The sequence below is a fragment of the Lolium perenne genome, chromosome 4 (assembly GCF_019359855.2).
Source record: "Lolium perenne isolate Kyuss_39 chromosome 4, Kyuss_2.0, whole genome shotgun sequence".
In the NCBI taxonomy this organism is placed as follows: Eukaryota; Viridiplantae; Streptophyta; class Magnoliopsida; order Poales; family Poaceae; genus Lolium; species Lolium perenne.
Genome location: NC_067247.2, coordinates 104,307,831 through 104,379,919, shown reverse-complemented (window position 1 = coordinate 104,379,919; position 72,089 = coordinate 104,307,831). Strand labels below are relative to the sequence as shown.

Sequence of the window (72,089 nt, the reverse complement as noted above, 5' to 3'; positions counted from 1 at the left end):
ATGTTTTGTCTTCTGGTGGAACCTTAATTCTGCGGTCTGAAATATGTCACTAATATTGTCATACACAATATAGCTTCAAAGTTCTGACTCTATCAGAACTACACCAAGTTCTCAAAGAACCTCTTGACTTAACATCCTCTGTCATTGTCAAAACAATGACATACTCTGCCTTCTTTTGTAGAATCTGTCACAATATTTTGAACTCTTCTAAATCTAGCATAGACAACTTCTAGATCATTGTGCTACCTTTTAAACAACACTTAGTCTAATTTGAGATTGAAATTTTATTTTCATATGTGACAAAACAAATATCGGTGCAACACCTTACAGCGATTTGTTTGTCATTTCTTCATACAAAATTATATATATATATCCTTGGTTCTTCTTAAGTACTCAAGAATATTCTTTACTGTTTTTCAATGATCATCACATGAATCATTATGGTACATGCTCATAACATTTTTAAGAGCACAGAACATCTGATTGTGTACATATTATTTGTGATCTATAATCACTCATGTGTTTTTACTCATTGAATGTAAGATACACTCAAGTCTTGTTAAAACTTCACATGATAAGAACATTTTCTTAATATTTCTATATTGAACTATTTCAATATCCATTCTATGCACTTTGACTTTAAACTTTATAATGTATTTCAATCTATCTTCATAGATCTTGACACTAAATTTGTTTCAGTCCATATCCTTTCATTGAAATTAATTCTCAATGAAACCTTTTTAATCAAGTATATAATTACATCATTTATAACCAGCTATATGTCATATACATAAGTATTATAAATATGTCTCAGCGCTCCCACTTAATTTCTTGCAAATGCAAGCATCTTCATCGTTTCTTATGAAAACCAAAACTCTTTGACTATTTCATCCGGTGAAGATTCCAACTCCGCGATACTCACTTCATCCAATTGAAGTTCGTATACCTATCTAGTATTCCATGGACTAGCAAAACAATTGGTTGTATCTTGTATACACCTTTAATACACACTTCTGTTAAGTAATGTATTTTGCCATCCTACTATCATATCTCATGAAAGAAATATGTAGCGATTACTAGAATAATCCACATAGACTATAAGCATTGCTACGGAAGATCTAATCTGATCGTAGTCAACTTTTTGAACTTTGTCGTAAACAACTTTTCAACAAGTCGAGCTTATTCAAGGATATTCCATCCAAGTTCATCAATTTTATAGATCCATTTACTTTCAAAAAAATATTCATCTATTTTGGATTTCATGGCGTATAGCCATTTTAACGGAGTCAGGGCCCATCATAACTTCTTTGTTTGTAGTTGGTTTATCATTGTTCAAAAACAATCCTTTGTTCACAAATCATTTATTTGATCACAAAGTAAATCATACCTACAAGGTTCAATAAGTACTTTGATCTTCATGACTATAACATTTTGTAGACATGGGAGCCATGATCGTCGTGGCCGCTTCCAGAACTAATTCCGATGCTACGCTACTCTGATCATTATGCTCAGGTTCATAAACCTTATCAAGTTCTATTGTCCTCCCACTCAAATACTTCGCTAAAAACAATTTCTTGGAAATAAGTAAGAAACATCGATAAACACTTTTGTCTTTGTCTCCATAGTGGAAAAAATTCCCAATTAATTCTTTGGGATAACCCACAAAGACATTCATCCGATTTTGGTTCACCTTATGCTATGCATACCAAAATTTAAGAAAGGACTATTAGGGTTCATACCCATGCCATAACTTGTATGGTGTCATTTCAACAGATCACGATGATGCTCTATTCAGTGTAAAAGCGGTAGTCTCTAAAGCATAATCCACAAAAATATAATGGCATCAATATTTTATCTCATCATTGATCCAACAAGGTTTGGATACATCTCTCGGATACTCCATCATCACTATGATACTCCAAGAAACGTGAGTTGTAGAACAACTTCATAACTCTCTTAGATGTTCGCTAAAAATCGTAATTCAAATATTTCAAACTTCTTCCTTATTGAATATATCCACATATATATACTCAATTCATTGTTGGAAGTTTTTAATGAAGTATAAGAATCTCCCGCGCATAACTATGCCCAGTGAACCACATACATCATCATATATGTTTTCACTAAGTTAGTTTCCCGTTCAACTCTTGGTCTATGAACGGTATTTTAGTCATTCTCTTTAGAAAAGATTTGCAAGCGCCAAATGATTCAAAAATCAAATGACTCCAAAAATCCATTTGCATGGAGTTCCTTCATGCGTTCCTTTCTAACATGACCTAAATGGCGGTTCCACAAATAAGTGGAATTCAAATCATTTGCCTTATGGCATTTTAGCGTCAGTGTTATGTATGTGTGTTTCACCATTAAGATTTATAATAACTTATCCATCGTACATGGAGTAATGTCATAATTTGAACAACTCATTGTTTTTATTTGACCAGAGCAAAATAACAATTATTAAGTTCTTTATTATAAATTATAAGGGCTAGGTAGAATGCCAACGACAAGCATAATAACACTTTATTATGTTCCAGATGTGCATTATTACCATATTCCTTATTAGTCACTTAGGCCATCATATTCTTGTATTGTGTTATATTGTATGACATCTCATACCAACCAATCTGGTACAAATACCCAAGAATTTCATTATGTGACCAAACAAGGAATACATCCATAACATGTATATATCATTTATATACACCTGAGCTAGACTTTCTAGTCTTTTCTTTCTTTCTGCCAAAATATCTTTTGTAGTTTCTCTTTTAGCTTTCCTCATTCTCAGAAAATACTTCACCTTCAATAACTTCTAGGTTTGTTGGTCAAATACCAATAACCTTGAGGTTCTTACTTTGAAGTTGATCATCATATGACAAGTGTTTCAGATTTCACTATTAGTAACTTTGTAATATGATGAACAATTTCACTCATAATTTTATCCATCATATCATGACGACTTTTCCGAGACCATGTCTGTACATGCTAGGCTCGTAAAGTTTAACCTCAGTATTCGCATGTGCAAATCTGGCTTGCACCCGTTGTATGCACAGGTAGAATCTATAACACACGATCATCACGTGATGCTTCGAAATGACGAGTCTTAGTAACGGTGCATACTAAGGACGATCACTTCATGGATATGCGAATATTGTTAGTGCCCCAATAGTTGGAGGATTGGGACGCCTTGCGTCTTCAACCTTCGTACATTCCCATAAAACTTATGAGTTTATGTAGTCTCACCAAATTATATTCTATCATCTTGCAATAAGGCCTTAGATATCATATATATCTCATACCTTGATTATTTCTGAAAACTAAATTTTCAGCTCCTTACTTTTCAAACAGATTTGAACTTCAAGTTTCACGGAGACAAGATAACTTTAGGTACTAACTGAAACCATAGCTCTCTGAATCAACAATGTGAGGTTTACTAAAAGTTTGCAATAGGACTTAATCATTTCTTGATTCTTTAACAATACGGTACTAATCCGTAAAGTTTCTTGTCAGATTTTAACAGTATTTCTATCTCAATAACAAGACTAGCGCATGGTAGAAAACGGATGCCAATACTACAAAACTAATTCAAAAAACTACTCAGACTATGTTCATGATAATTAGTTCATGCTTTAATCTAATTACTAATGAACTCCCACTTAATACAACATCCCTCATAGTTGTTAAGTGGTACACGATCCAAATCCACTACACCAAAACCGATCATCACGTGAGATGATGTAGCTTCAATGGTGAACATCAACATGTTGATCATATCATCCATATGACTCGTGTTCAACCTTTCGGTTTCCGTTGTCCCGAGGCCATGTCTGTACATGCTAGGCTCGTCAAGCAAACCCTAGTATTCCGCGTGTGCAACATGGCTTACACCTGTTGTATGTGAACGTTGAGTCTATCACATCCGATCATCACGAGATGCTTCGAAACGACGAACTGTGCAACGGTGCATACGAGGGGAGAACACTTTATTATCTTGATATTAATGTGAGGGATCATCTTATAATGTTACCGTCGCGTTCTAAGCAAAATAAGATGCATAAAGGATTAACATCACATGCAATTCATATGTGATATGATATGGCCCTTTAGTCTTTGCGCCTTCGATCTTCATCTCCAAAGCACGGACATGATCTCCATCATCAACGGGCATGATCTCCATCATCGTCGGCGTAGCGTCAAGGTCCATGGCGCCGTCTTCATGGTTGTTCACCTCATGTAGCAACTATTACAACTACTTTGAAATACTACTCAACATGAAATTTAAAGACAACCATAAGGCTCCTGCCGGTTGCCACAATACAATAATGATCATCTCATACATATTCATCATCACATCATGGCCATATCACATCACCAAACCCTGCAAAAACAAGTTAGACGTCTCTAATTTGGTTTGCATATTTTACGTGGTTTAGGGTTTTCGAGTGAGATCTAATCTACCTACGAACATGAACCACAACGGTGATACTAGTGTTGTCAATAGAAGAGTAAATTGAATCTTCACTATAGTAGGAGAGACAGACACCCGCAAAGCCTCTTATGCAATACAAGTTGCATGTCGAACGAGGAGCAAGTCTCATGAACGCGGTCATGTAAAGTTAGCCCGAGCCGCTTCATCCCACTATGCCACAAAGATGCAAAGTACTCAAACTAAAGACAACATAAGCATCAACGCCCACAAAAACATTGTGTTCTACTCGTGCAACCATCTATGCATAGACACGGCTCTGATACCACTGTAGGGAATCGTTACATAGAAAACAAAAAATTTCCTACCGCGAGAACGCAATCCAAGCCAAGATGCAATCTAGAAGATGGGAGCAACGAGGAGATGATCGAGACTCACCCTTGAAGATTTCCAAAGCCTACAAGATGAGGCTCTTGTTGCTGCAGTAGACGATCACTTGCCGCTTGCAAAAGCGCGTAGAAGATCTTGATCACGGTGCCACGATCGGGCATCACCTCCGTACTCGGTCACACGTTCGGTGTTGATGAAGACGACGTCCTTCTCCCCGTTCCAGCGGGCAGCGGAAGTAGTAGATCCTCCTCGGAATTCCGACAGCACGACGGCGTGGTGGCGGTGGTGGTGGAGATCTCCGGCAGGGTTTCGCCTAAGCGTATGCGGGAGAAGTGGTGGAGGAGGAGAGGCTAGGGTTTGGGAGAGGGGGTGTATAGGGCGCCGGCCATGGGCAGCCCTAGGTGGTACGGCCAAGAGTGGGCAGCCCCCTCCCTCTCCTCCTCATTATATAGGTGGAAATCCCCAAGTGTTGGTATCCAAGTCTTCGAATAAGACCCGAAACCAAAACCTTCCATAGGGACAAAACCTACCCAAGGGGGGAATCCCACTCAAGGTGGGACTCCCACCCCTTCCTTGGGGGGTTGGCCGGCCACCCTTGGGGAGTCCACCTTGGACTCCTCCCCTTTAGGGTTGGCTGGCCATGCAAGGTGGAGTCCCTCTGGGACTCCACTTTCCATGGTGATTTCTTCCGGACTTTTCTAGAACCTTCTAGAACCTGCCATAAATGCACCGGATCATTTCCAAACTTGGAATATGACTTCCTATATATGAATCTTATTCTCCGGACCATTCTGGACCTCCTCGTGATGTCCTGGATCCCATCCGAGACTCCGAACAAAACTTCGAACTCCATTCCTTATTACATATCTACTTAAACGACATCAAACCTTAAGTGTGTCACCCTACGGTTCGTGAACTATGTAGACATGGTTGAGACCTCTCTCCGACCAATAACCAATAGCGGGATCTGGAGATCCATAATGGCTCCCACATATTCAACGATGACTTAGTGATCGAATGAACCATTCACATACGATACCGATTCCCTTTGTCACGCGATATTTTACTTGTCCGAGGTTTGATCATCGGTATCTCTATACCTTGTTCAACCTCGTCTCCTGACAAGTACTCTTTACTCGTACCGTGGTATGTGGTCTCTTATGAACCATTCATATGCTTGCAAGCTATTTAGACGACATTCCACCGAGAGGGCCCAGAGTATATCTATCCGTCATCGGGATGGACAAATCCCACTGTTGATCCATATGCCTCAACTCATACTTTCCGGATACTTAATCCCACCTTTATAACCACCCATTTACGCAGTGGCGTTTGATGTAATCAAAGTACCTTTCTGGTATAAGTGATTTACATGATCTCATGGTCAAAAGGACTAGGTAACTATGTATCGAAAGCTTATAGCAAATAACTTAATGACGTGATCTTATGCTACGCTTAATTGGGTGTGTCCATTACATCATTCATATAATGATATAACCTTGTTATTAATAACATCCAATGTTCATGATTATGAAACTAATCATCTATTAATCAACAAGCTAGTTAAGAGGCTTACTAGGGACTCATTGTTGTTTACATAACACACATGTATTAATGTTTCGGTTAATACAATTATAGCATGGTATATAAACTTTTATCATAAACATAAAGATATATAATAACCACTTTTATTATTGCCTCTTGGGTATATCTCCAACAAGTGTTCCATACCTTTCTTAAGCGGGAATTGATACTTAATATTTCCTTCTTTCATATCAATAATAGCACCAACAGTTCGAAAAAAGGGTCTTCCCAAAATAATAGGACAAGATGCATTGCATTCAATATCCAATACAACAAAATCAACGGGGACAAGGTTATTGTTAACCGTAATGTGAACATTAGTAATCCTCCCCAAAGGTTTCTTTATAGAATTATCAGCAAGATTAACATCCAAATAACAATATTTCAATGGTGGCAAGTCAAGCATATCATAGAGTTTCTTTGGCATAACAGAAATACTTGCACCAAGGTCACATAAAAGCATTACAATCAAAATCATTGACCTTCATTTTAATGATGGGCTCCCAACCATCTTCTAACTTCCTAGGAATAGAAGTTTCAAGTTTTAATTTCTCTTCTCTAGCTTTAATGAGAGCATTTGTAATATGTTTTGTAAAGGCCAAGTTTATAGCACTAGCATTCTTCTAGCTAGTTTTTGCAAGAACTTAATAACTTCCGAGATATGACAATTATCAAAATCAAAACCATTATGATCTAAAGCAATGGGATCATTGTCCTCAATATTCTGAAAAATTTCAGCACTTTTATCACAAACAGTTTCAGCAGTTTCAGGCAGTTTTACATGCTATGTATTAGGAGTAGAAACATTGCCAACACCAATTATTTTACCATTGATAGTAGGAGGTTTTGCAACATCTGAAGCATCAACATTACTAGTGGTGGTTATAGTCCAAACTTTAGCTACATTATTTTCTTTAGCAAGTTTTTCTTCTCTTTTCCACCTAGCATGCAATTCAGCCATCATTCTAATATTGTCATTAATTCGAACTTGTATAGCGTTTGCTGTAGCAAATGACTTAATATCTTTATCTTCATTAGGCATAACTTTCAATTTTAAAAGATCAACATCAGCAGCAAGACTATCAACCTTAGAAGCAAGAACATCAATTTTACCAAGCTTTTCCTCAACAGATTTGTCAAAAGCAGTTTGTGTACTAATGAATTCTTTAAGCATGACCTCAAGACCAGAGGGTACACTCCTACTATTGTTGTAAGAATTACCATAACCATAACCATTATTAGAAGGATATGGCCTATAGTTGTTACCAAAATTATTCCTATAAGCATTGTTGTTGAAATTATTATTTTTAATGAAGTTCACATCAACATGTTCTTCTTGAGCAACCAATGAAGCTAAAGGAACATTATTAGGATCAACATTAGATCTACCATTAACAAGCATAGACATAATAACATCAATGTTATCACTCAAAGAAGAGGTTTCTTCAACAGAATTTACCTTCTTACCTTGAGGAGTCCTCTCAGTGTGCCATTCAGAGTAGTTGATCATCATATTATCAAGAAGTTTTGTTGCGGCACCCAAAGTGATGGACATAAAAGTACCTCCAGCAGCTGAATCCAATAGGTTCCTCGAAGAAAAATTCAATCCTGCATAAAAGGTTTGGATGATCATCCAAGTAGTTAGTCCATGGGTAGGGCAATTCTTTACCAAAGATTTCATTCTTTCCCATGCTTGGGCAACATGTTCATTATCCAATTGCTTAAAATTCATAATGCTACTTCTCAAAGATATAATTTTAGCAGGAGGATAATATCTACCAATGAAAGCATCTTTACATTTAGTCCATGAATCAATACTATTCTTAGGCAAAGATAGCAACCAATATTTAGCTCTTCCTCTTAAGGAGAAAGGAAACAATTTCAGTTTTATAATGTCTCCATCTACATCCTTATACTTTTGCATTTCACAAAGTTCAACAAAATTATTAAGATGGCCAGCAGCATCATCAGAACTAACACCAAAAAATTGCTCTGTCATAACAAGATTTACTAAAGCAGGTTTAATTTCATAAAATTCTGCTGTAGTAGCAGGTGAAGCAATAGGAGTGCATATAAAATCATTATTATTGGTGCTAGTGAAATCACACAACTTAGTCTTCTCAGGAGTATTCATTTTAACAGTAATAAAAATAAGTAAAGCAAACTTAATTAAAATAAAGTAAAACAAGTAACTAAATTTTTTGTGTTTTGATATAAAGAAAGCAAACAAAACAGAAAATAAAATAAAATAAAGCAAGACAATAAACAAAGTAAAGAGATTGGATGTGAGAGACTCCCCTTGCATCGTGTCTTGATCTCCCCGGCAACGGCGCCAGAAAAATAGCTTGATAACGCGTGAAGCACACGTTCGTTGGGAACCCCAAGAGGAAGGTGTGATGCGTACAACAACAAGTTTTTCCCTCAGTAAGAAACCAAGGTTATCGAACCAGTAGGAGATGAAGGCCACGTGAAGGTTGTTGGTGAATGAGTGTAGTGTGGCGCAACACCAGGAATTCCGGCGCCAACGTGGAACCTGCACAACACAATCAAAATACTTTGCCCCAACTTAACAGTGAGGTTGTCAATCTCACTGGCTTACTGTAAACAAAGGATTAAACGTATGGTGTGGAGAATGATGTTTGTTTGCAAGAACAACAGAGAACAGAGATTGTAGTAGGTTGTATTTTAGATGTAAAAGAATGGACCGGGGTCCACAGTTCACTAGTGGTGTCTCTCCAATAAGATAAATAGCATGTTGGGGGAACAAATGACAGTTGGGCAATTGACAAATAGAGAGGGCATAACAATGCACATACATATCATGATGACTACTATGAGTTTTACTTAGGGCATTACGACAAAAAACATAGACCGCTATCCAGCATGCATCTATGCCTAAAAAGTCCACCTTCGGGTTAGCATCCGCACCCCTTCCAGTATTAAGTTGCAAACAACACTCAATTGCATTAAGTACTGTGTGTAATGTAATCAACACAAATATCCTTAGACAAAGCATTGATGTTTTATCCCTAGTGGCAACAGCACATTGATGCGTGTGGTTGACACGTCCGTTGGGAACCCCAAGAGGAAGGTGTGATGCGCACAGCGGCAAGTTTCCCTCAGTAAGAAACCAAGGTTTAATCGAACCAGTAGGAGTCAAGAAGCACATTGAAGGTTGATGGCAGCGGGATGTAGTGCGGCGCAACACCAGAGATTCCGGCGCCAACGTGGAACCTGCACAACACAACCAAAGTACTTTGCCCCAACGAAACAGTGAGGTTGTCAATCTCACCGGCTTGCTGTAACAAAGGATTAACCGTATTGTGTGGAAGATGATTGTTTGCAGAAAACAGTAGAACAAGTATTGCAGTAGATTGTATTTCAGTATAGAGAATTGGACCGGGGTCCACAGTTCACTAGAGGTGTCTCTCCCATAAGATAAACAGCATGTTGGGTGAACAAATTACAGTTGGGCAATTGACAAATAAAGAGGGCATGACCATGCACATACATATTATGATGAGTATAGTGAGATTTAATTGGGCATTACGACAAAGTACATAGACCGCCATCCAAAGATGCATCTATGCCTAAAGTCCACCTTCGAGTTATCATCCGAACCCTCCGGTATTAAGTTGCTAACAACAGACAATTGCATTAAGTATTGCGCGTAATGTAACTAGTAACTACATCCTTGAACATAGCACTAATGTTTTATCCCTAGTGGCAACAAGACATCCACAACCTTAGAACTTTCATCACATGTCCCGTATATCAATGGAGGCATGAACCCACTATCGAGCATAAATACTCCCTCTTGGAGTTACAAGCATCTACTTGGCCAGAGCATCTACTAGTAACGGAGAGCATGCAAGATCATAAACAACACATAGACATAACTTTGATAATCAACATAACAAGTATTCTCTATTCATCGGATCCCAACAAACGCAACATATAGAATTACAGATAGATGATCTTGATCATGTTAGGCAGCTCACAAGATCCGACAATGAAGCACAATGGGGAGAAGAGTCCAGGGGTAGACTACTCACACATCACTCCGGAGGCGACCATGGCGGCGTAGAGTCCTCCGGGAGATGATTCCCCTCTCCGGCAGGGTGCCGGAGGCGATCTCCTGGATCCCCCGAGATGGGATCGGCGGCGGCGTCTCTGGAAGGTTTTCCGTATCGTGGCTCTCGGTACTGGGGGTTTCGCAACGGAGGCTTTAAGTAGGCGGAAGGGCAGGTCAGGAGGCGGCACGAGGGCCCCACACCACAGGGCCGCGCGGCCAAGGGGGGGGACCGCGCCGCCCTAGGGTCTGGGCACCTCGTGGCCCCACTTCGTCTCCTCTTCGGACTTCTGGAAGCTTCGTGGCAAAATAGGACCCTGGGCGTTGATTTCGTCCAATTCCGAGAATATTTCGTTACTAGGATTTCTGAAACCAAAAACAGTAGAAAACGACAAGCGGCACTTCGGCATCTTGTTAATAGGTTAGTTCCAGAAAATGCACGAATATGACATAAAGTGTGCATAAAACATGTAGATAACATCAATAATGTGGCATGGAACATAAGAAATTATCGATACGTCGGAGACGTATCAGCATCCCCAAGCTTAGTTCTGCTCGTCCCGAGCAGGTAAAACGATAACACAGATAATTTCTGGAGTGACATGCCATCATAACCTTGATCATACTATTTGTAAAGCATATGTAGTGAATGCAGCGATCAAAACAATGTATATGACATGACTAAACAAGTGAATCATATAGCAAAGACTTTTCATGAATAGCACTTCAAGACAAGCATCAATAAGTCTCGCATAAGAGTTAACTCATAAAGCAATAATTCAAAGTAAAGGCATTGAAGCAACACAAAGGAAGATTAAGTTTCAGCGGTTGCTTTCAACTTGTAACATATATATCTCATGGATATTGTCAACATAGAGTAATATAATAAGTGCAATAAGCAAATATGTAGGAATCAATGCACAGTTCACACAAGTGTTTGCTTCTTGAGGTGGAGAGAAATAGGTGAACTGACTCAACAATGAAAGTAAAAGAATGGTCCTCCATAGAGGAAAAGCATCGATTGCTATATTTGTGCTAGAGCTTTGATTTTGAAAACATGAAACAATTTTGTCAACGGTAGTAATAAAGCATATGTATCATGTAAATTATATCTTACAAGTTGCAAGCCTCATGCATAGTGTACTAATAGTGCCCGCACCTTGTCCTAATTAGCTTGGACTACCGGATCATCGCAATGCACATGTTTTAACCAAGTGTCACAAAGGGGTACCTCTATGCCGCCTGTACAAAGGTCTAAGGAGAAAGCTCGCATTGGATTTCTTGCTATTGATTATTCTCAACTTAGACATCCATACCGGGACAACATAGACAACAGATAATGGACTCCTCTTTTATGCATAAGCATGTGATACGTCTCTGACGTATCGATAATTTCTTATGTTCCATGCCACATTATTGATGTTATCTACATGTTTTATGCACACTTTATGTCATATTCGTGCATTTTCTGGAACTAACCTATTAACAAGATGCCGAAGTGCCAGTTCCTGTTTTCTGCTGTTTTTGGTTTCAGAAATCCTAGTAACGAAATATTCTCGGAATCGGACGAAATCAACGCCAAAGATCTTAGAATCCCCGGAAGCATCCAGAACACACCAGAGAGGTCAGAGGGGGGCCACAGGCCCACCAAACTACAGGCTGGCGCGGCCAGAGGGGGGGCCACGCCGCCCTATAGTTTGGCCCCCCTGTCAGCCCTCCTGCGCCGCCTCTTCGCCTATATAAAGCCCCTGGATCAGAAACCCTGAGGCGTTCGACGAAACCCACAGAAACCTTCCAGAGCCGCCGCCATCGCGACGCCAAGATCTGGGGGACAGGAGTCTCTGTTCCGGCACGCTGCCGGAACGGGGAAGTGCCCCCGGAAGGCTTCTCCATCGACACCGCTGCCATCTCCACCGCCATCTTCATCACCGCTGCTACTCCCATGAGGAGGGAGTAGTTCTCCATCGAGGCTCGGGGCTGTACCGGTAGCTATGTGGTTCATCTCTCTCCCATGTACCTCAATACAATAATCTCATGAGCTGCTTTACATGATTGAGATTCATATGAGTTTGTATCACAATTTATCTATGTGCTACTCTAGCAAAGTTATTAAAGTAGTTCTATTCCTCCTGCACGTGTGTAAAGGTGACAGTGTGTGCACCGTGTTAGTACTTGGTTTATGCTATGATCATGATCTCTTGTAGATTGCGAAGTTAACTATTGCTATGATAATATTGATGTGATCTATTCCTCCTACATATGCATGAAGGTGACAGTGTGCATGCTATGCTAGTACTTGGTTTAGTCTTTTGATCTATCTTACACTAAAGGTTACTAAAATATGAGCATTATTGTGGAGCTTGTTAACTCCGGCATTGAGGGTTCGTGTAATCCTACGCAATGTGTTCATCATCCAACAAAAGTGTAGAGTATGCATTTATCTATTCTGTTATGTGATCAATATTGAGAGTGTCCACTAGTGAAAGTGCAATCCCTAGGCCTTGTTCCTAAATACTGCTGCGTTACTACTGCTTGTTTACTGTTTCACTGTGTTACTACTGCCGCAATACTACCACCATCAACTACACGCCAGCAAGTTATTTTCTGGCACCGTTGCTACTGCTCATATATATTCATACCACCTGTATTTCACTATCTCTTCGCCGAACTAGTGCACCTATTAGGTGTGTTGGGGACACAAGAGACTTCTTGCTTTGTGGTTGCAGGGTTGCATGAGAGGGATATCTTTGACCTCTTCCTCCCTGAGTTCGATAAACCTTGGGTGATCCACTTAAGGGAAAACTTGCTGCTGTTCTACAAACCTCTGCTCTTGGAGGCCCAACACTGTCTACAGGAAAGGAGGGGGAAAGTAGACATCAAGCACTTTTCTGGCGCCGTTGCCGGGGAGGAAAGGTAAAAAGGCACTCATACTTCGGTTCCAGGTAAAGTACTTTTCTGGCGCCATTGTGTTTGTGCTCGAAGCTATTTCCTTTAGATCCTGCAATTGCAACTTTTTGTTTCTTGTTTACACTAGTTAGGCATAATGGAAAACATCTGTGAGCTCTTTGTACTATTTCCTGAGTCAAGACATGAATGGTTTAATGCGAAAATTAAAAAACCCATGGAACATGTTAGCATGAATACTTTGAACACCATTGTTGCTAATGATATGGAAAATTCTAAGCTTGGGGAAGCTGGTTTTGATGAGCATGATCTTTTTAGTCCACCAAGCATTGAGGAGAAAATTTTCTTTGATGATTCTTTACCTCCTATTTATGATGATTATAATGATAGTAGTCTTTTGTTGCCACCTGTTATGGAGGATGAATTTGATTATGAATACAATATGCCTCCTATATTTGATGATGAGAATAATAATGATAGCTACTTTGTTGAATTTGCATCCACTACAACTAATAAAATTGATTATGCTTATGTGGAGAGTAATAATTGTATGCATGAGACTCATGATAAGAATGCTTTATGTGATAGTTATATTGTTGAGTTTGCTCATGACACTACTGAAAGTTATTATGAGAGAGGAAAATATGGTTGTAGAAATTTTCATGTTACTAAAACACCTCTCTATGTGCTGAAATTTTTGAAGCTATACTTGTTTTATCTTCCTATGCTTGTTACTTTGCTCTTCATGAACTTGTTTATTTACAAGATTCCTATGCATAGGAAGCATGTTAGACTTAAATGTGTTTTGAACTTGCCTCTTGATGCTCTCTTTTGCTTCAAATACAATTTCTTGCGAGTGCATCATTAAAACTACTGAGCCCATCTTAATGGCTATAAAGAAAGAACTAGATAACCCATGTGTTATTTTGCTACAGTACTTTGTTTTATATTTGTGTCTTGGAAGTTGTTTACTACTGTAGCAACCTCTCCTTATCTTAGTTTTGTGTTTTGTTGTGCCAAGTAAAGCCGTTGATAGAAAAGTAAGTACTAGATTTGGATTACTGCGCAGTTCCAGATTTCTTTGCTGTCACGAATCTGGGTCCACCTCCCTGTAGGTAGCTCAGAAAATTAAGCCAATTTACGTGCATGATCCTCAGATATGTACGCAACTTTCATTCAATTTGAGCATTTTCATTTGAGCAAGTCTGGTGCCATTTTAAAATTCGTCAATACGAACTGTTCTGTTTTGACAGATTCTGCCTTTTATTTCGCATTGCCTCTTTTGCTATGTTGGATAAATTTCTTTGATCCACTAATGTCCAGTAGCATTATGCAATGTCCAGAAGTGTTAAGAATGATTGTGTCACCTCTGAATATGTTAATTTTTATTGCGCACTAACCCTCTAATGAGTTGTTTCGAGTTTGGTGTGGAGGAAGTTTTCAAGGATCAAGAGAGGAGTATGATGCAACATGATCAAGGAGAGTGAAAGCTCTAAGCTTGGGGATGCCCCGGTGGTTCACCCCTGCATATATTAAGAAGACTCAAGCGTCTAAGCTTGGGGATGCCCAAGGCATCCCCTTCTTCATCGAAAACATTATCAGGTTCCTCCCCTGAAACTATATTTTTATTCCGTCACATCTTATGTACTTTACTTGGAGCGTCTGTTTGTTTTTGTTTTTGTTTGTGTTTGAATAAATTGGATTACATCATGCTTGTGTGGGAGAGAGACACGCTCCGCTGTAGCATATGGACAAGTATGTCCTTGGTTTCTACTCATAGTATTCATGGCGAAGTTTCTCCTTCGTTAAATTGTTATATGGTTGGAATTGGAAAATGATACATGTAGTAATTGCTATTAATGTCTTGGGTAATGTGATACTTGGCAATTGTTGTGCTCATGATTAAGCTCTTGCATCATATGCTTTGCACCCATTAATGAAGAAATACATAGAGCATGCTAAAATTTGGTTTGCATAATTGGTCTCTCTAAGGTCTAGATAATTTCTAGTATTGAGTTTGAACAACAAGGAAGACGGTGTAGAGTCTTATAATGTTTTCAATATGTCTTTTATGTGAGTTTTGCTGCACCGGTTCATCCTTGTGTTTGTTTCAAATAAGCCTTGCTAGCCTAAACCTTGTATCGAGAGGGAATACTTCTCATGCATCCAAAATACTTGAGCCAACCACTATGCCATTTGTGTCCACCATACCTACCTACTACATGGTATTTTTCCGCCATTCCAAAGTAAATTGCTTGAGTGCTACCTTTAAAATTCCATCATTCACCTTTGCAATATATAGCTCATGGGACAAATAGCTTAAAAACTATTGTGGTATTGAATATGTAATTATGCACTTTATCTCTTATTAAGTTGCTTGTTGTGCGATAACCATGTTCACTGGGGACGCCATCAACTATTCATTGTTGAATTTCATGTGAGTTGCTATGCATGTCCGTCTTGTCTGAAGTAAGAGATATCTACCACCTTATGGTTAAGCATGCATATGTTAGAGAAGAACATTGGGCCGCTAACTAAAGCCATGATCCATGGTGGAAGTTTCAGTTTTGGACAACAATCCTCAAATCTCAAATGAGAAAATTATTAATTGTTGTTATATGCTTATGCATAAAAGAGGAGTCCATTATCTGTTGTCTATGTTGTCCCGGTATGGATGTCTAAGTTGAAGAATAATCAATAGCGAGAAATCCAATGCGAGCTTTCTCCTTAGACCTTTGTACAGGCGGCATAGAGGTACCCCTTTGTGACACTTGGTAAAAACAATGCATTGTGATGACCCGGTAGTCCAAGCTAATTAGGACAAGGTGCGGGCACTATTAGTACACTATGCATGAGGCTTGCAACTTATAAGATATAATTTACATGATGCATATGCTTTATTACTACCGTTGACAAAATTGTTTCATGTTTTCAAAATCAAGGCTCTAGCACAAATATAGCAATCGATGCTTTTCCTCTATGGAGGACCATTCTTCTACTTTTCAATGTTGAGTCAGTTCACCTATTTCTCTCCACCTCAAGAAGCAAACACTTGTGTGAACTGTGCATTGATTCCTACATACTTGCTTATTGCACTTATTATGTTACTCTATGTTGACAATATCCATGAGATATACATGTTACAAGTTGAAAGCAACCGCTGAAACTTAATCTTCTTTTGTGTTGCTTCAATGCCTTTACTTTGAATTATTGCTTTATGAGTTAACTCTTATGCAAGACTTATTGATGCTTGTCTTGAAGTGCTATTCATGAAAAGTCTTTGCTTTATGATTCACTTGTTTACTCATGTCATATACATTGTTTTGATCGCTGCATTCACTACATATGCTTTACAAATAGTTTGATCAAGGTTATGATGGCATGTCACTCCAGAAATTATCTGTGTTATCGTTTTACCTGCTCGGGACGAGCAGAACTAAGCTTGGGGATGCTGATACGTCTCCGACGTATCGATAATTTCTTATGTTCCATGCCACATTATTGATGTTATCTACATGTTTTATGCACACTTTATGTCATATTCGTGCATTTTCTGGAACTAACCTATTAACAAGATGCCGAAGTGCCGTTCTGTTTTCTGCTGTTTTTGGTTTCAGAAATCCTAGTAACGAAATATTCTCGGAATCGGACGAAATCAACGCCAAAGATCTTAGAATCCCCGGAAGCATCCAGAACACACCAGAGAGGTCAGAGGGGGGCCACAGGCCCACCAAACTACAGGCTGGCGCGGCCAGAGGGGGGGGCCGCGCCGCCCTATAGTTTGGCCCCCCTGTCAGCCCTCCTGCGCCGCCTCTTCGCCTATATAAAGCCCCTGGATCAGAAACCCTGAGGCGTTCGACGAAACCCACAGAAACCTTCCGAGCCGCCGCCATCGTGACGCCAAGATCCGGGGACAGAGTCTCTGTTCCGGCACGCTGCCGGAACGGGGAAGTGCCCCCGGAAGGCTTCTCCATCGACACCGCTGCCATCTCCACCGCCATCTTCATCACCGCTGCTACTCCCATGAGGAGGGAGTAGTTCTCCATCGAGGCTCGGGGCTGTACCGGTAGCTATGTGGTTCATCTCTCTCCCATGTACCTCAATACAATAATCTCATGAGCTGCTTTACATGATTGAGATTCATATGAGTTTGTATCACAATTTATCTATGTGCTACTCTAGCAAAGTTATTAAAGTAGTTCTATTTCTCCTGCACGTGTGTAAAGGTGACAGTGTGTGCACCGTGTTAGTACTTGGTTTATGCTATGATCATGAACTCTTGTAGATTGCGAAGTTAACTATTGCTATGATAATATTGATGTGATCTATTCCTCCTACATATGCATGAAGGTGACAGTGTGCATGCTATGCTAGTACTTGGTTTAGTCTTTTGATCTATCTTACACTAAAGGTTACTAAAATATGAGCATTATTGTGGAGCTTGTTAACTCCGGCATTGAGGGTTCGTGTAATCCTACGCAATGTGTTCATCATCCAACAAAAGTGTAGAGTATGCATTTATCTATTCTGTTATGTGATCAATATTGAGAGTGTCCACTAGTGAAAGTGCAATCCCTAGGCCTTGTTCCTAAATACTGCTGCGTTACTACTGCTTGTTTACTGTTTCACTGTGTTACTACTGCCGCAATACTACCACCATCAACTACACGCCAGCAAGTTATTTTCTGGCACCGTTGCTACTGCTCATATATATTCATACCACCTGTATTTCACTATCTCTTCGCCGAACTAGTGCACCTATTAGGTGTGTTGGGGACACAAGAGACTTCTTGCTTTGTGGTTGCAGGGTTGCATGAGAGGGATATCTTTGACCTCTTCCTCCCTGAGTTCGATAAACCTTGGGTGATCCACTTAAGGGAAAACTTGCTGCTGTTCTACAAACCTCTGCTCTTGGAGGCCCAACACTGTCTACAGGAAAGGAGGGGGAAAGTAGACATCAGCATGTAACAACAATTAATAATTTTCTCATATGAGATTGAGGATATATGTCCAAAACTGAAACTTCCACCATGGATCATGGCTTTAGTTAGCGGCCCAATGTTCTTCTCTAACAATATGCATGCTTAACCATAGGGTGGTAGATCGCTCTTACTTCAGACAAGACGAACATGCATAGCAACTCACATGAAATTCAACAAAGAGTAGTTGATGGCGTCCCCAGTGAACATGATTATCGCACAACAAGCAACTTAATAAGAGATAAAGTGCATAATTACATATTCAATACCACAATAGTTTTTAAGCTATTTGTCCCATGAGCTATATATTGCAAAGGTGAATGATGGAATTTTAAAGGTAGCACTCAAGAAATTTACTTTGGAATGGCGGAAAATACCATGTAGTAGGTAGGTATGGTGGACACAAATGGCATAGTGGTTGGCTCAAGTATTTTGGATGCATGAGAAGTATTCCCTCTCGATACAAGGTTTAGGCTAGCAAGGCTTATTTGAAACAAACACAAGGATGAACCGGTGCAGCAAAACTCACATAAAAGACATATTGAAAACATTATAAGACTCTACACCGTCTTCCTTGTTGTTCAAACTCAATACTAGAAATTATCTAGACCTTAGAGAAACCAAGTATGCAAACCAAATTTTAGCATGCTCTATGTATTTCTTCATTAATGGGTGCAAAGCATATGATGCAAGAGCTTAAACATGAGCACAACAATTGCCAAGTATCACATTACCCAAGACATTAATAGCAATTACTACATGTATCATTTTCCAATTCCAACCATATAACAATTTAACGAAGGAGAAACTTCGCCATGAATACTATGAGTAGAAACTAAGGACATACTTGTCCATATGCTACAGCAGAGCGTGTCTCTCTCCCATAAAGTGAATGCTAGGATCCATTTTATTCAAACAAAACAAAAAACAAACCGACGCTCCAAGAAAAGCACATAAGATGTGATGGAATAAAAATATAGTTTCAGGGGAGGAACCTGATAATGTTGTCGATGAAGAAGGGGATGCCTTGGGCATCCCCAAGCTTAGACGCTTGAGTCTTCTTAGAATATGCAGGGGTGAACCACCGGGGCATCCCCAAGCTTAGAGCTTTCACTCTCCTTGATCATGTTGCATCATACTCCTCTCTTGATCATTGAAAACAGCCCAGATTCGTGACAGCAAAGAAATCTGTTTCTGCGCAGTAATCCAAATCTAGTATGAACTTTTCTATCAACGACTTTACTTGGCACAACAAAACACTAAACTAAGATAAGGAGAGGTTGCTACAGTAGTAAACAACTTCCAAGACACAAAATAAAAACAAAGTGCTGTAGGTAAAAACATGTGTTGTCTCCCATAAGCGCTTTTCTTTAACGCCTTTCAGCTAGGCGCAGAAAGTGTGTATCAAGTATTATCAGAGGGTGGTACTTCTACAGCGGGGTGTGGATTTTTCTCAACTATGCATCTTATCTTTTCTATGTAAGTTTCAGAGGCTCCCTTTTCACTAGTCTTGGGCTTGCTACTCTCATCAAACAAATCTTCAGGAACAATCCAATCAAAATTCTTTTCTTGTGCCTCACACATTCCCAAGAGTTTGCACGGTATTGATGTTTTAATATCCCCCTCATAATTAACTTCATTAGTGTACTTTTGTCTATCCTTTTCCATCCTCTCAAGGGTACTGGCAAAGTTGGTATAAGAGCCTAGCATATTATATTTAGTGAAGACTTTTCTAGCTTCTCTCGCTATTCCCCCAAATTCTTTAAGAAGGGTTTCTAATACAAAATCTTTCTTTTCTCCTTCTTCCATATCACTGAGTGTAAGAAACATATGTTGAATCACAGGATTAAGATTAACAAATCTAGCTTCTAATGCGTGTACTAAAGAAGCAACAGCAATTTCATAAGTGGGAGCAAGTTCTACCAAGTGTCTATCTTCAAAATCTTCGACCGTACTAATATGAGTGAAAAAATCTTCTATATTGTCTTTTCCAAGGATAGACCCTCGGCCTACCGGTACATCTTTAAGAACAAACTTAGGAGGAAACATGATGAAATAAGTAAAGTAAATGCAAGTAACTAATTTTTTTGTGTTTTTGATATAGCAAACAAGATAGCAAATAAAGTAAAACTAGCAACTAATTTTTTTGTATTTTGATTTAGTGCAGCAAACAAAGTAGTAAATAAAACTAAGCAAGACAAAAACAAAGTAAAGAGATTGAGAAGTGGAGACTCCCCTTGCAGCGTGTCTTGATCTCCCCGGCAACGGCGCCAGAAATTTGCTTGATGCGTGTGGTTGACACGTCCGTTGGGAACCCCAAGAGGAAGGTGTGATGCGCACAGCGGCAAGTTTCCCTTAGTAAGAAACCAAGGTTTAATCGAACCAGTAGGAGGCAAGAAGCACGTTGAAGGTTGATGGCGGCGGGATGTAGTGCGGCGCAACACCAGAGATTCCGGCGCCAACGTGGAACCTGCACAACATAACCAAAGTACTTTGCCCCAACGAAACAGTGAGGTTGTCAATCTCACCGGCTTGTCGTAACAAAGGATTAACCGTATTGTGTGGAAGATGATTGTTTGCAGAAAACGATAGAACAAGTATTGCGATGGGATTGTATTTCAGTATAGAGAATTGGACCGGGGTCCACAGTTCACTAGAGGTGTCTCTCCCATAAGATAAACAGCATGTTGGGTGAACAAATTACAGTTGGGCAATTGACAAATAAAGAGGGCATGACCATGCACATACATATTATGATGAGTATAGTGAGATTTAATTGGGCATTACGACAAAGTACATAGACCGCCATCCAAAGATGCATCTATGCCTAAAAAGTCCACCTTCGTGTTATCATCCGAACCCTCCGGTATTAAGTTGCTAACAACGAGACAATTGCATTAAGTATTGCGCGTAATGTAACTAGTAACTACATCCTTGAACATAGCACTAATGTTTTATCCCTAGTGGCAACAGCACATCCACAACCTTAGAACTTTACATCCTTGTCCCCGAGATATCAATGGAGGCATGAACCCACTATCGAGCATAAATACTCCCTCTTGGAGTTACAAGCATCTACTTGGCCAGAGCATCTACTAGTAACGGAGAGCATGCAAGATCATAAACAACACATAGACATAACTTTGATAATCAACATAACAAGTATTCTCTATTCATCGGATCCCAACAAACGCAACATATAGAATTACAGATAGATGATCTTGATCATGTTAGGCAGCTCACAAGATCCGACAATGAAGCACAATGGGGAGAAGACAACCATCTAGCTACTGCTATGGACCCATAGTCCAGGGGTAGACTACTCACACATCACTCCGGAGGCGACCATGGCGGCGTAGAGTCCTCCGGGAGATGATTCCCCTCTCCGGCAGGGTGCCGGAGGCGATCTCCTGGATCCCCCGAGATGGGATCGGCGGCGGCGGCGTCTCTGGAAGGTTTTCCGTATCGTGGCTCTCGGTACTGGGGGTTTCACAACGGAGGCTTTAAGTAGGCGGAAGGGCAGGTCAGGAGGCGGCACGAGGGCCCCACACCACAGGGCCGCGCCGCCCTAGGGTCTGGGCACCTCGTGGCCCCACTTCGTCTCCTCTTCGGACTTCTGGAAGCTTCGTGGCAAAATAGGACCCTGGGCGTTGATTTCGTCCAATTCCGAGAATATTTCGTTACTAGGATTTCTGAAACCAAAAACAGCAGAAATGACAAGAATCGGCACTTCGGCATCTTGTTAATAGGTTAGTTCCAGAAAATGCACGAATATGACATAAAGTGTGCATAAAACATGTAGATAACATCAATAATGTGGCATGGAACATAAGAAATTATCGATACGTCGGAGACGTATCACACATCCACAACCTTAGAACTTTCATCCTTGTCCCCATTCAATGGAGGCATGAACCCACTATCGAGCATAAATACTCCCTCTTGGAGTCACAAGTATCAACTTGGCCAGAGCCTCTACTAGCAACGGAGAGCATGCAAGATCATAAACAACACATATATGATAGATCAATTAATGAACTTGACGTAGTATTCCATATTCATCGGATCCCCACAAACACAACATGTAGCATTACAAATAGATGATCTTGATCATGATAGGCAGCTCACAAGATCTAAACATGATAGCACAAGAGGAGAAGACAACCATCTAGCTACTGCTATGGACCCATAGTACAAGGATGAACTACTCACGCATCAATCCGGAGGCGGGCATGATGATGTAGAGTCCTCCGGTGATGATTCCCCTCTCCGGCAGGGTGCCGGAGGCGATCTCCAGAATCCCCCGAGATGGGATTGGCGGCGGCGGTGTCTCTGGGACTTTTCTCGTATCGTGGCTCTCGGTCATAGGGTTTTCGCGACGGAGAGATTAAATAGGCGAAGGGGCAGAGTCGGGGAACGCTCGAGGGGCCCACCCCATAGGGCGGCGCGACCAGAGGTGGGGCCGCGCCCCCCTAGGGTGTGGCCGCCTCGTCGCCCCTCTTCGTCTCCTCTTCGGACTTCTGGAAGGCTCCGTGGAAAATAAGACCGTGGGCTTGTGTTTCGTCCAATTCCGAGAATATTTCCTGTGTAGGATTTCTGAAACCAAAAACAGCAGAAAACAGGAACTGGCGCTTCGGCATCTTGTTAATAGGTTAGTGCCGGAAAATGCATCAAAATGATATAAAGTGTATATAAAACATGTGAGTATTGTCATATAACTAGCATGGAACATAAGAAATTATAGATACGTTTGAGACGTATCAGCGGACGGGGCCGCGCTCGCGTCGAGCTTGGGCAGCGCCCGCGGCGACGGACGGGGCCGTGCCCGCGTCGAGCTTGGGTGACGGACGGCGACGAACGGGCGTGGGCAGAGCTCGCGGGCACGGGCGGGGATGGCGCCGGCCACGGGCGGGGGCGGAGCCGGCCGCGCGAGCCACGGGTGTGGCCTGCCGGGACGCGGCGGAGCTCGCCGCGAGCACAGCCGTGCGCGCCTCGACACGCGAGCACGGGTGCAGGCACAGACGCGGCGCAGAGCAGCATCGGCAGCAGCGTGGCGAGCATGCCCGGCGTGCCTGGATTGAGCTCCGTGGAGGATCTTCTCATGCTTCACTGTAGCTGGAGATTTGATTTTTAGCAAGAAAAAAAAAGAAGGAAAAAAGAGGTGTTGATTTTGGGTCGCACCGTTGGGGAGCAAAATGAGTCACGACCGTCCGCACGTATCCACATGTCCGGGAGACGACCCAAATAAAAAAAAACGGATGTCCAAACGCGTCCGTCTAGGTCTCCCCTTATCTCCGAGTTTAGAGGTTGATAGATCTGGACTTGTGGAAAATAATGTGGATAACCTACGTCCTAAATTTTGAGATCCAGCACAAAGACTGCACCGGCGGGCGGGATGGGTGTGTAGCGAGGTTGGATCACATGACAGTTGGCCAGATCTGGCCAGATCCGCCGGTTGATACTCGTGCTACAGATCGGGCGGGCGTGGGGGTGGTAGGACGACGGCGGGTCGGCGGCGTCCTCGAGCGTGCACGTCGGACCCGGGCCAGGCGGGCCTAGGTCTGGGTGATGCTTTGCGGGCCTTTTGGGCCCGAGCTAAACGGAGGCTGCGCCTGACCTGTTTGTCGCTCCACTGCTGTTCCGTCCTCTGGCCTGTGCACGTGTGCGCTAGTGCTAGACCTAGTGGTTTGGACCTGGCGGTGCCTCGGGGCTTCTTGGTCAAGATCCTATGGCTATGGGTTTGGGTGTTGGAGGAACGGGAGAAATCCCTGCTGGCATGGCTGGCACCGACGCGGCGGCGCCTGTGGGTGTCGTCCTTCCTCCTTTGAGGGCGTCGTGGTTTCTTTCCTCTCCATTCCCTGCCGAGTGCCGGGGGAAACCCTAGGACCAGCTTGCTGGCCCGGGCAGCAGCGGCGTCACGACGTCGCCTTCCTTCTTGAAGGTGCTGCCTTGGTGCTCGAGGATCTTTGACTCAAGAAGTGGCTTGGTAGGGCAAGTTCAGAGGGCGGCATGGTGGAGGGCTGCAGTCTTGCTTCGTCGCTAGACGTTGTGTGTGTTGTCTTCGAGTTGTATCTTTTTTCTTGTTGGGCATGTTTTTGCTGCTGCCCCGGCACTTTCCGTGTGTGTGAATCCATGTATGATCGTTGCTTTATTTATAAAGCGGGGCGAAAGCCTATTTCGAGAGATCACATGACAGTAATTGCAGCTCAAGGAATGAAAGATTCAAATAACCACACTAATTTAATATCAATTATTTCGTTTATCAGCAGAAGCTTCATTCTTCATCTTTCCACCATCATTTCTAATTTCTCCGAAAAAGTTTTGGGTACCAACCTCCTCCGGAATTCAAGAATTTTTTAGTGTTGAATTCAAGAAATTAAGAAAGAATTTTTTTAGTGTTGACGACAAATTTAATTAACCTTCTTGGTCCCAGCCTCCCAGGGATGTTGTCCACAATCAAACATGTTACATCAAAACATATGATGCTCTGCTACCAGCGGGAGTGAGTGGGATGTTCATCATGGGCAAAAAAACTCAAGAAAATGTATCGCGCCAGGTAGGGGTCGAACCTACGGCCTTCCGCTTAGGAAACGGACGCTCTATCCACTGAGCTACAGGCGCTTTACGTTCCATGATTAAGACATTAGTTATTTGTTAATCCGCGTGGTGAAATTGGATGTGCTGCACAACACAATACATTTTTTTTAAAACTGAACACCGTACATTTATTTTTCTTATACGGAGGTCCCATTTTCCGATTTCTCGCTGGCCCCGGAATTTCTCGGAAATCTTAGGAATTTTGAATTGTCGTCTCACAAAAGATATGTTGGTACTAGTTATAATGCAGTTGCCTTGACCATACAGCAGTCGCCTTGGTATGGTATTCGCTGGCTTCCTCCGATGATATCTGTGCCTCTCACGAGTGCCCAAATCCTCATATCTAAGGGTTAACCATTTGTCAGTTCAAACAAGTGGCATCTTCCCCTTCAGCGATTTGGTGATCCTCCCATGCATCCAGTAGCTCCGATTCATCGCCCTCCTTGCTTGCTAAGCAAACTTTGTATGCATCACCGTTCTCACATCCTTTGTTTGATTTTTTTGAAATTGACTCTACGGCCATCAGCTGAACCGTCTGTAACGTGATGGATGCTTCGCTAAATTTTACCCCACCACTAATGCAGTCCGTGATGCAGGAATAATTTTGGAAAAGAAAGAGAATAACACAGGTAAGGTAGCATAAACATCGCCTATGGTTTTCCATGATTATAAGTAGAGAAATTCAATAAAATTGTACAATCAGAGGTCCAATGCTCTAGTAGGTTAGGACATTGGATTTTCAATCTAGTAACCTGAGTTCAACAAGTATCGATGGCAACTTTTTTTTTGTACCTCGGAAGTTTTATTATTTGGTGATTTATATTTCTTTATTTATATTTCTTATTTTCAGACAAATTTATCTGAAACATATACTATGTTATTTGATGAACATATTCCTTTCTTCAAAACTTCATTGCCAACATATTGCGTATTTTCTAGATGTTGTATGTCATCATTGTTTCATATATATTTGTCCAAAATAGGTGAATGTGTCCCAAACTTATTTTGCTTTTCTCATCGAAATAATTTTTGTAATCAAACACATATGGATGTCGGATCACGATATCTAGTATGTTGTTCATGCTTCTATGTACCCTCCTATCTAGTATGTTGGATCTATCTCTTCATGCACTATCCATGACGACCAAGAGTTTGATTGCACGAGTGTGTGCCCATTTGAGATACTAAAGGCGCATGCGTCCGAAATGAGTTATGGAAATTGATATCCAATAAGAACTTTTTTCAGTTCTATCTTTGCGAAATGTGGTAATATTGTACAGGACTAGTTAGAGCCATATATATATATTAACTATCCAAGGTTCTCCAACGAAAATATTGAGAGCTTTTGCATGAGGAACCAAAGTAAGCTTGCTTGTCCAAGTGTTATTAATATCCTATAAGGTCGGGCTCTTCTCATATTGCACATTGCATATATCTTCTATAAGTTTGCATCTGTTATGCAGCTACTATAAACACTGGAAATTCAATTCGACTCCCGGGTGCGTATGCTCCCTCTACCAACAAAACATATTTTGAAGTGTGGAAAAATTTTGACAAAAAATTCTACATGTACATCTCCATAATATATGTGTATGCGTCAAGTTTCATGAAAAAATAATATATCGTGTGGCCTATGTAAAAAAGAGAAAACTTATCCTGTGAAAAGCATTGTTTTCAACACTGAATTTTGTCGTTTTTACACACGTCACATGATAAGTTCATTTTTTATGAAACGACTTTGTGAGCGCGTAGCACGTGAAGATCTACGTGCGAATTTTTTGTTTCAATTTTTTTGAAATTTAAAATATGTGTAAGCTGCATTTCAAAATATAGGGAGCATATGCTCCCATGTTCCAAAACACCACTATAAACATACATATTCCACATATCCAATGATATATGAAGCGACCAATGTATGTATAACATGGGAAAACCTAAATTCCCATGTGAACGGGTAGGAGCAAGGTAACAACAAGTAAAGAGTACAAGGTAAAGGAAACGATAAAACCAGACCGAATGGAGACGGGACGCGCAAGATGTTTCCCGTAGTTTCTTCCCAAGGGAAGTACGTCTACGTTGGAAAGGTGTGGTGCCACGAAGGCTAGCAACCGCCACAAAGGCGTCACCTTCTTCCCCTGTGAGTATACCACCAAGGTGTACGCACTTCTCCACTAAGCAAGGTCGGCCGGGGCGACTAACCTTCACACAAGGTTGGGGAAAGACTCCACATACAACTTGGAGGCTCACAACATCATCTAGAGCTAGTACAACACCAAGCGCCTCTAGATGCACTCTCAACAAGGACCTCCACAAAATGAGATCTAGGGTTCCAAAATCCACAAAGGAAAACTTGGGGGAATCCAAAATTTCTTGTGTAGATAGGTGGATCGGTCCCTCCTCCATCGAATGAGGAGACACGGTGGCCACCGAGGCGTGCTGGCGGGTGCAGTGGGAGAAGAGAGCGGGGAAGCGCTCTACAAGCAGACTGCCCGACATCCACTTGTCCAACCAGTAGGACGTGGAGCATCCATCCCCGATCGCGACCCGAGTAATGGCGCGGTACAGGGGAAGGCATTCCCGGACAATCTTCTCCGGGAATGAGGGGGCCTTCGAGAGCTCCACCAAATCGCGACCTATGTGAGCAAAGAACCAAGATTTCCAAGGGAGCAAAATAGGTTGGTGAAGTTGATGGACAAAGTTGAGTAGCAAGCACCTGTTCTGTCGGTGGAGATCCTTGACGCCGAAACCGCCCTCATGCTTAGACAAAACAACCTTATCCCAAGCGTTTAAACAACGAGCCCCAGAGCAAGAATCCTTCCCGGTCCAGAAAAACGCTCGGCGTCTCTTATCTATACTGTCAATAACACCACGCGGTAGCAAGTACGAGCACATAAAGTAAGTAGCAAGATTATTCAGAACCGCATTACACAAAACGAGCCTCCCCCCCGAAGACAACAGGTAAGCGTGCCAACCCGAGAGACGACGGTCAAAAGAGAGGAGAAGAGGAGCGAAAGCCGAGCTGGGGAGTTTGGTGGGGGAGAGGGGGATCCCAAGATAAGACTGGGAAAGGAGGAGATGGGACACCCAAGGGTAGCAGCCATGTCAGCAGCCTCAGGTGGAGGGACATTCATTGGAACGAAGCAGGATTTATGGAAGTTGATGGCCAGACCAGTTGCGGCGGCAAAGTCCTCCAGCACCTGGCGGATGTAGGCAGCAGCGCTGGTGGAGGCTTTGCAAAGAATCAGAGTGTCCTCGGCGTACTGCAAGACGGGACAGGGGATGTCTGAGGCAAGGGGGTGGGACATGGAGCCTCTAGCCTAGGCCTGACGGATCAGGCGCTGGAGCACATCGGCCACGAGGATGAACATGTAAGGGGAGAGAGGATCCTCCTGACGCAGGCCGTTCCTGCAGCGGATCCAGTCCCCGGGTACCCCGTTAAGAAGGACAGCCGTGAGACCCGAGCGAAGAATATCATCCATCCAGCCGCACTAACGGTCGTCGAAGCCGCGGGCCCTAAGGATGGAAAGGAGGCTCTCCCAGTTAACCGAGTCGAACGCTTTCCGGAAGTCAATTTTAAAAACAATGGTTGACGCTCTGCGCGAATGACAACAACGGAGGAGGTCAGCCGCATAGACAATGTTCTCCGAAATGCGACGCCCAGACAGGAACCCAGTTTGATCCGCATCCACCAGCGATTGAATCTGCCAACATTTGAGCTTGCGAACCTAGTAACAAGGTCATTTTCTTCCTCTAGTGTGACCACGAGGCACTCATGCGGAGCATAAAGGAAGTGGTTGATGAGGTTCTCGGCGCAACATGTCGAAAGAACAAGCAAAACAGAATGGGGGAGTGATCTAGACACTGCACGTGGAGGCGAGCGAGAGGAGGAAGGAGGGGGAGAACGACACAACGGAGTTCAAGAATTCGAGGACAAGAGACTGAAACTTCTGACCTGGAGTCCCCACTGTCGTGCGGCCACGATCACCGCCACAAGGGTCTTGATATGCATGAATGGTTAAATGGTCCTTTGGGATTTTCTCTAGAAAATATATTGGATTAAATATAAATGAGCCAGTGTCGAATACTTGTTCGGGTCTGATTTAGTCTGCATCGTAGAAAAAAAATAGACATAATAATATATTTATTAGTACTAATTCAACCAAATCCAAGATACGGAGTACAATGAAAGTAATGACATCAAATAGAAAAAATACGAAAAAGCAAGACTGGTTCGTTTTATATGTGATTAAAAAGCTAAAATAAAAATAAGTATAGAATAAATATTTTGTCTAGAATGTAGATAAAATAGAGGAGAGAAAGTACACAATAATTAATTTTCGCAAAAATTTACACAATTCAAGTTTTAGACCTAAAATTGAGAAAACTAGAAAAACGGAAACCTGAAAATATCTCCGAGCTGCTGAGTCATTCGGCCGTTCGATGTCGGCTCGTGATGGAGGAGAGAGGGCCCCCCCTGACCCGATCAAGCAAGTGGGGGTTGGTGGCATCGCGAGAAACGAGAACGCAAACCCTAGACTCCCTATACGCTCCCTCCCCGGCCGAAAATATCTTCTCTTTTTTCCCTCCAATCGTGGGCTGGCCCAGAAACTTAGAAAACTCCTCGAGCCCATCAAGGACGGCAGAAAATATCTCGCCCCTCCCAGAAAACCCTGATCTCAAGGCAAGGCAACCGTCGGATCCGATCACGACGTCCCCCCCGTGGCGCCGCGCGGCCTATAAAATCGGGGGGCAGGCCGACCTTGACTCCTCGTGCTTTCATAGAGGTGGGCTGGCTTCTCCTCCCCCTCGCTAGTCCTCAGTCCTCGGTTCCGGTTCGTTAGGGTTTAGCGGCAGGAAGAGATGGCGGAAGAGTACCGTTGCTTCGTCGGCGGCCTCGCCTGGGCCACCAACGACCAGTCCCTCGAGCAGGCCTTCTCCCAGTTCGGCGAGATCACCGACTGCAAGGTAACACTCCCGATCTCTTTTGCACGGGTTCTGCTTGCGATAGATCCATGTATTTTGTGAGGAGATGGATCTGAGATAGATCTGCTACTCGACCTAGAGGAATCATAGATCTGAGTCCCGAGATCTGACTGTATCCCCCGTTTTGCTTGCGCAGATCATCAACGACAGGGAGACGGGACGTTCCCGCGGCTTCGGCTTCGTCACCTTCTCGAGCTCCGAGTCGATGAAGAACGCCATCGAGGGGATGAACGGCCAGGACCTGGACGGCCGCAACATCACCGTCAACGAGGCCCAGTCCCGCTCCGGCGGCGGCGGCGGAGGCGGCGGCTACAGGGGCGGCGGCTCCGGAGGCGGCGGCTACGGCCAGCGTCGCGAGGGCGGCGGTGGCGGCTACGGCGGCGGCGGCGGCGGCTACGGCCAGGGCCGTGAGGGCGGCTATGGCGGCGGCGGCGGCGGCTACTCCCGCGGCGGCGGCGGCGGCGACTCTGGCGGCAACTGGAGGAACTGAATGGTGGGGCCACGAGTGGCCAGTTATCCTAGCTATCCTACCCCTTTGTGTTTCTTTGTTATCGCCCCGCCCCCAGAGAGTATCCTAGGTCTCTCTCCATCGCTTAGGGTTTGAGACGATTATGGCTACCATTAGGTGTCTGTGTTACCATCGTGTTCCCGTGTCACTGTTCTGTTCGCTATCATCACCGAGAAACTGAAATGAGAAAATGAGTGGGCCTGGTTCTGTTCGCATCTCCGTTCGTCCTCGTCTGCTTGCTTTGATATGTTTGGTTCAACTTCAGTCTTGTCTGATGCAAATGGACTGGCAATGCAAGATGGATAATCCTGCTTCTGTATGCTCAAAGTGATATCCTGATACGCAGCGAACGGGTAAAAGATAGAATGCTTTTTGTGTTCCATCAATTCTACTTTTCTCAAATGGCGAATTAGTTTTTGGTTGATCCGAGGACTGGGGAAAGAAGTAGTCCAAATCAAGATTTGCAAAGCGAATTTTGTAAGGTCTACTATCCCTTCCATGACTAGCTGAAAGAGATTTCAACAAGAGAACTGAGAATTACATCTTAATTTAGTTATACACTATAGGTGATGAATCTGCATCTTAGGTGACTAGAAAATCACAGCTGATCACTTGGTACTAAATCAGGATTAAAGGTCCTGCAGTCATTTGGACAAACAGGTGATCAATCTGAATCTGGATCTGGGGTGACCAACGAAACTCACAACTGGTCACAAACAGCTATCTCGTATTTAGAAAATTCTGATAAATCTATTTGTGGGGGCATGGCTCTAGGTACTCTCTGCTCCCGGGACTACAAGGCCTCCAATGTTTCTACTCCGTATCTTAAACTTTGAACACCATATTTCTCAACAAAATATGAAGTAGGGTACACAAAAATTATACTCCTCTGTGAAGTAGAGTATTGCAAATTTCTCAGCAGCGGGAGTAGCATTTTGTGTTTCCGTGAAGGATAATGTCTAAATAATTGCCAAATCTGACAACAAAAATTCGAAATATAGGGCAATAGTTATGAGATATCAATGTAAACTACTATTGGAAATTACTGTAGCACAAACCAACGAGATTGATGACATCCATTAGATTTTTTTAGCCCAAGTTCAGTACAGACATGTTAGTTCCTTACATAGATTCTACTATACATGTATTGGCAGGGTTTACGTGCACCTTGAATGTCTTGCTTACTTGTAAACACCAACAATGAAGCTCCGACTAGTCTCTGTTCAATAAAAAAAAATCAAAATCAATAAGAACACTCAAAAATGCTGAAATTCCTAGCATAGAGTGGCAAAGCGATGGATAGTTCAAGTTCATTTACTATATTCTTGCTGTGTCTACATCTGTCTTTGTGCCTTGAACGCTACTCTTTTTGTGCACGGTCCGCTGATATTCTGGTGCAGGTTGGTGGTGCCAAGTTGTTGATATCCTGAATTTCTGATGCAAATGGAAAGTCATCACACCACTTTTATTCCCCAAAGTTATCAATAAAGTGTGATAATATTTTGATATACAGCAAAAAGGTAAAGATGCAATTGCTTTCCGACCGCTTTGTATATTGCCGGAAGCATTTTTGCAAATGTAACGTATCAGTCCAGAACATAAATCCGAGAAGCGATGTCCTGAACAAGCCGTCCAGAACATAAATCCGAGAAGCGATGTCCTGAACAAGCCAGTCGAAACCTTCGAGGAGACCCTCTCGTATGTAGGCGCGCTGCAGCCTACAATTTGCCAGTGTCTACTTCCGTCCATGGCGTACAAATTCAGAACCTGAAAGCAAGTGTGTAAGATGGACACTCACACGCCAACGATGGAAAGAGATCTAACATCGATTTCCTTATCCAAAGTGATCAAACACCAAGCATAGCTAGCTGTCCTATATACTCCTATTATGCTCACAAATTACTGTTATTTCGTCGAACAACAACAACCCTGTAGTTCATCAAAGTAGTTACTTCTGCATGCATTGACCTCAGAGTCTCAGACCAACCATTTGTACATGAAGCATGCTTCAGTACAAGCGTGTGATATACAACTAGAGAACTAGGAATTGACCACTTCAGAATTTTGTTATATAGCCTATAGGTGCTGAATCCGAATCTGAGGTAAGTCAGAAACTTTCACAAATGATCACAAATAGACATCGACAACCATTTAGTACTAGAAAAATCCGATCATCTATTTCTGGGGGCATAATTGAGGGTAACTGCACTCATCTTATATGTTATTTTGTGTCCATGAAGGCTAATTTTAAGACTTGCGAAATCTGACAAATTTGAAATATAGGACAGGAATGATGTAATACGAGTATAAACTAGTAATGCAAAATTATTGAGCACAGAGCAGCAGGATTGATGACATCCATCAGAAGTTTGCAGCCCAAGTTCATGAAAAGCATGCTAGAGATCATCACACAGATTCTACTATGCATGTTAGGGCACAATTTTGCTAACCTTAGCAATTTCCATGGATTTAAGAGCGCCTTAAATGTCATGCTTATTTGCAAACACCAGTAATGAATCTTCTACTAGTCTTTGTTCAATCAAAATTCAAGAATAAACAAAAAAAAAGTTGAACAAACTGAAATTCCCAGGATAGAGTGACGAAGAGATGGGTATTTTTCTATAGCAACATCTGAACTATCAACATAGTGGAAAATTTATGGAGTTGTTCCGTTCATTAGTAGTATGGCCTAGTTCAGTACATCATTCAAGTTGAAAGTCACAATTTAACTCATAATAATTCCCACTGTTGTATTGTAAGCGATTTTTTTCAAGTCACCAATTAATTAACAGAAGGCGGCTATGGTGGCGGTTACTCCCACGGTGGGAGTGACTCCGGTCGCAACTGGAGGAACTGAACGGTGGGCCCCCTCGTGGCTAGTTATCCTAGTTATCTGTTGTGTGTTTCATGTTATCGCTCCCAGAGTATCCTAGGTCTCACTCCATCACTTTGGGTTTGAGATGATTATGGTTACCATGAGGTGTTTGTGCTACTGTTCCTGTTACCACCGTGTTCTGTTCGCTACCGTCCCGAGGAAGAAATGAGAAAATGAGTGGGCCTAGTTCTGTTTGCACCCCTCCGTGTCGGGACATCTTTGTGCCTTCGTTGCTTGTTTTGTGCCTTGTGCGTTGATATTTTTGGCTATTTTCGGCAAGTTGTTGATGTTCTAATGCAAATGGACGCCCATTGTATTTGAATTCAGAAAGTGCATTGTTTCTTTGATGCAGAGCGAATTCTTTATAAGATACAATCTCTTTCTATCTGCTTTGTATATCGCCGGATGCATATGCCAACAGCGTGTTACTCCAGAAAGCAGATCCGAGATGCGACATCCTGAACCAGCCACTTGAAAGTTTGAAACCGTGAAGGCGCTACAGCCTAGTGTCCATGAGTCCAAATTCAGGATTTGAAAGCAAGTGTATCTACATATCTGAAAGCAAGCGTGTAAAGATCTGTATCAGCCTCACATGTATCCATGACGAATGGAAAAGCGATCTAAACATCAGTTTCCTGAACGACTCAGTGATCTGTTTAGTTGCCAAGTCATTCACCTCAGATCAAATATTTGTACATGAAGCATGCTTTCGTACAAGTGTTTGAATTACAGAGAAGTGGGGATAGGAATTGCATACGTCTGAATTTAGAGGCTCTGAATCTTAATCTGAGGTAAACAAGGAACTCACAACTGATCACAATGGACACGGAAAACCATCTAGTGTGTAGAAAACTCTGATCATCTATTTCTGGGCATGACTGAGGGTAATGTCTATAACATAATTTTTGCTCCATGAAGGTTAATGTCTACTGTATATGACTTTTCCAAAAACCACAATAACAATTTTGAAATATAGGGAAAGAATGATATGACTATACACTAGTGGTGCAAAATTATCCTGGAAAAAACAATGGGATTGATGACACCCATCAGATATTTTGTAGCCCAAGTCCAGGAAAAAACATGTTAGATTCCACTATACATGTATGGCACAAGTTTGCTATCCTTAGCAATCTCTACTGGTTTAAGTGCACCTGGAATGTCTTGCTTATGTGTAAACGTCAGCAATGAAGCTCCATCTAGTCTCTGTTCAATGAAAATTCAAGAATCACTAAGAACAGTCCAAATAACTGAAATTCCTGGGATAGAGCTGCATTTGAACTATCAAGAAATCAATAGAGGGCCCTAAGTCAAAAGCAAAACGACGCCGGACTTATCAAATTTATGTACTTACTGGCAATCATCATTGTCATAGCATGACACTGCAACACTTCCAGTGCTAGTATTCAGAAAATCTGCAAAGTAATACACATTGCAAAACTTTGAAGGAGTGATATCATCACTTGTCTCTTACTGCCCCAGAAGTAGTACCTCTTCCTTCAAGAGATTGTGGAGTTCAGCACGACAATCACCAAGCCTCCGATATCTGAACTATCAACTACCCAAACTAGACCATCGGTCCGCTCAAAGTAATTCCTCCAATAATACCAGATAGCCTTATGTCCCCTAACATCCCAAATGTTCAAGGAATATCTGCCAAACCAACAAATATAAATCATTAAGAAGTTTCACCTGCGGCAATACCCACAGAGTGGCTAAACCTAGTGTTTTGGCAAATGACAAGGATGTTATCACCAGAAAGTTGTAAGTTACTTAACCAGAAATCCTGAACTCATGACAAGTTGCCAACTTGATTCAGCCATTTGGCATCAATTTTTCTTTTTTGTCCTGTTAGGAACCTATCTCTTGGCATGTAAATCCCTTGCATTCCTCTACTAGTGCGAATAGGCATGCTGTTACAGAAGAAATGAAAAAGAGGAACACGATTTTTCTGCCTTGAACACTACTCGTTTTATGCCAGTTCCATTGATATTTATGTTCCAAGTTGAGGCCAAGATGTTTATATTTTGATGCAAATGGAAAGCCATCACCCCACTTTATTGCCCAGAGTGATATAGATATATTTTTAGTTAAGTGCACTGATATTTGATATACAGCGAATGGGTAAAGATACAGTCGCTTTCCAACCGCTTCCTATGTTGCGGGAAGCAATGATGAATCAGTCCAGAACGTAGATCCGAGAAGCAACGTCCTGAACCAGCCAGTCGAAACCATCAAGGAGCCCCTCTCCGGTGTAGGCACTGCAGCCTACGATCCGCCAGTGTCTGCTTCTGTCCATGGCGTCCAAATTCAGGATCTGACAGAAAGTGTTTAAGATCGATTAGTAACACACCATCACGAGCAAAGGAAAGAATTCCTGACCCGAGTCACTCAGTGATTAAACCCCGGAATACAGGTTAGCAGTCCTATTCTGCCCACGAATTGCTGTGAAGTGTCCAAAATACTTTATATAACCTATACATGCTGAATCTGAAACTGAGGTAACTAAGAGACTCAGAACTGGACGTCAACAACCATCGAGTAAGTAGCCAATTCCGATCATCTATTTTTTGGGGCATAACCAAGGATAACTGCACTCATCTTACATATTATTTGGGTCAATGAAGGCTAATGTATAAATAATTGAGTCAGCAGGACTTTGCCAAACATGAAAAAAAAATTAAAAAATGATACAATACGAGTATAAACGAGTTCTTCAAAGTTATTGTAGCAGAAAACAACGGGACAGATGACATGCAACAGATGTTTGTAACCCAACTACTGGAAAAACATGTTACAGATTATCACAAAGATCCTACTTGTATGGCACAAGTTTGCTAACCTTAGCAATTTCTGCGGGTTGAAGAGCACCTTGAATGTCTTGCTTGTTTGCAAACACCAACAATGAAGCTCCGACTAGTCTCTGTTCAATCAAAATTCAAGAATCAATAAGAACAGTCCAAAAAACTGAAATTTCTAGGATAGAGTGGCAGAAAGATGGGTATTTTCCATAGCTGCTGCTGCATTTGAACTATCAACAGAGTGAACAATTCATAGAGTGGTTCTGTTCGGTAGCAGTGTGATCTAGTTCAGTAGAACATGTGAGCCGAGAATCAAAATTGACTCATAGTGATACCCATTGTCACATTGTCCATAAAAGCCATGATAATCCAATAGGATATGTTTTCCAAGTCACCAATTAATCAACAGATGTCCCTAAAACTAAAGAAAAGGGATATCCTACTCATTCTTTTCCGTACTGTTTAGCAGTAATCTTTCAATGCTAGTACCCGGAAAATATGCAAAATAATAGAAATTGTGAACTTTGAAGGACAGAAATCATCACTGTCTCTTAGTGCCCCAGAAGTAGTACCTCTTCCTTCAAGAGATTGTGGAGTTCAGCACGGCAATCATCAAGCCTTCGGATATCTGAACTATCAACTACCCAAACTAGTCCATCAGTCTGCTCAAAGTAATTCCTCCAATAAGACCTGATAGTCTTCTGTCCCCCAACATCCCAAATGTTCAAGGAGTACCTGCCAAATCACCAAATATAATATAAATCAGCAAGAAGTTTCACGTGTGCTAATACCCACAGAGTGGCTAGTGTATTGGCAAATGACAAGGGATGTTGTCACCAGTTCAACACAACATGCTAAAATCACGAGTGCTTTAAACAAAAAAAAATTGCAAGCTCAGCAGAACTTGCAAATTACTTAACCAGATAGGCTGAACTCATGACAAGTTGCCAACTGGAATCAGCCACTTGGCATCTATTTTTTTTTATGTTGAGCCTATCTCTTGACATGTAAATCCCGTGCACTCCTCTATACTACTGCTAATAGGCATGCTGGTGCAGAGAAAATGAAAAGGAAGCACAAGATTTCCATTTTCTGATGGGGCAACAGGCAAAACTGCAGTATCAACTAACTAGACTAGTATGTGCATTTTTATTTCAGGATTCTAGAGTAATGCCAGTGAAATGTTTATCTGATGTCATCACACCTGAGGACTGTGTTGCAGCATTTGCCAAATTTCTCCATTGCGGTAATATTTTGTCCTTATATATTAATTACCCAGTGGAAGAGTTCAAAGTTACATGATTTAGTTTCCAACATGTGACCTGCTTTAGCCTGTAAGGCTGTCTTAAGAAATTTGCAATCACTAAACTGGCGTTGAGAGATAACCTATGTTATATCTATATCTGATGAACCCCACAGAAAACTGAGAAAAGCACGAAAAATCATCTAAACTATGGTGGAAAATGGAAAACGAATGAACAGAAGAACATGATCACGAAACTACATCAACTGATGCAGCTTGCAACCCATTACATGATACTGCATCACAAATTCACAATGGACGAGCGGACACTGAACCAACGGGTTAGAAAGAGACAGAAAGGAACAGGGACAGACTTGTGGTACTTGATGGCCTTGATGTTGAAGCCGAGGGTGGGGCTGATGACGCTCGTGTCCTCCCCATTGATCTTGAGCACGATCGTTGTCTTCCCTGAGTTGTCCAGACCCCTGAGAAGAACCCGTAAACCTCGGACGGAATCAGCAACTAGGGATAAATAAACCAACTGCACAAGTCCTACTAGATCCAGAACTAAGAATCGGGAGAAATGGAGGGAACATACACCATGAGAATGCGCATCTCCTTCTCCTTGCGCTTGATCTTCCGGATGAGGCTGAGCAGCCCCATCTTGGAGGCGCGCGAGGCTCTGGGATTTCCTCCCTAGGACGAGAGAGAAACAGGGGGTTACCCTTTTTCGGAGAGGAGGAACAGGATGAGTCGATCCAAGACAGTAACTTTTTTTTTTTGAGAAAATCCAAGACAGTAACTGATCATCCGAAAGTTCACTCTTATTAGACAACTCTAACAAAGCCGTAAAACGGGCTGAAACCGAAAAAGTCCGGCAAGTTTACGGGTTCTGATCGAAAGTGGGCCAGAACGGAGCCTGAACTCGCGGCCTGGCGCATAAAATGAGTTTGGGGGTCCGAGAAACTCGGCGGTCGTCCCGTATTAAACGGGTCGCAGAGGGGAGTTCGGTTTCCAAACCCTACTCCGCTTCGCCGCTACCGCTCCATCCGCTGCCGCCTCCCTCTTCTCCGGCGAGCAAATCCGCCGCCGCTGCCACCACCACCCCTCCGTCCGCAATGGGGCGCTTAAGACGCGTAGGTAGGGGAGGGGGCCGAATCGGCGGCGGGAAGCTAGCACCGCATGCACCGGGTGTACGGTCGGAGGCGGACCGCGCGAGGCTGGCGCGCTCCGACGATGCTTGGAAGCGGGCGGCACGGAAGTGCCCGCGTGCTTTCGTGCATCGGGTAGCACGTGAGGAGGCGCGCGAAGGAGAAGCCGAGGCGGCCCCCGCCGGCTCGTGCAGCCCGCCACTGCCGTCGCTTCCCCGCGTGGCAACGGCAACAACGACGACGACGCAGACGGGCCTCCTCTCACCCGCGGGAGCTCGGTGGAGGCGGCGGCCTTCGAGCTGGCCGCGCTCGTTGTCGCATAGGAGTCGCTGATACGTCGTAAATGTATTTATAATTTTTGATGCTCCATGCTTGTTTTACACCAATTCGTATATGATTTGCTCACACTTCGTTGCACCTTTATACATTTTTTAGCACTAACCTATTAACAAGATGCCACAGTGCCAGTTTCATGTTTTCTGCTGTTTTTTGTTTAAGAAAAGTTGTACAGAAAATATTCTCGGAATTGGACGAAACAAAAGCCGAAGTCAATATTTTACCGTAACGAAGACATGGTCCGGAGGGGAGTCGAAGAAAGGCCACATGGCGGCCAAAACAACCCTAGGCGCGGCCTGGGTGTGGCCCACGCCTAGGGGTGGTGTGGCCCCCCTGGCCTCCACTGAGGCTCCATCCACGAAAAGTTTCGTCGCGGCCATCATCACAGACCCTAGCTCGGGAGGGTTCTGAAGCTTTTCCCGGCACCCTGCCGGAGGGGGAGATCATCGCCCGAGGCATCTACATCGCCATGTCCGTCTCCGAAGTGATGCGTGAGTAGTTCATCCCTAGACTATGGGTTCATATCAGTAGCTAAATGGTTGTCTTATCCAATTTGTGCTTCATGTTTAGATCTTGTGAGCTGTCCTACATGATCAAGATCATCCTTATGTAATGCTACATGTTGTGTTTGCTGGAATCCGATGAATATTGAATACTATGTTGAAATCGATTATATATTCTTGTCATAAGTTATTTGTGATCTTGCATGCTCTCCGTTGCTAGTAGATAATCTGGCCAAGTAGATGCTTGTGACTCCAAGAGGGGGTACTTATACTCGATAGTAGGTTCATGCCTCTAGTTTTCTGAAAGAGTGACAATAACTTCTAAGATTGTAGATGTGTTGTTGTTACTAGGGAGAAAACAACAATATTTTATCCGAGGGTAATTCTATTGTTTACTTTATACACATTGCTTAATGCGATAATCTATTGCTCGCAACTTAATACTGTAAGAGGTTTGGACGATAACCGGAAGGTGGATTATTAGTCATAGACGCAGTTGGATTACGGTCTATGTATTATGTTGTAATGTCCAAACGAATCTAATAGTAATCATATTGTCATGTATGGTCGGTATTATGTCAATTGCCCAGTTGTAATTTGTTCACCCAGCATGTTATTTATCTTTATGGAGAGACACCTCTAGTGAACTGTGGACCCCGATCATTTTTTCCTTTACACTGATGAATTCATCCATTGCAATTCATCCATTGCAATCATGTTCTTTTTACTTTCCGCAATCATTGTTCTCTTTAATTACTGCAAACATCTCCTTCCACTCGATACATTTAATTCTTTGTGTTTAACAAAACCGATGAGATTGACAACCTCAGTGTAACGTTGTGGCAAAGTATTTTAGTTGTGTTGTATGCAGGTTCCACGTTGTTGCGGACGCTGGTAGTGCGTCCTGCCACTAGTCAGCTAGCAACACCTTCAGAAGTCACACATTTCTCCTACTGGTCGATTAAACATTGGTTTCTTACTGAGGGAAAACTTGCTGATGTGCTCATTAGACCTTCCTCTTGGGGTTTCCCAACGGTGTGCAATCTGCGGTCATCAAGCTCTTTTTCTGGAGCCGTTGCCGGGGAGAAAAAGGATTTCTGCAAGAGGAGTCTCTCATATCCATTCTCTTTACTTTGTTATAGTTTTGTTTAGTTTATTTTACTTTGTTTTGTTTGCTTCTTTATATTAAAAATGCAAAAAATTAGTTTCTATTATAGCTACTAGGAAGTTTGGCTCGGCGCCATGCCGCGCCCGTGGTGATAATCATTTATGTAAGTAGTTAGATGTTATTTCTTTGAAGTGTGTTTTTTGAATACTTGTCTATCTATCTTTTAAGAACTAAAGCTTAAAATAAAAATATTTTCGAGTTAACTTAAGAGATCCCCGAAATTCTTTGGTGTCTGTTTTTTGAGCCATTGCATATCTACCTTTTAAGCGGTGAACCTTACAGAAATGTTTTCTCTGAGTAACCATAGGAGATGTATCTACATTCCACGTGGTGAAGCTTAAAAACAGTATAATTCTTTGGAGCGAGTTTTAAACCTTTGTGTATCTACCTTTAAGTGGTGCAGCATAAAAGAAAAGTTGTAGGAAAACCCTGGAGCTACTCTGGAAGAGGCAGTTGTTATTGAAGATTAGGGTTGAAAAATTACCCGTGAAGATTATTGTCCATGCACAATTGAAGAAATATTGGTGGGAAATAAGTTCGAAAAATTACGCGATGTTGAAGAGTTACTGTTGGATAACTACCACCAGAGAGTTAGCTAGTGTTGCGGTTGAAGAGTTGTGCGGGAAATTTTCTATAGAAGAACTATAGTTCTTGGACCGATGGAAAATACTGCTGAGAAATCGCCGTCGAGAAATGGCATGAAACATTACTATTAGATAGTTATCGCCGATATTGATGCCAGATAACTACCGACCTAAAGTTAGGGTTGAGGGTTTTTGTAAAAAAATTGTTGTGAAAAAATACCGTTCATCTACCGTTGAAAACAATATTGTTGCAAAATTTGCAACAAAAAATTGAACGACGTTTGAAAAATTATAATTACATTATTACCTTTGAAAAATTGTTGTTGGAGTTTAAGCCTTGTGCAAGAAAAATAGTATTATAATTTACCGTTGAAAACTAATGTAGAGCATTGTTCATTTGGCACGTAAGAATTAGCTTTCACACACCCTGGGAAAAGAGTTTTGCAAAATTATCGTCGCAGAATTAGGTGCCTTTGTAAAATGTGAAAATTACCGTTGAAAATAACCATCGATAATTACTACAACAAAAATTAAATTTACATGTTGACAAATCAACGTGATATTACAATCTAAATTTACGACAGTAAGTAGGTGCAGAAATTACTGTTCACGCTGTTTATTATTCATCTGCGAGTACGATTTATGGGTGTACTCAGTACTCAAACGTTGTGGTGCCAGCAAAAGGGGCTACCGCTTATATAGGCGCGGCCGCAACGCCGCACCCATGGTAGAAATTCTTTTTGTACACAGTTGTATTTTTTTCATGCACGGTTAGTATTTTTTTGCGGGATATGTTATGCTCTGCACGGTTTAGTATGACTATCTTGCAGAGAAGTGTGGTTGAGTAAATTGGCTTTATTTTCTTATCCGTAGATTCTCTACTATTGACTAATAAGTTGACCGTCGGAATGCTTGGTTAGCCGATCGAGCTGACCTCGGTTGGGAATGCTTGGTTAGCTGATCGAGCTGACCTCGGTTGCATCGACGAAGTAGAGCGAGTGGTCTGCTCTGAAGGGGCAGCTGGGAAAAAGAAAAGCGGCAGAAGAATATGAACAAATGAGAGCATGGTAAGCCGCGACGCCGAGCGGAGTGGAGCTGTTGCGGATGGTGCGCGCGGTGCCGTACCGTCGCTCGTCGGGGCAGCTACCTGCGTTCCTTGGATGGCCGGACCGTCGCTGTGCTGCGGGCCTGCGGTGGTGCGGTGCCACTGCCCGGCTATGAAGAGCAACCACGCAGCGTCGGTGCAAAGGGACCTGAATAGTACGATTCGAAGCTTTTTTTTTCGAAATGGGGGAATGCCCCGGCTTCTGCATCGTGACGATGCACACAGCCCTTTATTAATCAAAAGAGGTTCTGAGTATTACAGCATTACACGGCACGCAGGATCAAGGATTGATACAACAATCAATCCATGAACGAAAAACAAAAGAAGAAAGACTACATATCAACGTAGCCTTCTAGTATGACGCCAACCAGCCTGGCACAAGATATCCTGAGCGACCATCAGGAGCCGTGTGCATCCAGAAACCATGGCATCCCGTTGTCCTACCGGAGATAGTAGAGCCCAAAGTTGGACCCAATGGGAGACCATGTGAATAACCTGCAAGAAATGAAAAGAAGGTTTTTTATTAAAAATCATATCATTCCTGACCCTCCAAATAGACCAACATAAAGCAGCAACCCCAATCCGGATGTATGCCTTAGATTGTCTATCTACTCCATTTAACCAATTACCAAACAGATTGGTAATATTGGTGGGAGCTGGAAGATCATAAGTAAAGTTCACTGTACGCCATAAGAGTTTAGCTAAGGGACATTCAATAAAAAGGTGTTGAATGGTCTCCTGTTCCCCACAGAAGACACATTTTGTACATCCATTCCAATGCCGTTTAACTAAATTATCTTTGGTTAACAAAACCTTATTACTCAAGAACCACATGAAAATTTTAATTTTTAGCGGAATTTTCACCTTCCATAGATATTTTCTCAGAAAAGGGGTATGATCACACATAAGGTCTTCATACATCGATTTTACTGTAAACAGACCATTAGACGACAGGTTCCAAACAAAACGATCTTCTTCTTCAGTTAATTGTACCACCATTAGTTTTCTACATAGCTGCAACCATGACGTCCATTTATTACCATTTAAAATTCTCCGAAAAGTAATATTCAATGGCGTCTGACCTAGTACTTGAGCAATTCTGACATTCTTATGATGCACAATATTATATAACGACGGATATTGTTGGGCTAAAGGAGTCTTCCCTAACCAGGTATCTTCCCAAAAGCGAGTACTGCTACCATTACCCACTTTGAAGAATCCCCTAGAAAAAAACTCCTGTTTTACCTCCATTATACCTTTCCAAAAAGGGGAATCAGTAGGTTTTGCTTGAACCTCCGATAATGTCTTATGTCTTAGGTATTTATTATGTAATAATTCTTGCCACACTCCTTCCTCATTAATAAGTTTAAAAAGCCACTTACTCAATAAACATCTGTTTTTTATTTCCAGAACCTCAATACCCAATCCCCCTTGATCTTTAGGTCTACAGACTATGTTCCATTTTGTAAGCCGGTATTTTCTTTTGTTTTCGTCGGACTGCCAAAAGAATCTTGATCTGTAGAAGTCCAAACGTTTCCTGACCCCAACAGGTATTTGCAGGAAAGACAACATAAACATCGGTAAGCTAGTTAATACTGAATTAATAAGAACTAACCTATCACCATAGGATAGTAACTTCCCTTTCCAGCATCCTAATTTACTCTTAAACCGTGTTTCTACCGGATACCAATCAGAGTTCTTAAGTTTCTTGTAATGGATTGGAATACCCAAATATCTAAATGGTAGTTGTCCAGCATCACATCCAAAGATTTGTTTATACTGATTCTCCTCCTCCTTAGCCTTTCCAAAACAAAAAATCTCACTCTTATGAAAATTAATCTTTAGTCCCGATAATTCTTCAAAGAGACATAAAATTAATTTCATATTAACGGCTTTGCTCAAGTCATGCTCCAAAAAAAGAATTGCTCAAGTCATTTCTAGTGCACACTGTCTATATTACGATTCGAAGCTAGATGGGGATTCCGGACCAAGATGCGGTGCTCCGTGGGCATCTATTTTACGGATCAACATCAATCCCCAGGGGAAAGGATGGCACCGAACTGATCGGTATGTTCCCTTTCTTGGGTTACTGAAATCATTTTTTCTCTCGTATGTGTTATCTGGTTGGGACTTGGGACATCCAACTCCAAATTCCTCTCTGCTAATTGGAGTGAAAAAAATCGTGGCACTCTCAGCTCTATCTTCAGTTTATTAAGTATACTGAGCTCTGTTCTCTGTGCGTGCCTGAATGAGAGTAACCGAAAAGGAAAGGTAGAAATTAAGCTAGGAAATCATATCTTGGCACTGCATAGAGTGATTAGAACAGTAGAAGGAAGCAGAAAGAATACAAAAAAAATAAAGATGGTCTTCAGTGAAATGACTATAGCTACATAAAACAACATAGATCAGAAACTCTGAACCTTATCTTCAGCTTACCTATAATCAAACATGGTCTGTGTATATGCCTGAATTAACTGAAGCTCTACTGTGCTTTCACGTGCTGCAATGGAACCCCTAGCCTAACCAAGATCCAGCATTTTAGAGGCATTGATTTTATCATTGAACCCCTGGGGCGGAAAAGTGACGGTTGGTCTCAAGAACAGCCCAAGGGTGGAAAAAAGACGGTTGTTCTCAAGAAAATAACCGCAGTGCCCTCACCTGGTTGATTAGTAAAAAGCTTCGTTCTCTCTGCTTATACAAATAAACGCAAGCGCAAACAAAATACTAAATTCACAGAAATAAGGAATAGCCTCTAGTGCACACTGTCTATATCTAGACAAAGCATTTCATAGCAGAGAAAAAGGAACTACAAATTACAGCACAATACAGTACCAGTTGGTAAAAAAAAAGCATACAGAACGTAGCAGCAACATAATGTACACTAAATAAGTTCTATTCGTATTTTTATGGACTGCCGATGGTAATTTAGACACCGGATAGCTGCAGCTAACATCTGCAGGCATTCGATATTAACTCCTCAAGCACTGAATCTTTTAGCTGCTATCTGCAGACTCGTTGAGCAATGAACATTTGTAGCTGCTATCTGCAGACCTCCGAAATTAATTCCCTGACTATAAACCTGCTTCTGCAATAGAATTTAAATAATTAGCTCCGATTCTGTGTACTTGATTAAGAAACAATGTAGTAGAAAATTTATAAAACTCATGGCAGGAGCATCTAGGCAGAAAACATAGCATCATCTGCATGAGCAGTAGAACATAGTTTTCACAGTGAACACACACGGTCGCAAAAGATGAAACCAACATTAAGAGCATATCCTGCGGAATGAAAATTAAAAGCCAAAAAAATAAGCTCACTGAATGCACAATATACACAGATAGGTGAACAACACAAAAAAGTTTATAGAAAAACTACCTGCATATGTATCGTCAGAGGTTATCAACTATCAAGTACCTACTTTGTCAAGGGTCTGGCCTTGGCTCTTGTTAATTGTCTTTTCATAGCGAAGGCAAAGGGATACTGCCGACGCTGAAGTGTAAATGGCCATCTGGTAGACGGTGCATGTAATATAAATATTAGTGCCATTGGCTAACTCCTAGTCTTGTACTACAGTGCATAAATGAAATAATGTGCTAGCATCACAGCAAGCCAATGGGTAATAAGAACTAAATAAATACATATAAGTGATACTGACCATATTCCAAATGACATCACCTAATAGTGTACTATCAAAAACCCCTCATAAACACTGATAGCATCTCACAGCATGTTCAGCAACAGAAAAACAGTTGGCTCGCAGAAAGTTTGGAGGATCACTATATGAATCTATAAAGTAAAGAACAACTCTGTTATAAGAAAAACAATACAAAACAGTTATGTGGCACGAACCTATAAAGTAAGCATGTACATGTCTTTTTTGCACACAAAATCTTATATGCTGCTGGTGTGGACACACAAAAGGACAACACCTGCAAAGAAAGAAGGACCACTTGAGCAAATAAAGAGCTGGAGGGTTGATGATGTCTTTTCCGCACAATGTATGTCCAGTAAGGCTGCCCATAGAAAGCACCGAAGAGAAAATGATATGGTAAGAACAACTGGTAAAAGTTAGATTCCTAGAGAGAAAAGAATATATGAATACAATATTCAGCATTGTTCGAATGAAAAAGGCTTACCCTCAATAACTGCATGCCTGCATAGTAACAAATCTACATTGACACCATAATGATCTAGAACATAATTAATATTTGTTTGGGGAAATTGCGGCAGAAAACACATTTAACTAACCAGGTCTTGAGAGTGGCAGCTCAACCTTGGTATAATTATTTAGATTATATATCATGATGAGTAGCCTCCTCTATCTATCAAAATCGACGGAGATGAGAAATACTGCACATCAGATGGAAACATCAGACATGTTTTTTTTTTTGACTTGACAGCAGACATGAATTTTAACCATAAGAGGTGTGGCTTTACATAGCAGGCACACATCGTTTAGGGAAATGAGATACTTGAGACGGAGATGCCTTCAGGCTTCGGGTTGGAAACTCGATTACTTCGTCGAGCGCCCATCCTCGTTATTAGGTCCGCTTTGGCTGCATTCCAAAATGAGCGGACATTTGTAGAAGTAGCGCTCTTCATCCAGGAGACGAAACAGAAGCACGCTGAAGAACGCTGCCCCCTCTTCTTCACCCGTGGACTCCATGGAGAATCCCTGGTGAAGGGAGCTTGTGGAACCGAAGCCTGGAAGACACGGGCTAGATCAGAGCGGCATCAGCTAATATTAAAAGGCGTTGCCTAATATGTTTCTCTCATCCGTGCCTGATTTCATACCAATCTTCTTAGGAGAAATTTGATTAATCAGGGAAAAGGAAAGAAGACGTTCTAACCTTCTCGCAGTAGGCGTATCGCCATAGCTTCAACAGGAAACATATCAGCACCATGCCACCATACCTCCTCCTACTTTTACATGAGATCTGTGGTCCTTGCTACAGCCAAAGACCTCTTTCTGCTCCGGCGGTACTAATCCCCTCTGCTACGGCAGCGCAAGACAATTAAGAGACCAACTTTGTTGGAGCCCGTCGAGGCACATGGTTGGAGCACTTGGTAGGAGGTCATGAAGTGCCTCCTGATGCGAGTTCTGGCCTTGTCTGAGTTTTAGGTTCCACCATAGAGATAGCCAGAGGAGGTGCTGGAATTTTGGGCATTTAGCCTTTGGCCCATAGCCCATTATTAAATTCTGAAACTCACATGGCCCATTTCAAAAATCAGTGGCAGCACTAGTGGAAGCTGAAGTTTAGTCCCACATTGCTAGTTGGAAAAGAGTTGGAGTGGTATATAAGGTGGGCTGTTCTAGTCCTAGTAAGTGAGTGAGAAGAGAGAGAACCCTCACGCACTCCTCCTCCTCCGCCGCCCGCCTCGCCACGACGCGCCGCGGGTTGCGGGAATCTCGCCGAGCCGAGCTTATCTTTTTGCTGTTTGGGAAATTAATTGTGTAATCAATTTCGAGTTATTAACGGACGCGTTACCCGTTTTGCCTTAAGCGCGGACGCCAACCCTAGTCTGTATCAGATGCACATGCGACTACCTATTTCCAGTTCATTGCGCCGCCGCCTTCGTCTTCCTCATCCCGTCCGTCGGCGTGCACCGACTGCCGGGACAGTAGGCCTCCGGAACCCTGCCTCTCGTGAACCTGTACGGGTGAGGGTGTCGAGGGTGCTCCTCGGCAATGCCCTCCGATAGGGGCTTAGGGTTGATGGAATCCTGCAAGCTGACACGAGACATCGGTTCTCAGACAAGCGGGGAGAGCGATTTACCCAGGTTCGGGGCCCTCGATGAGGTAAAACCCTTACGTCCTGCCTGTCTGTTCTTGATTATGATGATAACGGGTTACAATGGGGTGCCGAATAGTTCGGCAGTGTTCTCGTCGAGATGGCTAAGTACTAGGGTAACCTAGCTCTAAACTTCTGTTGGCTAAGATCGCTAAGATTGATTGTATCTCCCTCGACAGCCCCTCTCCTGGCCTTTATATAGGAGGCCAGGTCTTAAGAGGTCTAATCGAGTACGACTAGGTTTACAGTAGATCTATCTCCAGACTTTCCTTGTTCGGCTCCTTCTGTGTCTTGTACTTCAAGGAATCTTCTGCCGCACCGTCCTAGCGGCCCACCTCGCCATTGAGTGCCTTCATGGGCCTCCAACTAGGAAACATAGGATAGGGCAACATTGGTTAGCCGAAGGGTAATGCCCACGTCAGTAGCCCCCGAGTGTCTAGCTGAAGGTAGTTCGGGTAGAGACTAAAACATGCCTCCACCCAATGCTCTTCTCCTCGATTGTTCTTGTTTTTCTTGAATCTGCATCATCTTCTTCTGTCGGGTGCGCGTCAGCGCTCCCGATGGGAGTAGCCCCGAGTCTAGGTACGGATGCTTGCAATCCGTGCGTAGACTCAAGTTGTACCACTCGAACGTTTTTCTCTGTCGAAGTTTTTCTGCAAGTCTTCATAGGTCATCCGATATATTTTCCTCATGCAAGGGATAATGAGTAACGTGCCCAACTTTTGCTGGTTAACTGCCGATGGCAAAACAACATTACCCTACACAGAATCAAGTCCCCGGGCATGATCCTGGAGTGCGAAAAAAGTTCTGTCGGGTGCGCGTCCAGCGCTCCCGATGGGAGTAGCCCCCGAGTCTGGGCACGGGTGCTTGGAACCGGGCGCAGGCTCGAGTCAAACAATTATTTCTTCTTGCAAGGCCTTCTTTTCAATTTCTTCGAGTCCTCATTCTGTCGGGTGCGCGTCCAGCGCTCCCGATGGGAGTAGCCCCCGAGTCCAGGTGCGGATGCTGGCAATCCGTGCGTGGACTCAAGCTGATCATCCGATACCTTTTCATTCCGTCGAATGCTTTGAGCATGACGTCATTGATGACGCTTTGATTTTGACTGACAGGACATGACCTGCTGGGCCTATTCTTTCTTTGTCTGGCCCTTTTCGCAGAGTCACCAAGGCGTCTCCTCGATTTCTGCAATCTTTAATTGAAAAGATCCACTGAATGAACCGGTAGCAACGACACGTGCCTACACAGGTCTCAATTTTTCCTCAAAATCTACAAAGGGCGAGAAATCCCTAATCTTCTCCCACATTTTCCGTAGCATCTCCTCATTCTTCTCCTTCTTCCTCCCTTCGCTGCTGCTGCGCCGCCACCACTGCTTTTCCAATCTTCCCCAGATCGCACAATGGTGAAGAAGAAGAATCCTGCCGCCGCCGCCAGTTCCACTAGCGGAGGCGCCGCCGCCAAGTCCTCCTCTTCTCTTCCGAAGGGAAGCGCTCCGAACGCTCCTCCCCCAGCTCCGGCGCCGCCAGCGCTGCCAAGTTCAATGGCCAAGCCCGAAGATTGGGTAGCATCAACCGTCACCAAGCGTGACGAGAAGAGATCCCGAAGCATGGGATTAATATCCTCCGACGAGGGGAACGTAATCTTTCCAGGTGCGATTTCTCGGCCTAATCCCCCTGCTGGCTTTACCGTGATGTTCTTGTCATTCCTATATCGGGGTCTCTCGCTCCCCGCTCACGAATTCCTCCTCCATCTCTTGCGAACTTACGAGATCCAATTGTGGCAACTCACTCCCAACTCAATCCTCCACGTTGCTGTGTTTATCACCCTTTGCGAGGCATTTCTGGGCATCAAACCCCATTTTGGGTTGTGGAAAAAGATCTTCTATGTGAAGAGATACAGCAGTAGTAATGGATCCTTTGTCACCGGAGGAGTGGGATTTGTAGCCCGTTCGGATGTTAATTACTTCAATTTCCCAATGAGAGAATCTGTGCAAGGGTGGAGATTGAAGTGGTTTTACGTCAAGGATTCCTTGTCACCCGAATCCCAGCTTCCTTGCTTTGTCGACGTCCTTGAAGCCAAGCCTAAGAATTCCTGGAAGAACGTTCTCTCACCCGAAGAAAGGGTAGCAGCCGATGACTTATTTGCCAAATTTCTTCGAATCAAAGAGGCCGATGGCCAAACCATGGTCGGCACAGAGGTGGCAGCAGTGTTTCTGAAACGTCGAGTCCAACCAGTCATGGCCAGAGTTCGTCCGATGTGTTTGTATTCGGGTCCAAAGGATGAGACCAGGATTAACGCTGCCGAACTGTCGGAAAAGGAACTGCTCGATGAAGTCCGTCGCCTTACTTTCTTTAGCCAAGAAGACTCGATCCCATTGATATCTTCTTGGACTCCTCTAGATGCCAATCATCCATCACCAGAGGTAGCTTTCCCTTTCAAATCCTTATCATGCTATTTTTACTTAGTCGATGCAATTACTATTATTCTTATTCGTCTTTTTCTTCAACAGATCCCCATAGTCTCTGGAGATTTGCACGATTCACCAAACGATACCTCTGAGGGAAGAGGTTCTTCAGTACCCGTTGATTTTCACACTGTCGAGCCTACTGGCCCAGAGTGCGATCATGATGATTCAATAGAATCCGAAACTGTTCACACCGATCTCCCTCCATCAGCCGATGATGCTTGCGACACAGAGGGATCAGTGCGTGATGATGACGCTGATCGTGATGCCTTTGTTAATGCAGCTGTGGAGGCGACCAGGGCTTCGCCTGTGAAGAGATCGGCCGGTGGTTTTGCCGACGAAGATGATCTCTTCGACATGTAAGCACCCTCTTCCCTGATACCACAGTTTATCCTTTTATTTCTTGCATTCTTTTTCATAACTCCTGTCGATCATTTCCCTTTTTGTAGTGACGAAGGTATCATTGAGCCTCTGTCCAAGAAGGCCAAGTCTGGTGCTGCTCCGCCGGACGTTACTGCTTCCGAAGCTTCGGCTCCTAAGGCAGCCCCCACAGCCCAGGCATCAACAGCTTCTTCCCTTTCTAAGGGGAAAGATGTTCCTTCAGCTGCCGCCGCCATGACCCCTCCATCCGTGAGTCCCTTTTTGATTTCAATTTAAATTTTCCTGGTGCGCTCTTTGCCTAATGATTCTTTGTCATTCTTCCTTAAGGACCTGCGAGGGGTTATATCTTCGTTGGAAGCCTTTGCCTCTCAATTTACTTCCCTGGAGGCGGAAAAAGTTCGACTGCAGGAGGAAGTTAAATCTTCCTCTTCGAAGTTGGACGGCGCCATCAAAAAGGCTGCCACGGCTCGCAAGGAGGTCGACTCCCTGAAAGAGGAGCTGGGCAAACTGAAGGAGAGGCTAAAGGAAGAGGAAGCTCAGGCAGCTGAAAAGGACGAACTTCTTCGTCAATCTTCTTTGTCTATACTTGGTAAGCTCTTTTATACATCTCTGTCGATTATTATCCTTATGGATTCGTTCCTTTATCAATGATCTTCTCCAATTCATTTTCTTGCAGAAGCCGCCAACATTCCTGCTGCTGCCTTGGACAAAGTTCCAAACAACTCTCCGGCAAATGGTGTGTCGATGGCTCTCGCCTCCCACCAGCTTACGCGGGAGCTTCTTGAAAAAGGAAAAGGTGCCCTGGCGCGGATGCACTTGATGATTTTCCCCAAGATCAAGCAGGACAAAACCCTGGGGCAGCCGATCGATGCCTTCGCGGTTGACACCAAGGAGGTTATCGAGGTATTCAAGCGTACTTCGCGCACCTATGGTGCCCTCCTTGCCTTCCAGCTTATGATGGGTTACGGCTTTAAGGGTGACATTGAAGAAATGACTAAGGAGCTGCCGAAAGAGCAAGACGGGCAGTTTGTTGACTTAAGTGCCTTTAAATCGTCTGCCCTTACTTGTGCTCGCCAGCTCCTTGAGCTAGTTTCGTCAAGGAAGTCATCGACTGGTCCCAGTTTATCGACTCAGACCCAAGCCCCTTGATTTTTGTAACAAACTTATCTTTGAACCGATGTGAAACATTGTTCTGCTACAAAACTTATGCTTGTAATAAACTCCATGCTAGCAATGTTGCTAGCACACCTTTATTATGATATTTTTACTTGCACTTTTCCCGATAGGAGTTACTTCGGGTGCTCAACTTGACCATATTCGTCATTCCTTTGAACGCTGTTTCCTACAAGTTTTCCCAGTGCCCTCCTTTGTGGACGACTCTTCGAGTGCTCTTCCTGAAGGTGATCGGATCCAGCGTATGAAGGATCGGATCACTCAGATGGAAAAGGACATGCGCAATACTTATGCCTTAGCTGCTATTTTCAATAAGAAGAGCGAGATTGCAGCCGAAGTGGAGCGATACGCTCTTACTGAGCTGCATAAAGCTACCGAGAGTTTGAACTGTAAGTTTCTTGATCCCTGCGCCCTTTTGTCAACAACGCCTTGTCTGATCCTCTGTTTATTCCTTTGTCAGTCATAGCTTTGAACCGTGCGGAAGAGAATAAACGGATTCACGAGTGTGTGCACGCTTTAACCCAACTGTCCTCAGCCGAAGAGATTTTCTGGCGGGAACACTCGAAGGCTTCGACTGTCGCATTATTTCAGGACCGTGTTCAGCAAGTCCACCATTTCTTCGACAAGTGCTACAAAGCTATGAGGGTGGTTTGGAAGACGATGTTCCCTTTAAACGCACTTCCTCCTACGCTGCTGACTCTAATGTCTGAGTTCAGAAATGCCAAGAAGATTCGAGACTTGGTGCGAGCTCAAGTTTTCGCAGGGGCCAGGTTTGCACTTGCCCTTGTGCTTGCACGGTATCCCTCGGCAAATCTGCTGGCTATTGCCAACGCAGTTGGAGTCTTTGATACTCTGTATCCGAAGGTGTTGCTGCCTGCCAATATAATTGTCGACAAGCTCGAGGAGTATTCTAAGGTTCCGTAAGAAAGAGAAACTCCGCAAGGGTAACTTCAAGGATTAGGATCATTTTGTAAATAGGTTATTTTGGCTACTTGATCCAAGTGTTAAGCCGAAACTTTTTGTTTGGTAGATACATGTGTATGTACTTTTACCGTGTTGTTGCCGTTGGTAATTTTTGAAGGGACAAGTCTTAATTGTCCGTTTAAGTGTTTTTTCGTATTCATTGGTCAGCAAACGTTTGAGTGATCAGCTCGTGTTGCAGGTCTTGCTAAAACCCGTTGTATGTGCAACTTTGCTTTCAACCGATGTATGTTTCGATAGTCATTCCCGAATTTTTCGGGTGCAATGATTCTGCCGATGAGCCCATTGTTCTTTGATACTTCCATAAGTAAAATATCGAACGTGGGTTGTGTGTATTTCCAGAACTCTTGCTATTTTCGGCACTCGTAGAGGCATCTATAGCAGAGGGAAGGATTAACATCCTTGTTTTCTTTGTATCTTTTAGCACTCGTAGAGGCTTTTCTCTTTGGAACACGATCTTCTGCCACGTACTATGTTGCATAGTGATGCGGCTTTAGACGTTTTGGATTACTGCAATGCTGAACAAAGGATCGAAGTTTTAAGTTCTCATTAATAAGGTAAACGCGAGACTAGAGGGCGTAAAAAGGAAGGCCCTGTTTAAAATGAAAGGAAAATAACGAAATGCTGATAAATTGCTTAAGCAAGGAAGGGGTTCTTCTCATCTTCTGGCTTCTTCGCCACGTTAGTGGTTGCTGCAGCGTTGTTGATTTCGCCAGGGGTCTGGGCAATTTTTGCCAGCGCCTTGCTATCTCCTATGCCTTCTGTGCCATCAGCTGCCGCACCTTGTGCTGCCGAAGCGTTTTCTGCCGAAGCTTTTGCTGCCGAAGCTTTAAGAGCAAGGTCAGCTGGCTTCTTCTTCGTTTCCCTGACATCCTTTTCTTCCTTGATTTCTCGTAACGTCAATTTGGGCAGGGGGTCGACGATTTCTTGCTGTGACCCGAACTTCGCAGCAATCCTCTGGAAGTCGCGATCACAATTGTCCGAGCGTGAGAAACTTCCATAGACTGTGATGTTTGTTCCGTTGTTCCCAGGCATTTTCAGCTTGAGATATGCATAGTGCGGCACAGCCATGAACTTGGCATAAGCTGGTCTCCCGAGTATAGCGTGATACTGTGACTCCCAGTTCACTACTTCAAACTCGATCTTCTCCTTCCTGAAATTGTCGGTTTTGCCAAAGACGACGTTCAGGCAAACTTTGCCAAGAGAGTAGCCCGGTGCAGTTGGAAGGATCCCATGGAAGCAAGTGTCTGTTTCTTCTAGCATCCTCATGGTTATCCCCATACTTTTGATTGTGTCGACGAATATCAGATTTAACCCGCTTCCACCATTCATGAAGACTTTGCTCATCTTGAATCCCCCGATTTGTGCCTCGACTACCAAGGCAGCGTGTCCTGGTTTTGGTATGGTCATCGGGTGATCTGCTCGACTGAACGTAATGTTCTGAGAGGACCACTCGACATACTCGGGGATGTTTGCCATGATGCTTTCTGCCAGGTTGATCTCTCGGGTGAGCTTCTTCATCTCTCTTCGTGAGACGCCTGTCCTATGGATCATGCTCATCTGCCCCTGTGGAGGTGGAAACGCCTCGTTGGGTTGGTGAGGTTGAGCCTGCTGGACTTGATGCTGTGGTGGAGGTAGGGGTGGTGGTGGTAGCTGCTGCTGGCCTGACAGCTGGATGAGTTTGTGCATGTCAAGGAACTGCCGACAGTCCCTGAGCAGGTGACTCGACTTCGTTTTGCCGTCCTTAGAATCGACATACGAGTGCAGGTAACAGGGGGCGTTGATCTGCTCAGCATAGGGCAGTTCGGGAGTCCTCTGCTGTCGTGGTTTATAATTGCCGCGGTTCCCCGAGTTGTTCCGATTACCGTCCTGCCGATCGTCTCTTCTATCGTCATATCGATCATCCTGCCGATCAGAGTACCCTGCGGCTACCAGGTTGTTGTCGTCATAGTTGCGGTTCTTCCTTCTCTTGTGTCGATCCCTTCGACCGCCCGAGTCGTGCTTTGGTTGGTCATCGTCTTCGTCGTCACTGCGCTGTCGTGGCGTTCGCACGTTGTCCTCACCATCAGCCCAACTGTTGGCGATTTCCATCAACTTGGTTATGGTTTTTGGCTTTTTGCGTCCGAGTTCTTCTATGTAACTTTCACGCCGGACGCCATCGCTGAATGCGTCGATTGCTCTGTCGACAGATACATCTTCGGCAGCATTTAGGAGTTTGGTGAATCTCCCGATGTATGAACGCATCGACTCTTTCTGCTTTTGCTGGCAGTTTCGCAATTCTTCAATTCCGACGGATCTCTTGTATGTTGCTTGGAAATTGGCAACGAAGGCGTCTACTAGGTCGTCCCATGATTTAATGGAACCCTTCGGTAGCCCCCTCAGCCAGGCGCGCGCTGAATCCTTTAGGTCAAGCTGCAAGCACTGCATTGCTGCTATCTGGTTCCCCTTATGCAGAATCACGGTCTGCAGGTAGTCGTCTATCCAAGATCTTGGTTCCTGCTGCCCATCGTATTTGGCAGCGTCGGTAGGAGTGGGCTTGAATTTTTTGGGCGGCATCGTCTCGCGGATTTTGTAACTTAAACAATCGGCTCCCCTGAGTTCGTCGTCGTACTCCTGATCCTCATCCGAAGAATCACTATCGTTGTCCTTCCTAGCGGCGCGTCGTCGCCTTGCTTTGTCGATCCTGCTCTGAGTGATTTCATCCCGAGCATCTCTCGCATGATGTTTTGAACCACTAGCCTGCACCGTGGTTTTTTCCTTTTGTGGCACTAGATTATTTCCCAATATTGCGAGACTTTCCAGGGCGCCTCGATGAGCTTGAGCCATGGATCCTTCAGAGCTTGATGGCGTGTAACTCACACGTTCGTTGGGAACCCCAAGAGGAAGGTATGATGCGCACAGCAGCAAGTTTTCCCTCAGAAAGAAACCAAGGTTTATCGAACCAGGAGGAGCCAAGAAGCACGTTGAAGGTTGATGGCGGCGGGATGTAGTGCGGCGCAACACCAGGGATTCTGGCGCCAACGTGGAACCTGCACAACACAACCAAAGTACTTTGCCCCAACGAAACAGCGAGGTTGTCAATCTCACCGGCTTGCTGTAACAAAGGATTAACCGTATTGTGTGGAAGATGATTGTTTGCAGAAAACAGTAGAACAGGTATTGCAGTAGATTGTATTTCAGTAAAGAGAATTGGACTGGGGTCCACAGTTCACTAGAGGTGTCTCTCCCATAAGACAAACAGCATGTTGGGTGAACAAATTACAGTTGGGCAATTGACAAATAAAGAGAGCATGACCATGCACATACATATCATGATGAGTATAGTGAGATTTAATTGGGCATTACGACAAAGTACATAGACCGCCATCCAACTGCATCTATGCCTAAAAAGTACACCTTCAAAGTTATCATCCGAACCCCCTCCAGTATTAAGTTGCAAAGCAACAGACAATTGCATTAAGTATGGTGCGTAATGTAATCAACAACTACATCCTTAGACATAGCATCAATGTTTTATCCCTAGTGGCAACAGCACAACACAACCTTAGAACTTTCTGTCACTGTCCAAGGTGTCAATGCAGGCATGAACCCACTATCGAGCATAAGTACTCCCTCTTGGAGTTACAAGCATCTACTTGGCTAGAGCATCTACTAGTAACGGAAAGCATGCAAGATCATAAACAACACGTAGATATAACTTTGATAATCAACATAACAAGTATTCTCTATTCATCGGATCCCAACAAACGCAACATATAGAATTACAGATAGATGATCTTGATCATGTTAGGTAGCTCACAAGATCCGACAATGATAGCACAATGGGGAGAAGACAACCATCTAGCTACTGCTATGGACCCATAGTCCAGGGGTAGACTACTCACACATCACACCGGAGGCGACCATGGCGGCGTAGAGTCCTCCGGGAGATGATTCCCCTCTCCGGCAGGGTGCCGGAGGCGATCTCCTGGATCCCCCGAGATGGGATCGGCGGTGGCGGCGTCTCAGTAAGGTTTTCCGTATCGTGGCTCTCGGTCCTGGGGGTTTCGTCACGGAGGCTTTAAGTAGGCGGAAGGGTAAGTCAAGAGGCGGCACGGGGGGCCCAAACCACAGGCCGGCGCGGCCAGGGGTGGGGCCGCGCCGCCCTAGGGTTTGGCCACCCCGTGGCCCCTCTTCGTTTCATCTTCGGACTTCTGGAAGCTTCGTGGAAAAATAGGCCCCTGGGCTTTGATTTCGTCCAATTCCGAGAATATTTCCTTACTAGGATTTATGAAACCAAAAACAGCAGAAAACAACAACTGGCACTTCGGCATCTTGTTAATAGGTTAGTTCCAGAAAATGCACGAATATGATATAAAGTTTGCATAAAACATGTAGATAACATCAATAATGTGGCATGGAACATAAGAAATTATCGATACGTCGGAGACGTATCAAGGCGCTGGTTGATGAGGTACGCAGCGAGGTTGGCTGTTGCTCCTGCAACGGTTTTCGGCCGTGGCATGCCTGCGGTGTGTGTAGTTATAAAGGACTTGGTCAGGTTTGACGTGATTTCTCTAGCGTCATCTTCCGAAAGCCTGGATAGCCTCGAGCGGTGTTTGCCTGCCCCTTGGGTGTTTCGAGAGGCGCTCCCTTGTGAGCCCCTTCGTCGTTCGCTGGATCGATCCGCCGCAGATAGACGTCTCTCGAGGGTGGCTTGCTCTTTCGACAGGTGCTCCCGGTTTTTCTCTAGTATAGAGCGATACGCATTGAGTGTTCCAACCGAGGTTCCTGCGGGGAGCGGTGTGTTGTTGAGTACTGCTGCCCTGGCAGCTGCCCACTCTTCGTCCGCGATGGTGTAGTCGCTGTCGTGGTTGCTGGCGCTGTTCTCGAAACTTGCCCGTCTACTGGAACGAGGAGTATGATCTCCGTCTCCTCTGTGCCTGGTGTTTCCGATGTTATTGGCGACATAAACCTGATGGCGTGCCGTTCTTCGGGTGGTTTCTTGGACGATGCTGTCAATACTGTCCTCTCCCGATGAATACTGGGCATTGCAGATGAACAACGTGTCGCTCGATCCTAGCCCGTGCCTGGTGTCGCAGTTCAAGCAGTAGTACGAAGTTAACTCCGAAGATCTGGGATCGTCGGATCCTACCGACATGGACGACGCGGAACGGGGATTCGAAGGCGCGGGCGAACTCGTCGAGTCTGTCAGTCCAGCCGAAAGTTCGAGTGATGATGACGCGTTTGGACTTGTCGATCTGGAAGTGGGCGATTCCAGCAGTCGAAGGATTCCTTCTGTGTTGACGTTGTAGTGGACGCTGCCGAAGGTCATCTCCATGTTTCCTTGTAGATCTGAGAAGTTTGAGCGGGAGGAATCGCTGTGCGGGGTGAACTCATAGGAGCCGAACCGAATTGGGCTTCCCAGGTTTGGCGATGACGGTGTCGATGAAGTCGCTGATGAAGTTGCCGGTGAAGTCGCCGGTGTCATGATTAGATCTGCCGATGACCGATCTTGTGCCGACAGGGTTCCCACAGACGGCGCCAATTGTCGAGGGTGCTCCTCGGCAATGCCCTCCGATAGGGGCTTAGGGTTGATGGAATCCTGCAAGCTGACACGAGACATCGGTTCTCAGACAAGCGGGGAGAGCGATTTACCCAGGTTCGGGGCCCTCGATGAGGTAAAACCCTTACGTCCTGCCTGTCTGTTCTTGATTATGATGATAACGGGTTACAATGGGGTGCCGAATAGTTCGGCAGTGTTCTCGTCGAGATGGCTAAGTACTAGGGTAACCTAGCTCTAAACTTCTGTTGGCTAAGATCGCTAAGATTGATTGTATCTCCCTCGACAGCCCCTCTCCTGGCCTTTATATAGGAGGCCAGGTCTCAAGAGGTCTAATCGAGTACGACTAGGTTTACAGTAGATCTATCTCCAGACTTTCCTTGTTCGGCTCCTTCTGTGTCTTGTACTTCAAGGAATCTTCTGCCGCACCGTCCTAGCGGCCCACCTCGCCATTGAGTGCCTTCATGGGCCTCCAACTAGGAAACATAGGATAGGGCAACATTGGTTAGCCGAAGGGTAATGCCCACGTCAGTAGCCCCCGAGTGTCTAGCTGAAGGTAGTTCGGGTAGAGACTAAAACATGCCTCCACCCAATGCTCTTCTCCTCGATTGTTCTTGTTTTTCTTGAATCTGCATCATCTTCTTCTGTCGGGTGCGCGTCAGCGCTCCCGATGGGAGTAGCCCCCGAGTCTAGGTACGGATGCTTGCAATCCGTGCGTAGACTCAAGTTGTACCACTCGAACGTTTTTCTCTGTCGAAGTTTTTCTGCAAGTCTTCATAGGTCATCCGATATATTTTCCTCGTGCAAGGGATAATGAGTAACGTGCCCAACTTTTGCTGGTTAACTGCCGATGGCAAAACAACATTACCCTACACAGAATCAAGTCCCCGGGCATGATCCTGGAGTGCGAAAAAAGTTCTGTCGGGTGCGCGTCCAGCGCTCCCGATGGGAGTAGCCCCCGAGTCTGGGCACGGGTGCTTGGAACCGGGCGCAGGCTCGAGTCGAACAATTATTTCTTCTTGCAAGGCCTTCTTTTCAATTTCTTCGAGTCCTCATTCTGTCGGGTGCGCGTCCAGCGCTCCCGATGGGAGTAGCCCCCGAGTCCAGGTGCGGATGCTGGCAATCCGTGCGTGGACTCAAGCTGATCATCCGATACCTTTTCATTCCGTCGAATGCTTTGAGCATGACGTCATTGATGACGCTTTGATTTTGATTGACAGGACATGACCTGCTGGGCCTATTCTTTCTTTGTCTGGCCCTTTTCGCAGAGTCACCAAGGCGTCTCCTCGATTTCTGCAATCTTTAATTGAAAAGATCCACTGAATGAACCGGTAGCAACGACACGTGCCTACACAGGTCTCAATTTTTCCTCAAAATCTACAAAGGGCGAGAAATCCCTAATCTTCTCCCACATTTTCCGTAGCATCTCCTCATTCTTCTCCTTCTTCCTCCCTTCGCTGCTGCTGCGCCGCCACCACTGCTTTTCCAATCTTCCCCAGATCGCACAATGGTGAAGAAGAAGAATCCTGCCGCCGCCGCCAGTTCCACTAGCGGAGGCGCCGCCGCCAAGTCCTCCTCTTCTCTTCCGAAGGGAAGCGCTCCGAACGCTCCTCCCCCAGCTCCGGCGCCGCCAGCGCTGCCAAGTTCAATGGCCAAGCCCGGAGATTGGGTAGCATCAACCGTCACCAAGCATGACGAGAAGAGATCCCGAAGCCTGGGATTAATATCCTCCGACGAGGGGAACGTGATCTTTCCAGGTGCGATTTCTCGGCCTAATCCCCCTGCTGGCTTTACCGTGATGTTCTTGTCATTCCTATATCGGGGTCTCTCGCTCCCCGCTCACGAATTCCTCCTCCATCTCTTGCGAACTTACGAGATCCAATTGTGGCAACTCACTCCCAACTCAATCCTCCACGTTGCTGTGTTTATCACCCTTTGCGAGGCATTTCTGGGCATCAAACCCCATTTTGGGTTGTGGAAAAAGATCTTCTATGTGAAGAGATACAGCAGTAGTAATGGATCCTTTGTCACCGGAGGAGTGGGATTTGTAGCCCGTTCGGATGTTAATTACTTCAATTTCCCAATGAGAGAATCTGTGCAAGGGTGGAGATTGAAGTGGTTTTACGTCAAGGATTCCTTGTCACCCGAATCCCAGCTTCCTTGCTTTGTCGACGTCCTTGAAGCCAAGCCTAAGAATTCCTGGAAGAACGTTCTCTCACCCGAAGAAAGGGTAGCAGCCGATGACTTATTTGCCAAATTTCTTCGAATCAAAGAGGCCGATGGCCAAACCATGGTCGGCACAGAGGTGGCAGCAGTGTTTCTGAAACGTCGAGTCCAACCAGTCATGGCCAGAGTTCGTCCGATGTGTTTGTATTCGGGTCCAAAGGATGAGACCAGGATTAACGCTGCCGAACTGTCGGAAAAGGAACTGCTCGATGAAGTCCGTCGCCTTACTTTCTTTAGCCAAGAAGACTCGATCCCATTGATATCTTCTTGGACTCCTCTAGATGCCAATCATCCATCACCAGAGGTAGCTTTCCCTTTCAAATCCTTATCATGCTATTTTTACTTAGTCGATGCAATTACTATTATTCTTATTCGTCTTTTTCTTCAACAGATCCCCATAGTCTCTGGAGATTTGCACGATTCACCAAACGATACCTCTGAGGGAAGAGGTTCTTCAGTACCCGTTGATTTTCACACTGTCGAGCCTACTGGCCCAGAGTGCGATCATGATGATTCAATAGAATCCGAAACTGTTCACACCGATCTCCCTCCATCAGCCGATGATGCTTGCGACACAGAGGGATCAGTGCGTGATGATGACGCTGATCGTGATGCCTTTGTTAATGCAGCTGTGGAGGCGACCAGGGCTTCGCCTGTGAAGAGATCGGCCGGTGGTTTTGCCGACGAAGATGATCTCTTCGACATGTAAGCACCCTCTTCCCTGATACCACAGTTTATCCTTTTATTTCTTGCATTCTTTTTCATAACTCCTGTCGATCATTTCCCTTTTTGTAGTGACGAAGGTATCATTGAGCCTCCGTCCAAGAAGGCCAAGTCTGGTGCTGCTCCGCCGGACGTTACTGCTTCCGAAGCTTCGGCTCCTAAGGCAGCCCCCACAGCCCAGGCATCAACAGCTTCTTCCCTTTCTAAGGGGAAAGATGTTCCTTCAGCTGCCGCCGCCATGACCCCTCCATCCGTGAGTCCCTTTTTGATTTCAATTTAAATTTTCCTGGTGCGCTCTTTGCCTAATGATTCTTTGTCATTCTTCCTTAAGGACCTGCGAGGGGTTATATCTTCGTTGGAAGCCTTTGCCTCTCAATTTACTTCCCTGGAGGCGGAAAAAGTTCGACTGCAGGAGGAAGTTAAATCTTCCTCTTCGAAGTTGGACGACGCCATCAAAAAGGCTGCCACGGCTCGCCAGGAGGTCGACTCCCTGAAAGAGGAGCTGGGCAAACTGAAGGAGAGGCTAAAGGAAGAGGAAGCTCAGGCAGCTGAAAAGGACGAACTTCTTCGTCAGTCTTCTTTGTCTATACTTGGTAAGCTCTTTTATACATCTCTGTCGATTATTATCCTTATGGATTCGTTCCTTTATCAATGATCTTCTCCAATTCATTTTCTTGCAGAAGCCGCCAACATTCCTGCTGCTGCCTTGGACAAAGTTCCAAACAACTCTCCGGCAAATGGTGCTCCCGGTTTTTCTCTAGTATAGAGCGATACGCATTGAGTGTTCCAACCGAGGTTCCTGCGGGGAGCGGTGTGTTGTTGAGTACTGCTGCCCTGGCAGCTGCCCACTCTTCGTCCGCGATGGTGTAGTCGCTGTCGTGGTTGCTGGCGCTGTTCTCGAAACTTGCCCGTCTACTGGAACGAGGAGTATGATCTCCGTCTCCTCTGTGCCTGGTGTTTCCGATGTTATTGGCGACATAAACCTGATGGCGTGCCGTTCTTCGGGTGGTTTCTTGGACGATGCTGTCAATACTGTCCTCTCCCGATGAATACTGGGCATTGCAGATGAACAACGTGTCGCTCGATCCTAGCCCGTGCCTGGTGTCACAGTTCAAGCAGTAGTACGAAGTTAACTCCGAAGATCTGGGATCGTCGGATCCTACCGACATGGACGATGCGGAACGGGGATTCGAAGGCGCGGGCGAACTCGTCGAGCCTGTCAGTCCAGCCGAAAGTTCGAGTGATGATGACGCGCTTGGACTTGTCGATCTGGAAGTGGGCGATTCCAGCAGTCGAAGGATTCCTTCTGTGTTGACGTTGTAGTGGACGCTGCCGAAGGTCATCTCCGTGTTTCCTTGTAGATCTGAGAAGTTTGAGCGGGAGGAATCGCTGTGCGGGGTGAACTCATAGGAGCCGAACCGAATTGGGCTTCCCAGGTTTGGCGATGACGGTGTCGATGAAGTCGCTGATGAAGTTGCCGGTGAAGTCGCCGGTGTCATGATTAGATCTGCCGATGACCGATCTTGTGCCGACAGGGTTCCCACAGACGGCGCCAATTGTCGAGGGTGCTCCTCGGCAATGCCCTCCGATAGGGGCTTAGGGTTGATGGAATCCTGCAAGCTGACACGAGACATCGGTTCTCAGACAAGCGGGGAGAGCGATTTACCCAGGTTCGGGGCCCTCGATGAGGTAAAACCCTTACGTCCTGCCTGTCTGTTATTGATTATGATGATAACGGGTTACAATGGGGTGCCGAATAGTTCGGCAGTGTTCTCGTCGAGATGGCTAAGTACTAGGGTAACCTAGCTCTAAACTTCTGTTGGCTAAGATCGCTAAGATTGATTGTATCTCCCTCGACAGCCCCTCTCCTGGCCTTTATATAGGAGGCCAGGTCTCAAGAGGTCTAATCGAGTACGACTAGGTTTACAGTAGATCTATCTCCAGACTTTCCTTGTTCGGCTCCTTCCGTGTCTTGTACTTCAAGGAATCTTCTGCCGCACCGTCCTAGCAGCTCACCTCGCCATTGAGTGCCTTCATGGGCCTCCAACTAGGAAATATAGGATAGGGCAACATTGGTTAGCCGAAGGGTAATGCCCACGTCAGAGGGGCAATCAGGTTTTTGGGGAGCGCTCCGGCGCGACTACTGGCATCACGACGTCGTCCCCGGACGACGAGTTCCTCCACACCGACAATTTCTTCCCGGACCTCAGCGACGTCTTCGACAACCTCAATATGGGCGACAACGACGCTGCTGTGAAGTATGTGATCTTGTTGTTTCTCTTTCAGTTTCTGTTAGATTTCCTTCTTCTAGTTTCTGTGGTAGATGCGATCGGTTTATCCTGTTTAGACGTGATCTGTTCATCTATCTTACTAGTCTACACGATTAGTTTATTTGTTGTTCTCATAGTCATGATTTATCAATTACTTGTACGGATTATTTCATATGGATATTTGCTTATATTTTCAACAATCCAAAAACCTGATTTTAGGCAAATCAATTCAAGCAGCGTTGCTGCCGCTACTCGACCTCCCCTCTTTGATGGTATGCATTACAAGAGGTGGCGCACAAAGGCAGTTCTATGGTTTACAAACCTAGGCTGTTTTAGCGCCACAGATGCTAGACCTGAGGGGCCTCTCTCTGCAGAGGAGCAGGAAAAGTTTGAGAAGGTCGACGCCATGTTTAAGGCGGCCTTGTTCAGCATTCTTGGGGAAAACATTATTGACCCGTACATGGCTTTCGACCATGGTAAAGATGCGTGGGATGCGCTCGAGGCCAAATTTGGGGTCTCGGACGCTGGCACTGAATTGTATGTCATGGAGCAATACTATGACTACATGATGACTGATGAGCGCTCCGTGGTTGAGTAGGCTCATGAGATTCAGTCACTTGCCAAAGAACTCGAGCAGTTTAAGTGTACCTTACCGGACAAATTTGTGGCCGGTGGCATTATTGCCAAGCTTCCTCCTTCGTGGAGGAACTTTGCTACTTCTCTGAAACATAAGAGACAAGAGTTTTCCGTTTCGGATCTCATTGGCTCGCTTCATGTGGAAGAGAAGGCGAGAGAAAAGGACACACGCGCTCATAGTTTTGAGGGAGGTTCTAGTGCCAATGTGGTACAGAAGAAAAACTTCCAATCTCACAAGTCTAAGAATAAGAATAATGGAAAAGGCAAGTTTGACGAGAAGAACAAAGCCTCTAACTCAACAAACTTCAAGAGGAAGACTCCTTATAAGAAGAAAGGGAACTGCCATGTTTGTGGCGCTCCTGGACATTGGGCTCCTGATTGCCCAGAACGCCATGATCGGCGTGGGAACAGCGACAAGTCCGCAAATGTTGTTATTGGTGTTGATACTGAGATGAAGGACGTTGGGTACGGTACTTCTCCTACTGTCCTTTCAGTATGTAATTCTCCTGATTGGTGGATAGACACCGGAGCCAATACACATGTATGTTCTGATGTCTCAATGTTTTCTTCTTATCAGGTCGCAAGGACTTGCTCCGTGCTGATGGGAAATGGCTCACGTGCTTCTGTTCGTGGTGCTGGTACGGTGGATCTGAAGTTTACTTCGGGAAAGACCATCCAGCTGAAGAATGTGCAGCACGTTCCCTCCATTAATAAGAATCTCGTTAGCGGATCGCTTTTATGTCGAGATGGTTTTAAGTTGGTTTTTGAGTCCAATAAAGTTGTAATTTCCAAGTGTGGACAATTTGTTGGAAAAGGTTATGTGTGCGGAGGCTTGTTCCGCTTATCTCTGTCAGACTTATGTACTCAAATTATTAATCATGTTTGCAATGATAGTGTGTCCGATATTTGGCATTCACAACTTTGTCATATTAATTTTGGGTGCATGAAGCGGCTAGCGAATATGAATATAATTCCGAAATTTGCTATTGTCAAGAAATCCAAGTGCCAAGTATGCGTGCAAGCTAAGCAACCACGTAAGTCTCACAAGACTGCGGAGGCAAGAGACTTGGCACCGCTGGAGCTTATACATTCGGATCTTTGTGAAATGAATGGTGAATTGACAAAAGGAGGTAAAAGATACTTCATGACTTTAATTGATGACTCCACTCGATATTGTTATGTGTACCTCCTGAAATCTAAAGATGAAGCTCTTAATTACTTCAAAATCTTTAAAGCTGAAGCAGAAAACCAACTTGATCGAAAGATCAAGCGGCTAAGGTCTGATCGTGGTGGAGAGTATTTTTCAAACGAGTTTGATTCTTTTTGTGCGGAACATGGTATTATCCATGAGAGGACGCCTCCCTACTCACCTCAGTCAAATGGGGTGGCCGAAAGAAAGAACCGTACTCTAACTGATTTGGTTAACGCCATGTTAGATACATCGGGTCTATCCAAGGCATGGTGGGGGGAGGCGATATTGACTGCATGTCATGTCCTAAACCGTGTCCCCACAAAGAACAAAACCATTACCCCGTTTGAGGAATGGGAAAGGAAAAGGTTGAAACTCTCTTACCTACGAATTTGGGGCTGTATGGTGAAAGTAAATGTGTCAATACCCAAGAAGCGCAAGCTTGGACCAAAAACCGTGGATTGTGTTCTTCTGGGATATGCATTTCATAGCATTGGCTACAGATTTTTGATAGTAAAATCTGAGGTATCCGAAATGCATGTTGGTACAATTATGGAGTCGAATGATGCGACTTTCTTTGAGGACATCTTTCCTATGAAAGAAACGTCTAGCTCATCAATTCAGGAGATGCCTAGTTCATCTACTCAGGAATTATTTCCTGAACCTACCATGGCTATAGAACACTTTGATAATCCTGTGGAGGATGACAATGAAGCTCCCAAAAGGAGCAAGAGACAGAGGACTACAAAGTCTTTTGGACATGATTTCATTGTGTACCTCGTGGATGATACTCCCACTTCTATTTCAGAAGCCTATGCGTCTCAGGATGCTGACTACTGGAAGGAAGCTGTTCGTAGCGAGATGGATTCCATCTTAGCTAATGGAACTTGGGAGGTTACTGATCGTCCTTATGGGTGCAAACCTGTAGGATGCAAGTGGGTGTTCAAGAAAAAGCTTAGGCCCGATGGTACTATTGAAAAGTACAAGGCACGACTTGTGGCCAAGGGTTATACTCAGAAAGAAGGCGAAGACTTCTTTGATACATACTCACCTGTAGCTCGACTGACCACTATTCGAGTACTACTTTCCTTGGCTTCCTCACATGGTCTTCTCGTTCATCAAATGGATGTTAAGACTGCTTTCCTAAATGGAGAGCTTGAAGAGGAAATTTATATGGAGCAGCCTGATGGATTTGTAGTAGATGGTCAAGAAGGAAAGGTGTGTAAATTACTGAAGTCTTTGTATGGGCTTAAGCAAGCACCTAAGCAGTGGCATGAGAAGTTTGAAAGAACTTTAACCGCTGAAGGCTTTGTTGTAAACAAAGCTGACAAGTGTGTATACTATCGCCATGGTGGGGCGAGGGAGTTATTCTTTGTCTCTATGTCGATGACATATTGATATTCGGGACCAACCTTACTGTGATTAAGGAGGTCAAGGAGTTCCTATCTCGTTGTTTTGAGATGAAGGACTTGGGAGTAGCTGATGTGATCTTAAACATCAAGCTGCTGAAGGATGACGATGGTGGGGTTACATTGCTTCAGTCCCACTATGTGGAAAAGATCCTGAGTCGCTTCGGGTATAGCGACTGCAAATCTTCTCCAACGCCTTATAATCCTAGTGTGATAATTCATAAGAATAAAAGAGTCGCTAGAGATCAATTGCGATATTCGCAGATCATTGGCTCGCTCATGTATTTAGCCAGCGCCACGAGGCCTAACATCTCCTTTGCTGTAAGTAAACTCAGCCATTTTGTGTCTAGACCTGGAGATGTTCATTGGCATGCTCTTGAGAGAGTTTTGCGCTATTTAAAAGGCACTGCGAGTTATGGCATTCACTATACTGGGTATCCAAGGGTACTTGAGGGTTATAGTGATGCAAATTGGATATCTGATGCTGATGAGACTAAAGCCACAAGTGGTTATTTGTTTACACTTGGAGGTGGCGCTGTTTCCTGGAAGTCTTGCAAGCAGACCATCATTACGAGGTCAACTATGGAAGCAGAACTTACAACACTAGACACAGCCACTGTTGAAGCAGAGTGGCTTCGTGAGCTTTTGATGGACTTACCTGTGGTTGAGAAACCAATACCCGCTATTCCTATGAACTGTGATAATCAAACTGTGATCGTCAAAGTAAACAGTTATAAGGATAATATGGAGTCATCAAGGCATGTGAAGAGGAGACTGAAAACTGTCAGGAAAATGAGAAACTCCGGAGTTATAGCGTTGGATTATATCCATACGTCTAGAAACCTGGCAGACCCCTTCACAAAGGGACTATCACGAAATGTGATAGAAAATGCATCGAGGGAGATGGGTATGAGACCCACACTATGAGCTGCCCACGGTGGTAACCCACTCTATGTGATCGGAGATCCCGTGAATTAGAGCTGGGAGACAAGCTGTTGGTCAGCTGAGAGGAGAGTATATATCCCTATAGCAATTTTACCACTCCGTAAGATGCAATACTCTCCTAATCTGCATGGCAGGTTGATAATTATGTTAATGTGTCCTAAGTGGCTTATTTTAGTAGAGATGTTGTCCTGCAGAACATCTTTTGAAGAACACACCTATATGAGTCTGATTGTTAAACGTCGCAATCTATGAGAGTTGGGTGCTCTCTAGTAAACTCATGAAAGGCCCTGGAGTATGACGTATAAGCTCCAAACCGCGAGGAAGCCTCGCGGCAGCCTAGTATCGGTCTAGACTTTGTATGAAGCTAGTGCGCAAAAAAACTTGTAGTTCAAGGCATAGTCCACTATCCAAGTTGCAATCTAGTGTAATATAAAGCTTTAAGTGGAAGTTCAACTTAACAGTCTCCACGACATACCGGTATATAAAACAATGTTCTGGAAACTTACTGATGAGATGTGCCAATGAGAGTTTGTGGGGGATTGCTGGAATTTTGGGCATTTAGCCTTTGGCCCATGGCCCATTATTAAATTCTGAAACTCACATGGCCAATTCCAAAAATCAGTGGCAGCACTAGCGGGAGCTGAAGTTTAGTCCCACGTTGCTAGTTGGAAGAGAGTTGGAGTGGTATATAAGGTGGGCTGTTCTAGTCCTAGTAAGTGAGTGAGAAGAGAGAGAGCCCTCGTGCACTCCTCCTCCTCCTCCGCCGCCCGCCTCGCCTCGCCACGCCTCGCCTCGCCTCGCCTCGCCTCGTCACGACGCGCCGCGGGTTGCGGGAATCTCGCCGAGCCGAGCTTATCTTTTTGCTGTTTGGGAAATTAATTGTGTAATCAATTTCGAGTCATTAACGGACGCGTTACTCAGCCGTTTTGCCTTCCGGTTTTTCTGGATCGTGGCTGTGCCGACTCGGACGTGGGCTGCGTCCCACGACCTTCCCGGACCGCACTATATAAGCGCGAACACCAACCCTAGCCTGTATCAGACGCACATGCGACTACCTGTTTCCAGTTCATTGCGCCGCCGCCTTCGTCTTCCTCATCCCGTCCGTCGGCGTGCACCGACTGCCGGGACAGTAGGCCTCCGGAACCCTGCCCCTCTCGTGAACCTGTACGGGTGAGGGGCATCAGGTTTTTGGGGAGCGCTCCGACGCGACTACTGGCATCACGACATCGTCCTCGGACGACGAGTTCCTCCACACCGACAACTTCTTCCCGGACCTCAGCGACTTCTTCGACAACCTCAATATGGGCGACAACGACGCTGCTGTGAAGTATGTGATCTTGTTGTTTCTCTTTCAGTTTCTGTTAGAGTTCCTTCTTCTAGTTTCTGTGGTAGATGCGATCGGTTTATCCTGTTTAGACGTGATCTGTTCATCTATCTTACTAGTCTGCACGATTAGTTTATTTGTTATTTTCGTAGTCATGATTTATCAATTACTTGTACGGATTATTTCATATGGATATTTGCTTATATTTTCAACAGGAGGGAGCCTGGAGCGCCACCCGTCGACCTCGTCCATCTAGTTGACTTCCGGATGGGCATGGAGATAGATTGGAAAAAGGGGACAATCTAGTCTAGAAGGTGTTGGGGCGGATTGGTGGAGACAAAGAGGACGTGGGGAGAGAGATGAATTTTTTGTTGGCACACTTTCAAGTTTCCAAAAAATGCAAACTAAAATTCTAGACATACATTGTGGTGTATTTTGTGCATCTGTGAAGTTTCATCCAAAAATATATCAGAATGTGACCTGTGTAAAAAAGAGAAGACACCACAATGTTTGTCTAGAATTTTAGTTTGCATTTTTTGGAAACTTGAAAGTGTTACAAAAAAAATAGGTTACGGGTGCAACTAGTTGCAAATGAGAGTTTCCCGATGAGAGCGGCCAAGATGGGGATAGAAGAAGATGGGAGTTATCTGGATGCGACCATAGCGGTGGCAACGACTTAATATGGGGAAACCGGGAGACCGGCAATTAAGGGAGGAAAGAAAAAAAATAAGGAAAGCGCTAGGCGTCGGCCGATCCATTTGGTGGCAAAATCGGTCGTGCGCGCGCCGTTGGATGGCACAGCTGAGGCCGTTGGATGGTCCCGGCTAGTAAATGTCGCTTTCCCCTGACGTCATCCACACGCTCTCTCCGAAAAAAGGCATTGTCCACTCTGGTCTCTTTCCCACCTCTTCCGAATAAACAACTCGCATACATTGAACCGACCACAACGCCCAGTGTAGAGAAAACTCAATGCCGCATTACAAATTTTAAATAATAGTCATTTGAAAATTTAACCACGATCTTTTACAAAAAAAATTACTAACAAAACAACATTAACTCAATCTGAAATTTCTCTTTGCACCATATTATATAGTTATTTACAACATTAACCACCATCATTTACAACAATTTTTTTTAACAAAATCAACGTTTCCCTAGTCTGAGGAAATCTGTTTGCATCACAATATAGAGACATTTACAACGATAATCATAACCATTTCCCACAGAAAACAATGACGATTACAACATTTAAAAAATAATTCCCCTGGAAAATTTATTTGCAGCTGATTTCTAAAAAATCTTGAAACAGATTACTGATACTTTTACAATAATATCTATCCATAAAAACAACAAAAAAGAATCGGTATTTACAACAAAAATCCAACACATTCACAATTTACCTTCCTAGAAATCTTCACAACAAAATGATGTAGTACTTTACAACAATAATGAAGAACTTTCTTACCAAAATTAATTAAATAAAACAACATTATAAGGAGATAGGCTGGTAGCACCTGCCCCTCCCTGCACTGTAGCAGGACGGATGGGGGAGAAGCAGGGACGGCCTCGCCGGGGGAGGAACTTGACCGGCCTCACCGGGAGAGGAGCTTGACCGGCCTCGCTGCGGGAGGAGAAGGGGACGCCTCGCCACGGGAAGAAGAGGGGTGATGACCCACAAGTATAGGGGGTGTATCGTAGTATTTTCGATAAGTAAGAATGTCGATCCCAACGAGGAGCAGAAGGTGTTGACAAGCAGTTTCGATGAAGGATTCACTGTAAATGCTCACAGACAAGTATTCAGGGGGTTTTGATGTAACAGTTGAATAAAGTACGAGTAAGTAAAGTGCGAGAGTAATAATTGCAGCGAGTGGCCCAATCCTTTTTAGCACAAAGGACAAGCCGGTTTGTTTACTTATAATGACCAAACGTTCTCGAGGACACACGGGATTTTAGTCTAGTGCTTTCGCTACATACGGCTAAATAATCTTCATTGTTATGATAAGTGTTGTGTGGGTGAACCTATGCTAATGTACCGCCCTTCCTAGGACTAATACATACTTGTGATTATACCCCTTGCAAGCATCCGCAACTACAAGAAAGTAATTAAGAATAAATCTAACCACAGCCTTAAACTCTGAGATCCTGCGATCCCTCCTGCATCGATATACCAACGGGGGTTTAGGTTTCTGTCACTCCGGCAACCCCGCAATTGGCAAACGAATACAAGATGCATTCCCCTAGGCCCATAAATGGTGAAGTGTCATGTAGTCGACGTTCACATGACACCACTAGAAGAATAACACCACAACTTAAATATCATACCATTGAATATTACTCAACCATAGTTCACTACTAACATTTAGACTTCACCCATGTCCTCAAGAACTAAACGAACTACTCACAAGACATCATATGGAACATGATCAGAGGTGATATGATGATGAATAACAATCTGAACATAAACTTGGTTCAATGGTTTCACTCAATAGCATCAACAACAAGTATGAATAGATACCGGGAGAGTTTCCCCTATCAAACAATCAAGATCAAACCCAAATTGCTACGGCGGTGACGAGGTGCTGCGGAGGAGACGGCGGTGATGATGGTGGAGATGATGATGATGGTGATGGAGATGATGTCCAGCTCGATGACGGTGACGATGGCGTCGATTTCCCCTCCCGGAGGGAATTTCCCAGCGGCTTCCCGCCCGCCGGAGAGCTCTTTTCTCTCTCGTGTTCTCCGCCCCGCGAGGCGGCTGTAACTCTTCGCGAGGTACCCTCTGTGGCTTAGATTTTCGGGACGAAGGATTTCGCGAAGAAAAGGAGGCGAAA

The 72,089-nt window shown here is 44.1% G+C and overlaps 2 protein-coding genes, 1 long non-coding RNA gene and 1 other non-coding gene across 4 annotated transcripts; 1 reads left to right on the top strand and 3 right to left on the bottom strand.

Annotated features, from left to right (window-relative positions):
- Window positions 1-24,900: 24,900 nt before the first annotated feature.
- Window positions 24,901-24,973, bottom strand: TRNAR-CCU (transfer RNA arginine (anticodon CCU)). The gene has a single exon. It is a non-coding gene; the product is annotated as a tRNA-Arg (tRNA).
- A 4,741-nt stretch (window positions 24,974-29,714) lies between these two features.
- On the top strand, window positions 29,715-30,655 carry LOC127293526 (glycine-rich RNA-binding protein). Its single transcript, XM_051323167.2, has 2 exons — window positions 29,715-29,914; window positions 30,069-30,655. The coding sequence occupies exons 1-2, from the start codon at window positions 29,810-29,812 to the stop codon at window positions 30,420-30,422; spliced, it is 459 nt and encodes a 152-aa protein (XP_051179127.1). The 5' UTR covers window positions 29,715-29,809; the 3' UTR covers window positions 30,423-30,655.
- A 4,679-nt stretch (window positions 30,656-35,334) lies between these two features.
- On the bottom strand, window positions 35,335-38,116 carry LOC127293525 (ADP-ribosylation factor-like protein 2). The gene is made up of 5 exons (XM_051323166.1): window positions 37,958-38,116; window positions 37,734-37,844; window positions 36,689-36,851; window positions 36,158-36,238; window positions 35,335-35,632 (listed from the first exon to the last, which is right to left on the bottom strand). The coding sequence occupies exons 1-5, from the start codon at window positions 38,020-38,022 to the stop codon at window positions 35,495-35,497; spliced, it is 558 nt and encodes a 185-aa protein (XP_051179126.1). The 5' UTR covers window positions 38,023-38,116; the 3' UTR covers window positions 35,335-35,494.
- A 6,863-nt stretch (window positions 38,117-44,979) lies between these two features.
- Window positions 44,980-48,069, bottom strand: LOC127293524 (uncharacterized). The gene is made up of 2 exons (XR_007845900.2): window positions 47,057-48,069; window positions 44,980-46,910 (listed from the first exon to the last, which is right to left on the bottom strand). It is a non-coding gene; the product is annotated as an uncharacterized lncRNA (long non-coding RNA).
- Window positions 48,070-72,089: the final 24,020 nt, after the last annotated feature.

Excerpts from the sequence above, each read along its gene's own strand:
- LOC127293526 (XM_051323167.2), top strand. The coding sequence starts at position 29,810 with ATGGCGGAAGAGTACCGTTGCTTCGTCGGCGGCCTCGCCTGGGCCACC. Across the intron at positions 29,915-30,068 it reads GCGAGATCACCGACTGCAAG|ATCATCAACGACAGGGAGAC; the intron begins GTAACACTCCCG and ends TTGCTTGCGCAG.
- LOC127293525 (XM_051323166.1), bottom strand. The coding sequence starts at position 38,022 with ATGGGGCTGCTCAGCCTCATCCGGAAGATCAAGCGCAAGGAGAAGGAG. Across the intron at positions 36,852-37,733 it reads AAGGCCATCAAGTACCACAA|GTACTCCTTGAACATTTGGG; the intron begins GTCTGTCCCTGT and ends GTGATTTGGCAG. Across the intron at positions 35,633-36,157 it reads AACCCGCAGAAATTGCTAAG|ATCCTGAATTTGGACGCCAT; the intron begins GTTAGCAAACTT and ends ACTTTCTGTCAG.